The 72,089-nt window shown below is 41.1% G+C and overlaps 4 protein-coding genes across 5 annotated transcripts in view; all 4 read left to right on the forward strand.

Annotated features, from left to right (window-relative positions):
- The window catches only part of LOC117761308 (protein ZBED8-like), a 5,548-nt gene extending 5,105 nt beyond the window's left edge, over positions 1-443 (forward strand). Inside the window, exons 4-6 of the mRNA XM_034585063.1 lie at positions 1-62; positions 188-311; positions 405-443. The exon at positions 1-62 is cut by the window's left edge and continues 164 nt beyond it. Coding sequence (XP_034440954.1) covers positions 1-62; positions 188-311; positions 405-443 — 225 coding nt within the window. The remainder of the gene's footprint in view (positions 63-187; positions 312-404) is intronic.
- Positions 444-9,958: 9,515 nt separating this feature from the next.
- LOC117762259 (acidic mammalian chitinase-like) lies at positions 9,959-13,394 on the forward strand. The gene is made up of 12 exons (XM_034586839.1): positions 9,959-9,981; positions 10,075-10,123; positions 10,242-10,268; positions 10,362-10,566; positions 10,855-10,911; positions 11,468-11,633; positions 11,736-11,860; positions 11,948-12,071; positions 12,157-12,339; positions 12,443-12,559; positions 12,649-12,781; positions 13,085-13,394. The coding sequence occupies exons 2-12, from the start codon at positions 10,099-10,101 to the stop codon at positions 13,330-13,332; spliced, it is 1,410 nt and encodes a 469-aa protein (XP_034442730.1). The 5' UTR covers positions 9,959-9,981; positions 10,075-10,098; the 3' UTR covers positions 13,333-13,394.
- Positions 13,395-18,615: 5,221 nt separating this feature from the next.
- Positions 18,616-35,137, forward strand: arfrp1 (ADP-ribosylation factor related protein 1). 2 transcript variants are annotated; one of them, XM_034586863.1, is made up of 7 exons: positions 18,616-18,980; positions 28,033-28,120; positions 28,553-28,635; positions 31,755-31,836; positions 32,130-32,200; positions 33,578-33,678; positions 33,998-35,137. In XM_034586863.1, exons 1-7 carry the CDS (start codon positions 18,888-18,890, stop codon positions 34,083-34,085), a joined length of 606 nt encoding a protein of 201 aa, XP_034442754.1. In that variant the 5' UTR covers positions 18,616-18,887; the 3' UTR covers positions 34,086-35,137. The 2 variants fall into 2 exon arrangements, with proteins under 2 accessions (XP_034442754.1, XP_034442755.1); XM_034586864.1 differs by lacking the exon at positions 33,578-33,678.
- A 24,198-nt stretch (positions 35,138-59,335) lies between these two features.
- On the forward strand, positions 59,336-71,896 carry LOC117762264 (serine/threonine-protein kinase 35-like). Its single transcript, XM_034586852.1, is given in 6 exon segments — positions 59,336-59,456; positions 60,873-61,090; positions 61,093-61,142; positions 61,144-61,426; positions 63,290-64,031; positions 71,834-71,896. Coding segments are annotated over 4 exon segments (1,206 nt in total). The 5' UTR covers positions 59,336-59,456; positions 60,873-60,936; the 3' UTR covers positions 64,009-64,031; positions 71,834-71,896.
- Positions 71,897-72,089: the final 193 nt, after the last annotated feature.

Genomic DNA, 72,089 nt, shown 5'->3' on the forward strand with positions numbered 1-72,089 from the left:
GGTACTGGATCAGGTGCCAGTGAACAGGGTGGGGTTCTAGAGAGTGAAGCTGGGGTTTGCAGGTGACATGCCATCTAGCTTTCTCTCTCTCATGCGATCGTCTAGTCTAATGGCTACGGAAATCAATCCATCTACGGATTTTAGTGTCATCCTTGACAGCTAGCTCATCTTTAATATTTTCTGCTAGACCCTGGGAAAATACACTCTGTAACGCGAGCGGGTCCCAGCCGCCCTGGCCCACTGTGTTGCCCGGCCCGAGAGGCCAGACTACCCGGGGAGAGCTGACTGTTCCTCTGAAGATGGTCTGGGAGGTGAGTTGAAATGTGCGTTGAGTTGAGTCAACATGGCTCCAACGGAGTTCACTGAGTCAACTAATCCTTTGAGGGTCTGGTCGTGCTGTCCAGGTTTCCCTTCATCACAATGGCATGGGGGAGTTCAGCTGACTCTGCAGGTTCCATGGCTGGCCAGTTCTTTCTGTTACGCTCTGGATGTGTTTTAGAACCCCAGCGCTGATACAGAACAGTGAGCACGGGTCAAAATGGAGAATTCAGGGGTGTTTATTTTTCCAAAACGCTGGATCTGAAATGTGGTAGCTGAGGGAGAATATATCTCCGGGTGGTCGTCAGTGAGGAGGGAAGGCAGGAGGATCGACAGTTGTATCCTGGAGGAGACGAGGAGAAAACACAGTGAGAACAGTGTATAACAACATGAGAAAGTACTCTGATTAATTTAAGCAGAGGGGCCAAGGAAGAATAACTACCGCAGTAGTGAGGAGGACGAACTGGCGATGACTGGGAGCATGACCAGGGTAGATATCCTGTTGCTGATCAGCGGATGGGGCACCTGCAGCAGGTGCGGTGGTGAGCTGTCCCTGGCCGTGCCTCCGCCGAGTCATCAGGGGAAGATGGCACACACCTGCAGAGGGGAGAGAGACAAGGGAAGGGGGAGAGAAACTGGGGGGCACAGAGGATCTGTGACACACAAGACCTGAGGCTGCTCTTTAATTGGTTGTTGCAGATTTTCCATAGGACACAGCTCTCTGCGCCCCAGACACTCCCACTTTTATTTACAGTGAATAGGTATTGATTTACGCTTTTTTAAACTAATGTGATTGGTGGACCCTTGACACCGTCTCAGGTATGTCACTGAGCTACATCCGCTTTGAGCTGACCGGTAAACATACAGTGACTTTTAATGGAACTGCGGCCAATCTGGTGATTTCTTTACAAAACCCCCCCCCCCAAAAAAAAAGAAGATAAAGGAGCTTGGACCGACCTGATTTACAGATTCAACAGCAAGTGATGAGGACGAGCTTACACCCGGGGGCCTGCTCTTGTTATGAGAGACAGAGGTGACTAACTGGATGTGGTGTAAGTATTTTACTGCTTCACCTGTTTGCTGTTTTGCGAGACCTAAAAGATCACTCTGAAAAATAGAAACTGCATGAAAGTTGCCACAGTCACGCCACTATTGATTGGCATCATAATTCACATTCACCGACAGTAATTAGCATGCTAACAGTTTCCCCTTCTCCAATCAAAACAGATAGTGGATAGATAGATTGTGCTTATACAGTTTCCAGTACAGACCAACACTGTAAAACATTGCTTCTGCTCTGATCCTGGTTTGTTTGTATCGTGTCAGAGTCTGTCTGGGTGTTCTCCCTCCACACTCCTGCTGACCTGCGCTTTTGATCCATACATGAAATAATGCAGAGCGTTTTCATCCAAGCTTGTCAATTGGAAATGTCATTGATTCACCTGCATTAGCATTGATGTTTTTTGGACATTATAGGTTTGTCACTTTAGTAACTGTAAACAATAGCATTGGTTTATTTAAGATCTCAAAAATGTTATTACAATGACCTTGAAAACAAGGGGTAGGGGTAGAGAGAAAGGGTGAAATGGGACTGGGCATAAAAGTTATGACTTACTTTTTGATTTATGCACTAATTTCTCAATACAAAGGTAAAATCTTTTCGCTAAAAAACCTTCTGAGCCCCTTTTCACCCTTGGCGCAGTTGTCAGATGGTAGGAATTATTAGTGCTTGACAAATCGATGACCTTGACTGACAGCCAGTGTGAAGAGAGCAACTTAATGATAACAAGGGTTTTGCGTGAAAAAGAATACAGGTGTGCCTTGCGATTTAGGCTTGCCCTGTGGTGTGCCTTGAGCAGAAAAAGTTTGAAAACCACTGTTCAAGAGGAAAGAGGTCTCAACGATTTTTCCCGCGTTCCAAGCGCTGTTCTCAGCTAAATAAACTCTGAAAATGATCTTTTACCACAGTTTTTCGTATTTGTCACAAACGTAAATGTTTGCAACACTTCCCATACCCCTTTTCAAAATAAAAGCACTCCTGCGTTCCTGTTGACTGAATCCATTAATTTGTCTTAAAAAGTTTTTTTATTTTGACATATTTGCAGGAGTGGAAAATGCACAGCGCCATACTGTATAGTACCGGCATTTATTTGCAAACACATACTTTTAAAATACAGTGATAATACAAGAAACCTCACAAGGGCTGTAAATTTCACATAAAGATCTTCAGGTGATGGGGAGTAGGCTCTCTCTCTCTCTCTCTCTCTCTCTTACACACACACACACAGGCTGAGCAAAAATCACGAAACGATGCGGTACAAAAAACGTCCCATGTCACTCAAATGTTGATGTAAAGTGACATCATAGTAAAAATACTTTTTCAAGGCAAACCCTATGTAAAAATATAGCAGCAGTGAACCGCTTCCGGTGTGACAGGCACACAACAGCGAGATGCAGCAGAACAGCGTCCCAGCCGATCCGCTGCCGTTTGGCATCCAGTGTGCCCCGATCATTATGTGTGCCTGTCACATCAGATGCAGTTCAGAAACGGAATGTCTAATGCCATCTCCGCTATATTTTTACATACATTGTACATATCGGCGAGTCACACCTAGCACCCTCTTGCCAAAGGAGGGGCTGCTGCACATATGGAAGCAAGCAAGGCATCCCACCACAAAGCCCATGAGATAGCCACACTACGGTTGGAGTGCGCTTGAACCCCAGAAGGTGCAGGCGAACCTGAGAGCTCATATGACTTCTGAATTTGTCCACAACACAGTGGGATAGTCTAGGCTTTGATAAGGGCCTACTAAGTTTATTGGAATTGAAGCAGACCAGCCAGTCGTCAAGGTAATTGAGGATCCTGAGACCTTGGGTGAAGATTCCCACACTCCACCTCCTTAATGGCTCACTTTTCTATTGGAAAGTTCTAATCAATTCATAATATACATTATCTCAAGGCACTTTACATAGAAGGTCAAGACCTTAGAATGTATAGAGAAACCCAACAGTCCCCACAATGAGCAAGCACTTTGGCGAGAGAAAAAATACCCTCATTAACTGGAAGAAACCTCTAGCAGAAACAAACTCAATGTGGGCGGCCATCCGGAAAAATGAGGAGAGGAGAGATGGGTGCAAAAGAGGGGAGAGAAGAGAGAGAGATAGGGGGAGGGGGAGGAGAGTGGGAGAGAGAGGAGAGAGAGAGACCAGGAACACTTGTGCACCTACAGGTTTCAGCTCTGACTAGTTATAATGAAAAAAATTGTAAAGATAATAATGAGGATAGAAGCCACAATTCATATAATAATTAATTAATAATTATTATTATTATTGCTAATAATAATAATAATAAAATAATGATAATAATAATAAAATAATTGTTGGTATTCTGCATCTCTTAAGTCAGAGATACCTGCAAAGAGAGAGAGAGAGACTATGGGAGGGAAAAAAACACACAGTTAGTGACATGTAGTAAAATAAATAAATGAATGCGGGGGAAGAGAGAAGGGGAGAAGTGCTCAGTGCATGATAGGAATTCCCCCAGCAGTCTAGACCTATAGCAGCATAACTAAGGGATGGTTCAGGACTCACCCAAAAATAGTAAGGGAAATTAATGACTTCCTGGGGCATAATGCCTATCCTTTTGCTTCATCTTCCAAAGACCGGTATATTATAAAGAGGAGATGTGAAAATTACACTTTCAAGGGTAAGTAGTAGGCTTTGTCCTTCCAAACAATAAGTCACTAATGTTGAGTTACTAATATCACCATGGCCCTCAGATGGGCAGCTTCACTACGTTTGCCGTAAACGGAAGCAGGGCGAGTATCTTGCCAAAGTTGTTACCTCCCCTGAGGAGGCAGATGAAGTGTTTGTGGCTTTCCATGCGAGTGAGCATGGAGGCCATCGTGGGATGAAAAAAACAGCAGATGCCATTTCCTTGCGGTACAACTGGCCTGGGATGGAAAAGGACATATGAATATGGGTGAGCTTGATCTAAATTTGTTTCTCTGTGCATGGTGGTTTAAGTTAAACACTCTTTCATATTCAATTGGTTTTTTTTCTCATTTACTGATTTCTTAAATTTGTTTGGGTACTGGAGTGTCCTCAATGCCAGGCCAGAAGGAATGTCCTAAAAATATAAAAGGCTTACATCCCAATTGAGGTGACTGCACTGAAATGAGTCCCCACCCCAGAGTAAGAACACATTTCAATAAGATGCTCTCTTTCCTCAGGTAACTGAGCATCTTGAGCTTGTGGGGATGGATCTGGTTGGCAAACTGAGGCCAACCAAAAATGGTCACCAGTACATTTGTGTAATAATAGATTATTTCGCAAAATAGACAGAGGCTTATCCTTTGAGGACCAAATTTGCTGCTGAGGTCACTGAGTGCATCCCCGAATTTTTTTATAAGTTTGGTGCACCAAAAAGGCTTCTCACAGACCAAGGAAGAGAATTTGTTAATAAGTTAAGACCTCCTCATGCCATCTGTATCTTAAATTATATGGGGTCAATATGAATGTTTCCACTTTTCTTTCAGCTCAACTATAATTTCTGTGAGAAGCTGGCAATAAAAATAAGTCTCTGCTCTCCCTACCACCCCCAGACTAACGGCTTGGTGGAAAAAATGTATGGAACTACTCAAAGGTATTGTAAATGTCTATTTGTGTCTTCATTAACACTGTGCAGTCTTAAGGTCACAATGTTGTGTGTATGACCTTACAGGACCTTGACTAAATTTGTGGATGACAAACCCAACACTTGGGATGGCCACCTCCAGTGTTTGCTCTCAGGACCAAGAAAAAACTCACCACCAGATACTCCCCCTTTTTCCTCATGTTTGGTCAAGGGCCAGGTACCCTACTGAGGTTCCCAAAGAGTATGTGGTATGTAGTAAAGTACACATTTAATGTGTGTATTCTGGTAAAAATGGAAATTATGATGCTTAACTTCATGGTTGCTGCAACTCAACATTCTGATGTGTTTCTTGACACAGGTGACAGATGATGGTGTGGAGGCTATTATTGCCGAAACGCAATCTGTGGGAATGCAGAACCTCCCTGCCCATTACACCTCAGCTGAAGCCAACATGGGGAAAATGAGGGAGAAAGAGAGAGGAGATGGAACATGATGACAACTTCAAAGTTGGAGAAAAAGTCATGAGGGCCAATATACGCCAGGAGCAACGGAGGGGGGGAGGTGGCGACCTCCATGCTCGGCCCCTTCATGATCGGGAAATTGGAGGGGAAAGTGCTGACCTTGTCACTCCTAAAAGTAAGGTTATTCATTAAGTCAACATCGACCAGCTAAGCAGGTATATTGAGCCCACGCCACGTATCCCCCACAAATGATGACTGACTGCCCATCCACCATCTCCGTCTCACCCTCACTTGGATCTCCTTCCGTCTTACCCTCACCCATATCTCCAGCCATCTCACCCTCACCAACATCTCCAACCACCTCAACCACATCTCCAGACGTCTCACCCTCACTTCCAGCCGCCTCACCGTTACCCGCATCTCCAGCAGTGTGTCCCTGCAAGAGTTGGCATCAAAGTCCAGTCAGACACTTTGGAAACAGTTAATAGCAAATTATAAGTAAAATGTTTATTGCAAGTCATTTGTCAACTTTTTTCTATATAGTGGTACAGAAAATGTGGTCTGCCGAAAAACCAGAGTTGTTGTCAACCAAGATGGGTCCATACAAAGTGTTTACACACAACCAAATGACATTTGGCAAGGGAAGAGCAAAGGACTGAGGAAGGTAAGTGATAAAATGTGATTGCACTGAATATTAGGGAGGATTTTTTTTATTCATGCTCCTTTACTTGTAGGCCTATATTTTTTTTTTCTATGTCCTATGTTTATTAATTCTATTAATTTTTAAATATTAGAGCAGATTGCTCATGTAAAAACCTGATTCATTTTCTGTGGACTATATTGCCTTAATGCAGGTAGATACCTTGGACTATGAGGTCATGGTTGGAGCTGTCTGCGAGCACCAACATTGGACACTAACTGTAAGGGGCTTTGGCTATAATCACAATATACAGCTCTTGTTGTTTGAATAATTCCTTGTTTTTACATTTGTCCAGATGATGTATCCTAAACAGAGTATGTGGATCCTTTTGGAGCACAGAAGGATGCATTAAGAAATGCATAGCAGTGACCAGGTAGAGGGGGCCATGGTGTAGAGGGGGTTCACAGATTTTGAACGAGGTATTATTCATTATTACTCTGCTACACAGGACTTTAATGAGTCATCGAGGCGTCAACTGCTCCCGCTGGTCCTGTGACACAATTGCACACTCTCATCAAGAGGATGCAACCTCATGTGGCATTATTGTGTGTAAAGTAAATGAACGTGCTTTGAATCAATCAGTTCAGAAATAAATGGTTGGACCGTTTACGCATTCCTGTGTTTTCCACGTGTTTCTTGTTACAGTTAGCAGACATTATTTTAAATGAAGAGGACTTGGATGTAATTTTTACTAAGCTTGGGATCACAACTATCAGAATGCAGATAGGCCAAAGGCTAATCAAAGAAGCAGGTTAGTTTTTTGTTATTAGTTATTGTAAAACAGGAGCTATTTATTTGAGAAAATAACATAACTATGTGTAATGAACAGATGATTTGTCCTACCTATGTCGAGTGTGTGGTGTATATGACACAGATGTGCAATGGGTAAGGCAGATTTTAAGCACTTTCAGTTGATTCATGTCTTACTTATGGTACTGCCATACATGTTGATTATTTTCTCTACTTTCAGATGCTTGTAAACTTTGTGACAGCTGGTTCCATTGCAGCTGTGTTGGGCAACCACCAGTGGATGGTCACTTTTATTGCCCACTGTGCATTTAAACATATAAGTGTCTAACTGGTGTCTATTAATTTAACGTTAATTGTAGCTGACACCCCACAAATTAAAGCAACCAACAATGCAGCTTAACAATAAACGCCAAACCCAATCCAGCCATGGCAGTTTGAAGTTGGTGAAGATGAGTGTGCAGGTTGTGCTGTGTCTATACACTAAATAAACGATGACAATTATGTGAGCTGCAACACCGGATCTTCCACTGAAAACATCTGGAGCACAGAGAGGGTAAACAAGTATCACCAGTTGCCATGATCCCCAGTTAAACTGGAACACCGGCTCTACAGTGTTGTTTACATCACGTGCAGGGGAGATGGCGTTATATCGTCTAGATTGAATTCTTGCATTCATAACGTAAAGTGCAGATTTCATTCTAGCAGAGAGGACAGGATGGAATCTTCAGCGGATCCAGGTGTGTTTCTTCTGCCTTTGAGGGTTAATATCTTCAGGTGTGGGAGAAGTTGGTAGAGCAGCAAGGCTTCTTTGCCAGAGCTTCAGCTTTGGGAGGAACGCTGTCGCTAACGCTGTTACTAGCGTTCGAATTAAAATATTCAGCCGTAGTTTTTCTTGAGTTGGGAAGTAGTTGAAGACTTCCTCGTGGTTAAGGCCTGATAAATGAATATTGCAGGTGCACAGCTCTGATGTTTGATTCAGACTCAGAGTTAATCTCGAGGGACTAAGCCCAGAGTTTCGGGAATAAAGCGGACTTCTTCCCCTGATGACCTGGACTCATTCGGATTGAGAAACAAGTGACCCGCGGAGCCCAGGGGCACAACGATCACATGATCAACAGCTGAGATGCTGAAGCAACTTGCAGGAATACTCATGCAGCAGCAGGGCAAGCAAAGGGAGTGATGGGAAATTATATCTGCTGAAATAGACCGTCTAATAGAGTGGGTGTGTATTATAGATGATTATAGAGAGTGAGGTATGTCACTTAATGTATGTCAGGTTGGAGAGAGACTGATCCGAGTGGTGTGGCTCGCTTGAGGTGCCAGAGAGGTGTAGACTGAGAGGTGCAAATGGTAGATGAAGAGATAAGTCAGTTTATATCCCAGTTAAATGGTGCAGGAGAGAGGTATCCTTATACTCATTCAGTATGAATAATACAATATTAAAAGACGTGTTAGTAAAAACAGAGGAACGTGATTCCAGTGCCTTCATGGGTCTGAGATTAAGGTAGAGAACAAGAGTTTTTTACGAAAGACAAGTAACTACTAGTAAGAGTAAGAGTTATCTGAAATGTGAGGGTTTTATAGCATTTTATGTTCATTCCATGTAGACTTATAGAAAACAAAACATATTTACCTGCACACACACTTTACCCTGCTTGAATATGATAATAAATAATTCAAAAATAAGAACTATTGGGTTGAATCAGCTCACTTTAACTGTAAACAGAACTTCTAAGAATAAAGGTTGTTTCTCTCCACTGTTGCAAAGTGTTTGCTAATTGTGGGAGATGTCGGGTTTCTCTCCACACTATTCTAAGGTCTTGACCTTATTATGTGAAGTGCCTTGTTTTATTTTATTTATTAAATTTGCTAATTTTACCCATGTCATCCTACTGTAAACATAAAATGTTTGAGGTTTACTGATAGTTGAGGTGTTCACATTGAGTAGTCCTTGAGTGTTCTAAGGTCTACCAGCCAGCTCCGCTCTTATCTCATTGTCAGCCATGGAATATTGTGGACCATAAAGCCAAATGGACAGCTGCGGAACATCTTGATGGTCAATGGTCATGGCCGGTGTGCAACAAAGTACAGAGATAACGTGATCAAACTGTTAATCTGCTGTACGGACTACAACAGGAGAGCCTTGTCTAAGTTATTTCATAATGTATCTTTATATTTGTTTTGAATTTCATCGTGTCACATGTGTATCAGTAGTTACTTCAGTGGGAAAGTATTTATACCATAACTGTATGAAAAAAGTTTAAATTCTTTGAAATACAGCACTATTTTATTTTGAAAGTCATAAATAATAAAATTAAACTTCATTTATAAATTAAGAATTACTTGCTTACTAAATAAAATAGTTGTCAGTCTGTTACAATAATATTGTATTTTTTACTTTTATTAAATACTAATTTCTTAATATTATGTTGACCTGATGTAAGATACATACCATGTAAGTACAATATCTCTGGTTCATTTCCCTCCATCTCTCCATGTTTCCTAAGAGAATCTATGTCTCCCAAATAAACTATCCAATGATGACAAAAAACCTAATCTTCTTCAACATATTCTCATTCTCATATTATCGCACAGTTTTACATCTTAATTTAATATTAACATTTCGTAAAAACCGATGTGATAACAATAACTTACTTTATAATAGTCAACATTTAATTGTTGTAGTTACTCACTTATTCACAAGTCCTCAACATACACCCATTGCTCAGTTTCAATTGATGAACTTTTACATACTTTAAATTACAGTTTAATCTCGAGTCAAGCTACCATAACAACAGTGATAACAATTTACTCATCAGGAATATGATCCACAGTATTCTAAGGTCATTTGGCTGATTAATGATATAATGAGTGATACATCCACTGACCTAAATTACAAACTGATAATGTGTGTACAGAGTGCTGCATTGAGTAAATTATTGCCTACATATGTTTCAGACTTAGCAGGATCTTATCAAAACATGTTCTAATAGTCATTGGGTTTATTACCCCAATTTATCAAAGGCTGCTACACCTCCTACTTTCTCTGTGCACACTCAACTGTATAAAAGCCCAAACTTAGCTGCTGTTGCTTGGCTCTCACATCCAGTCCCAAGGTCTGTTCACAGAGGATTATGTTGAGAATTGCATCTTCCTTGTGTCTCTTGACCCTGGTTAATTTTATTTTGTTTTCATCTTATTTTATTTAGCATCCAGAGAAGGTCAAGCTCAAGATGACCAGGCTCACAATTCTAGCAGGTACCTATCCTCCTTATTTTCACACACACACACACACACACACACACACACACACAAACACACACACACACACACACACGCTTTATTTCTTAAACTCTTACCTTTCTATATTCTTCAGGGTTATGTCTGGTGATGTGCCAGCTGGGTAAGTCCTAACTGTTAACTTGCTTTGATCAACCAGAATATGACTTAATGTTTTCATTTGAATTTCATTACTGAAATCAAAGCTCCAACACAGGATCTGCCAGCCAGATGGTGTGCTACTTCACCAACTGGTCCCAGTACAGACCTGGTGAAGGCAAGTATATGCCACAAGATGTGGACCCCTTCCTTTGCACCACCCTGATCTATGCCTTCTCCATGATCAACCATAAAAATGAGCTGGTTACGTATGAGTGGAATGATGATGTCCTCTACAAGTCCTTCAATGCTCTAAAGACTAAGTAAGTTGCCAGTGTTGAGGTACACTTGTATTGCATAGAGGGTAAAGGTCAAGCTAAGACAAAGTATCCATAGACTTGCAGAAGTGAAGTTCCCTCAAAAGAAGCCTTCGGTGGGTTAATTTTTGCTCAATGAGACTTTTGCTGACTCAAGACTCTTGTTTCCAAAATGCTAAAGCATTAGTTTTAATTAAGCCTCAATTATACATTGTTCATGTAACCTGTTAGAGGCAATAACATGCTTCGCTTAAGTGTGATAGAAATGTAATCTACCCTCTCTGTTGTTTCCAGGAATCCTCATCTGAAGACTCTTTTGGCTGTTGGTGGGTGGAACTTTGGTTCAACACAGTGAGTAACAGTTAAAAAATGTATCAATTACTATATTCATGTACAGACAGGAGTTATGTCCATGCCCTATGAGCTTTACTGTTGAAACATTCTGAAAGCCTACCAAAGTTTTAAGTGTGACAGTTAAAATGTAGTTTTCTGTAAGATAGCTGACACCTAGTCACTTCTAATTCTTAAATATATTTACTGCATGCTTAGAACAGCAATAAATAACTAACAACAGAATATGGATTGGCAGCCATCAAGCTGACACATAAAAATGGAAGAAATGCTACTAAATGCTGTAAAATTGGTTCTGCATCATGCCTCATTTGATAACTGTGGCAATGGACCTTGTCACGGGGCTCTCCCACACACAGCCAGAGACACACGCGTTGCTTTTACGCATCTTTATTAACGTCACCAAACATAAACTGAAATCAAACATAAATCAGACTGGCTTTCCAGCTCAGTCAGGGCGTCTCTCCAGTCTCGGAGTCTCTGAGTTCCTCCTGGGTTCGTCCTGCTCTCCCAGCCCCCTCACCTCCACAATAACAAAGCTCAATGTTCCCTGCAGGTTCTCCATTATGGTCTCCACTCCTGCCAACCGTCAGTCATTCATCCAGTCTTCAATCAAATTTCTGAGGACTCATGGATTTGATGGTCTGGATCTGGATTGGGAGTACCCTGGTGCTCGTGGAAGTCCTCCAGAGGACAAACAGAGGTTCACTTTACTCTGCAGGGTGAGTGTAGATCTCTTTTGCTTCAGTTTTAAGCGGAAACCCACAGCAAAGGTTGCATGGTCACGGTTTGTGTATTTGTCATTTTTGTATGTGAATTTGCAGGAACTTGTTGAAGCCTATGCAGCTGAAGCAAATGCCACTAGCAATCATCAGCTCATGCTGACTGCTGCAGTGTCTGCTGGAAAGGGAACCATCGATGGTGGATATGAGATTGCTGAGATTGCAAAGTGAGTGTCCTTTCTCAAATAACTCTTTCAAGGGAAAAGTGAGGGTTCAGCAAAGGTTTTTGAGAATGTTTTTTTTCATTTTATTAGGGAACTGGACTTCATCAATGTAATGACCTATGACTTCCATGGAACATGGGAGATGTTCACAGGACACAACAGTCCTCTGTACCGTGGCTCCGAGGATTTTGGAGACTTAATCTACTTCAACACAGTGAGTAGAAATTGAGGACTGAAAAAAATAACTCAAAAGAATCCCTTTAAAAAAATGTCACTGCACCTGCCACCAACCTTTGTAGGACTTTGCTATGAAGTACTGGAGAGATAATGGCACCCCAGTGGAGAAGCTGAGGATGGGATTTGCTACTTACGGTCGCACCTTCCGTCTAACATCATCAAGCACTGGAGTTGGAGCCCAAGCCAGTGGCCCTGCTTCAGCTGGTCAATTCACACGTGAAGCTGGATTCTGGTCCTATTATGAGGTGTCATTCATATAGATAGGGGGGAAGTTAACTTTTTATGATGTATGGAATATATTGGTTACACTGGCATTAAATGGTTTTAATCACTCATCATACTGTTTAGATCTGTGGTTTTGTGAAAGACACAACCATTCAGTGGATAGAGGACCAGAAGGTGCCCTATGCTATTAAGAACAATGAGTGGGTTGGATTTGACACCAGGGAGAGCTATGAAATCAAGGTATGTTGTATGTCAATACTATAACTTAAACACATTTACAATGTTTCCAGGGTAGTTACACCAATTTCTATTAAATTTTGCCCCAATAGGTCCGATACCTGCAGGAGCACAAGTTTGGTGGTGCTTTCGTGTGGGCCTTGGATTTGGATGACTTTGCTGGACGATTCTGCGGAGAGGGCAAACACCCTCTGCTGGCTCACCTCCACAAGCTTCTTGATATTGGTGAGTTTATTGTATGTTTCTCCAGATTTTTTCATAAAGTTATGTTTTTTTTTACATTTTTGTAATTTTCCCTCAAGATATTTATATCCTTTTATGATTTAAGTTTCATTTGTACTGAAATCTGGTACTTCAGATGCCTATAATTGCCAACATGAAGGGTCATATTATGAAATACCATAATATGATATTCTGAATGACCCATCCTCTCTACTATGTATTGGAGAAATAAAACAATGCACAGTGCTGTCTGGATTATTCATTACATCAAATGTAACATACATTTCTCCTCCCTTTCTCATCCAGAGCTGCCCCCACTGCCCCCAACCACCACTCCCAAACCTGGTGCTACCACCACTACCCAAACCACCACCACCACCACCACCACCCATGCCCCAGGACCTGGCTTCTGCAATGGCAAACCTGACGGCCTGTATGCCAACATAGATGACAAGAGCAGCTTCTACATGTGTGCTCATGGTATCACCCACATGAGGTACTGTGGAAATGGATCTGTCTTTGATGACACCTGCAAGTGCTGCAACTGGCCCTGAACCACGAATGAAGACCAAATGTATAACTGATGCAAATTCTATTAAACATCTATTAAACAAAATATAAACACCATGTTTAAAGTAATTTACATGAATCACTATCATTGGTGTATAGATCCAATATATTTTCTTGTGAAATATGAAACATTTTAAAAGCATTGAAGTACATTCATTATTTCAGTCTACTCATTTATTTGTTCATTTGAATCTACTAGTTTCTCCCTGCACACAGTTCAGCTGTAACGCTAGGTATATTTCTTCAGCACTGGTGTCAGCACGATACCCTTGTATTTGTGCTTATGTTAAAACAGGTTTAATTTGATTAACTTGACTTTTATATCATATAGTCATTATTATTATTCTTTAGTATCTTTCACAATGAGGATGAAGTGAGACAGGAACAAGAGTAGAGGAATGACATTCAGTAAATAGTTAGGGCAACTGAGTGGTAGTCAAACCAGCATTTCACTGCTCTCAAAAGGTCTTAACCAATGTCGGCGCGTCCATATAGGCGAACTAGGCAACTGCCTAGGACGGAATGTTAAATGCTGAGGAACGTGTCAAACACGCTGCACCTGCAGCTGCGTCTTTCACCGCCTCCCGTCCCCAGCTCTCAAGAGCCAGTGGTCGATTCAATTTAATTTAACTTTATTTCAGGAGCGAGAGAAAATGTGTGTGTCCTCAACATACACATGCACACAAACAGGCCCCCACTCACTTGCTCAGAGCGACACACACAGTGAGATGAGAGGAGCATTAACATGAAGCAGCCGGTAAGTGACTTTGTTGAAGAACAGTGAAAACAAACTGAAAATACTGAGTTTCCACTACGGTCCACAGTTGCTCAATGATAAGAAGGTCGGTTTGTATTGAGCTGGAGTTTCCTGTGTCCTCCACACTCCTGCTGACCTGCTCTCACTTTAACTAATAAACACATTCGGAATATATGCCACTAATAAAAAAACTCATTTTCTAGAGGTCTACCTGATAGTGCTGTAGCTAAATTTAAGGAAATAATTCCAATTACATTTAAACCCATATTATCCGTCGATATAACTAACAAATTCTTTAAAAACCCTAGCTCCACTGAGATGGGCCATCTCGTCGATAGCTCTGTAAAGTCATTACGATTAACATTAGACTCAATAGCGCCTCTAAAAAAGAAACATATAAAACATAGTAAATTAGCTCCGGTATCATTCCAAGACATATGAATTAAAACAAGTGTCAAGAAAACTAGAAAGGAAGTGGCGCTCCAGCAACCGTGTTGAATATCTCCTAGACTGGAAGAATAGTGTTAAAGCATATAAGAAGGCCCTCCACAAAGCAAGAGCTGCCTACTACTCCAAATTAATAGAAGAAAATAAAAAAAGGTTTCTCTTCAGCACTGTAGCTAGGCTGACAGAGAGTCACACCTCCACCGAACCCAGTATTCCTCGATCCCTAAATAGCAATATCTTTATGACCTTCTTTAATGATAAAATTCTAACTATTAGAAATAAAATCAACCATCTCCTGCCCTCAGTTGGCACTAATACCCAATCAAGAATAGAAATCTCAGAAACAGCTGAGAATCTTATCAATTATTTAGACAGCTTCTCTCTGATCAACCTTGATCAGCTGACCAAAATAATCTCATGTCCTAAACCCACAACTTGTATCTTAGATCCCATTCCTACAAAATTACTTAAAGAAATTCTGCCCCTAATTGATTGTACATTACTGAACACAATCAATCTGTCATTATCATCAGGATATGTACCACAGTCCTTTAAACTAGCTGTAATCAAACCCTTCTCAAAAAATCCACCCTGGACCCGGAGGTTTTAGCCAACTACAGACCGATATCCAACCTCCTCTTCCTGTCTAAAATCCTTGAAAAGGTTGTAGCCAATCAGCTGTGTGAGTTTCTCCAGGAAAGTAATGTATATGAAGACTTTCAGTCAGGGTTTAGAGCCAATCACAGCACGGAGACAGCCTTGGCAAACGTCACTAATGACCTTCTAATAGCTTCAGATCAGGGATTTGTGTCTGTCCTCGTTCTGTTAGATCTTAGTGCAGCATTCGACACTGTGGCAGTCGACCATGCCACGGGGCTCTTCCACACACTGGAAGGACTTTGCCAGGATGTGGGGTGTTAATTGTCAGAGATCCACCCAGTTCCACAGCACTATTCAAACAAAAGGAGCAATTTTCTCCTCTATGAGGAGTACGGCTCTGCCTTGTTCTCTATTCCCCAGGTCACACAGGCGGCACCTGGCTGGTGGGAAGCCCTACAACAGTGTCAGCTAATAGAAACTATGCACAGTGATGGCAACTCTGGTCACCTACGGATGCAAGCTGATGGCCCCCTCCAGATTACTGCTGGCACTACAGTTATGGTCCCAGCCACAGGCCGAAAAGGTAATAAATACCACATATAAACACTCCTATTAGAACCAGATAATAACACAAATAACCTTCCTGCAGGCCTTCTGATCTCCACAGCATTGGTAGCTCTCAAAAATGGTTTGGCCTCTGTCCCAGTTTCCAATGTAAGCAGAAGTGGCTTACCTGCAGCCACGAGTTACCCTGGGCTTGTTGCACTCTGTTGATGTAGTTGAAACTGTTAGACTTAATAAACACAATGTTTATTTCCTTTTACCGTTTATTTCTTTTCACTCTTCAACTACAACACATGGACACTGCTATTACATTTCCACCCAGGAACAACTAACACACCCCAGCGCAACCCGCGGTCAGAGCATGGGGTCAAAGGGTGCCCTTCCTTTCCCGTAAAGTATGTAGTAGAGGGGAAATACATGTTAACAGAAACTAATAGGTCAACAATAGTGTTCAGTGAGGAAGTCAATTCCCAGGGCCAAGTAACAGTGAAATGTTCCCAGGCCGCAGCTGGGAAAGCACCTGACTTAGATTTGGAATCTGTAGACCTGTCCAATTTGACACTCCCAGACCAAGCTGCTGCAGAGATAGTGTTAAGGAAATATGGAGATGTATGGCCTTTTGGCCTTTGCAATGCTACAAGCACATTTCAAAGGTTGATGGAAAGGATATTTGGTGATCTGAGTTTCCAGTCCTTGCTTATGTACTTGGATGATGTAATAATCTTCTCAACATATGTTGAACACCATTTGCAGAGGCTGGAGATGGTATGTTACACAGCTTTTCAGAAACTCAAAACCAAACTCACCACAGCACCAATATTGGCTTCAGCGACTTTTTACGAGCCATTTATTTTGGATGTGGATGCTAGTCATAATGGCCTGGGAGCAGTATTGTCACAGGATTGTGAGGGTAAGATCAGCCATATTGCATTTGCCAGCAGACATCTAAGAAAAAGCGAAAGAAATATGCAAAATTACAGTTCCATGAAATTGGAATTTTTGGCCCTTATGTGGGCTGTTACAGAAAAATTTCGTGAATATTTGCTGGGCCAAACATGTACTGTGCATACAGATAACAATCCCCTCAGTCACCTACAAACAGCCAAATTGGGAACAGTGGAACAGAGGTGGGCCTCAGAGCTTGCAAATTTTGATCTAGACATTAGATATAAACCAGGCCGTGCAAATGGAAATGCAGATGCTTTGTCAAGGCAGAACGTGACCACAGAGCAGGTGGTGGCCCTTGCACCCACAACACTTTTGCCAGAAGATCTTAGGTGTGCTTTGCAGAAAGAACATGCACCACTAACCTTCCAAAACTGTGTTTCCCAGATGGGGATGGTGTCTCCCTGGGCGGCAGAGGCCAATCTCTCTGTGTTGCAGGCAGAAGACCCTGTAATCAGGGAGTTCCGCAGTTTTTGGGACAGACAAAGACCACCAAATATGGAGGAGAGAACAACTGCATCCCCTATGGTTTTGAAGTTGGTGAGACAATGGGATAGGAATATCTATATGCGGATATGGAATTTTTTTTATTTCTACAATTCTTAACAGTTCGTGTTAGGTTTAGGTGTTCGTTTTAGTATCCTAGGGTAAATCAGATTTACGTGAGTGTTCTAGCTAACTATTTAACTTGAGTTACGTTAGCAGACCTCACACTTAATGTTAGCTTGCTACTTTCAGCCAATGTTAAGTTTTCGTTGGTTGTGTACAGGAAAAATACTATAAAGCGTTAAAGAGTTGTTGGTTTAATGGTTTAACTTAAGCTGCTTTCAGACATACTTTTACATTCCTCCGTATTTTCTCCGGAGGAGCTGCATGTTGAACACAAATGTCAGAGTGAGACACTTTCTTTGCCTGTCTTCCTAATATAAAGTCTGTCGAAATCCAGGAGAAGTTGATGTGTGAACACAGTGGAGAATTTCCACTGGATTCAATGATTCAATGCAAGAGAGTGGGGGGCATTGATGTCGCTTTTAACACATGACAGAAGCAAACAATGAAAAAAACAAAAAGAAAACAAATATCTCCTGGTAAAAACACACAGGGAAGACACTAACGTTTGTGTTAACAGAGTTTGTCATGATAAGAACCTGTGCAGAGAACCTCCTGCTGTGTTGTGTATGTGTGAAAGGCAAACTTTGGGTAAACTCTGTAGTCAATCTCCGGATTTCACCCGCAGGTCATGTCTGAAAACAGCTATAGTAAATGCAGACATGTTGAGTGCCTTATTGTTATTAACAACGTTGTGCTGCAGAGCCATGAAACAACAGGTTGTTATCCCATCCACCACTGGCTCAACTTCATTGTAGCTCCCAAATTCTCTGAGTCAAAGTGTATAACTTAATGGGAGCTGTTTTGTGTTGAGAGAGATTTGGTCTCAAATACAACTATTAACTTTGTTGCAATGGATAAAGGTGCTATCAGTTGTCTGCTTATGAATGACTTGTTTGTAATTGTCGTCAGTGTTGCTGGTGCAAGGTAGGCCCTTCATTACCAAACATGGTGGTTTGTGATGTGATTATGTGCTCCCTTGAGTAAGTATTTTTTAGTATTTTTAAAATACAAAAATACAGTAGTTTATTTTGTCACATGGCATGGCTGGTGTATTTTGTGGTTTGTTTTAATACACTAAGGTTATTTGATCTTTTGTATATCAAATAAATAATAATGTACCCATCCCTGTGTGTATATACAGTATATATATATATATATGTATTTATATATATGTATTTAGGTTCCCGATCGACACCCCATACCAGTTATGGCGGTAATGCACCATAACGTTGTTTGCCAACTATCATGAAAAACACCAAAAAGAGGAAGCCGTTTTAGAGGCTCCTCTCCAGAGGGTGGCGGTAATGCACCGATAAGTTGTTTGTCAACCTCCATTAAACATCAGAAGAAGAAGTTTTACAGGGTCTACTTCCGGGTTATGTTACGCGTAGAGTTTGTGCTGTGTGTATGATAAAACCGTCTGTTATTTACTTTATTTGTATGAGCGCAGCCGTGTATGTGCGTCTCTCTCGGTTTTATCATGTTTATTTAGCTGCCTCGTAATGAAGTAACAGAGGGCGCACTCGCTGTGCTGGCCCTGATATGCACGTTAGGCTAAGTTAACAAGCTAACATTGGCAGGACTTAGTACTTGTTTGTTTACATTTTTGCCAAGATGTATACTTTATTATCTGGTTTGTATAAATACATGTTCCAAAAGGACGAATACTGCGTTTTGATTCTGGGACTGGACAACGCCGGGAAAACTGTGAGTTGCATTAAAACCTGAGCTAAACGTATCTACCCCTGATTAGAGAAGTCGGGATTAACCGATTTTACGATAACTGCGATTTGTTAACCGTAAGAACTGTAAAAACTACGATATCTAACTATGGTGTTGTGCCTCCCGCGAGTCACGTAATTTATGTGTGCTTTGCTGTGAAATCTCTCGCGAGTCACGTTTTCCGTGCGCGAGCCACTAAAACAGCTTTATTTCCACCAACACTGGCTCCACAATCGGAGGAGTTCACCGCGAAAGGAGAAATCCTCTTTTACTTTCGGATTCTGACCAGCATCGAAGGAGCAGCTCGCAAACCCCCCTCTCTCTGTTGCTCTATCTCTCTCTTTCTATTAACCGTTTTAATGTAGCCAAGAGTTTAATTCACTTATACTGAGAGGCCATAGTATAATAAAGACATTAAGAATGTGTACTTGAACCAAGACACGTTTACTTTTTCACAACTACTCAAGCTCCGTAATCAGAACAACTTCCGTCGGTGACCCATCACAATATACGTCCCATACAGATACACTGCTTATGATGACAGGAAACACAAATTCAATCAATCAAATTTTATTTGTATAGCCCATATTCACAAATCACAATTTGTCTCATAGGGTTTTAACAAGGTCTGAAAACCTTTTAACAGGGTAAATAGAACGTAGAAACCTCAGAGAGAACCACATGTGAGGGATCCCTCTCCCAGGACCGACAGAATTGCAATAGATGCCACGTGTAGTCTTTCACAACAGGAAATAAAAATATAAATTGGAGACGTCACATTGATGAAGCAGTAATTTAATAAAATAAATGTTACACAGCATATTGTTTTCGCCCAGAGGGGTGGACATTTTTTTGATTCTTAGATGCGTCGGAGTCTCTGTCAGAGTCTGTTTCCTCCTCACTTCCCCTCTGACCAGTGCTCACTTTACACTTTAACAATAAAGGCAGGACACCAAATTGAGATATTGTAGTTTTTACAGTTCTTACGGTTATGAAACCGTGATGTTATGAAACTGTGGTTATTATAAAATCACTTCACCCGACATCTCTACATGTAATGTAACGTGAAGCGCACAGTCAGAACATCAGTTTTAAAGTGAGCGGAACGATCCAGAGTCATGATCCGACATCATTGATTAATAACTAAAAACGTGATTATCAGATTGTGTGTAAAGAGGGGTAGAGAAGAGCAGACACACAAACACAGACACACAGTCCTGTCGACAGAAGTTCTTTCCCGAATATTAGGGCGCAGTGTTTTAACTTCTTTGTTGCAGAAGAAGCGACGCCCCGTTTATCCAGGAACATAAATATGAATTCAGTAGGTTTTTATAAAGATCAATTCTAAGTGTGAGTGATTAAAAAACATCAGAGAAGCAGAGTCACTTGTTGACCAAGGAATAATACGCCTCAGTGCAGTGGCGCTGAAAAGGGGGACCAGGCATGGCCACCTTGATTAGAGTAGAGGGTATAATCAGATTTAGTCCTTTTAAGCCTTAGGTGCAGCACACAAGTCTAAAGTGAATGAATCAAATCAATTTGGAGAGTAGGGATGAGGGAGTTCACCTTTTTCTGTATCTGTTCAACCAACTAAACTATCCGTATCCGTACTCGGAAGGGGCGGGACCTAAACCGGAAGTTGATATTTTATGCCTGACATGGATATCAGAAGTTGCTATATTATTGTTTATTAGAAAAGTATTTACAGAACAACCTTAGAATTGAGCTTCAGATCAATGTTTTTTATCACAAGAGTAAGAAAACTATTCACAACAATTTTTTTATAAACATTTAGGGCTGTATCCTTGGACGTCCAGGCCTAACAGCACCTATTTGGTGAAGGGACAGGGCATAGCCAAGGGAAGAACCCCTTGCATTTCATTGCAGATCAGTATGACTGGGCAGGACCTTAAAATCATGCCCCTTAACATTGCAATATAGGGCATTAGTCAACCTTTTCGTGGATTTTTATGGAAATTATGTCCGGGTGTTCATTTTTTTTCCAATGTTTTGTCATCTTGTGCCTTTCTAGTTACTCCAGGGCCCTGTACTACGAAGCCGGATTTGTGCTTATCGGGGGAACTCCAGGTTAAATTCTGGGTTTCCGGTCCTACAAAGCTTGTTCACTTCTTATCGGGGTAAATCACCATGGTAACTTATGCTGAACGGCTTACCTGCTTCAGAGCAGTTTAAGTTGGAGATAAGAGCTCAAGCAGCATAAAAGCTCCACCCACTGACTAATCAATTCCTTTAAAACATGACATCACCGTTCTTAGAGGATCCTGTGGCTCAAGAAAAAATTAAAATAAATGATCCCATGGAGCTGGGTGTGGATTGTTAGAGGGTCTCTGTAGAGAACAAGGGTCTTCAGACAGACACAATCCGTTTACCTACTCTGATGAGTATCTTTATAAAAGATATAGATTCTCATCAGATGGAATAAGTTAGCTGAGCATAACCAACCTGACACTTACGAGCTATGTGCTAACAGAACCGCAGACTGTCTGCATCGCTCTTCGTTTCTTTACTTGTGGGATTTACTTATATTGATGTACTGGGTGTGTTAGCAGCGGGATAACCAGACATGTTTTATAATTCTATGATTGAAAATAGGTCCATATGACTTTATTGATAAAGCTGTATTGCCAGTTCACTTGTCCACATCAGTGATTGTTCATACGCAGTTAACACCGCCCCTTCCAAGTGTGTGTAGTGGTGTGTAGGCTAATCCGCTGTTTGAGCTTCATCACCATGAAATGCCAGACTTACATTAATGCTCATTATGTCCATGCTCAATACAATTGTAGTTTATCTGTTAAGTGTTTTCTTGTTTGTCTGTTTTCATGCATGTAGGTGGGTTTTTGACAATGGAGAAGTAGCATTAACTTTTTAGCATTGTGCTATATATAATTTGGATTATTGTAAAGATCAAGATCATAACTTCTTAACTTTAATAACATTATGTGTAATTATAGATGTACATGTGACAGCTGCAAATTTATGCTTATTTACAAAAACTGTTTATCACGATACCTTTCTAGTATCGGTATAGAGTGCAACACTACTTACTGCTGTTAATCACTCTGGTAACTTATGCTGCACATTTAAACTGCAGCAGCAGGATCATTTAAGAGGATCTGATCAAAACCTGTCAACAGCTCAATCAGATCACTGGAAAACCAGAGTCATCATTCTACATGATCCTAATGGGAGCAAAAGAGTTTACAGTCAAGTGAGAAATAATAAAGAGCAACAGAATCAGACCAAATAAGTACATCGCAAATATTATTAATTACTTAATTTGAATTCAACAAGGATTCTTTGATTGTGACAGAATACCTGACATTGCTAATGCGTTGACTCTTATTCTGTCACTGCTGCTGTCAAATGATCCACACATTTTTCAATGTTTCCTATGATTATAATAGAATAGACTAAACTCATCAGACATCAACGATTACTTTTCTCTCTCTATTTTGGCTACACAAATAGTCTGACAATTACTTCACTTTATTGTATCATCACATGTTCATCATAGTTTGTTCATCGTCACACAAAACAGCAAAAATACTAACTCACATTCAATTTAAATCTGTGAGCCTGACTCTGAAATTATCTCATGTTTCTTTTCTATTCTAGTCATGTGATCATATTGTTCACATGTAGCCCTGTTGTCACTGTTGTCTGTCATTGTTACTGAGTTTAATAATTATAATAAGAAAATGTTTCTGTATAACACCTTTCTTAAAGTGTTTTACAGACAGTGGAGATGAAAATACAAGCATATTAAAATGTAGAATAGACTTGCTGCAGATGATCTCAGTTAGGGTTTATTTTTAAATCGTGATCGCGATATCAACCTGCGGGATAGACCTATCGCAAAAGACGGCCAAAACTGCGATAAATGGTGTTCCATGTGCCATTTGGCCAATCAGATGGAGCCCTGCTGCATCTGATTGAATCATTGTCGGAAAAAGAGAATAAGAAGAGAATAGAGAGAAAACTGAGCATTTGACCACAGAGATTTGACGGAGCAACACGGCTCAAATCTCCAACTAAATTCTACTGTGAAAACTTCTAGTGATCACGTTTGTCCCGAGTCAGATTCATCACTAGCGGTTGATTTTAAAGAAGAATTGTGTAGCTTATTTATGATCCCAGAACCTGAGGGGAAAGTAACAGCACACACTCTCAAACAGTGTGATCGGACACACTTGTAAACTCAGACTGGGTAAAAACAACTGACTTTGTAAACTTAGTAAATGTATGGAAAGCTGTAGGAGATGGTGTCGCATTACGTTTGGTTTGAAAGTGCGGGTGATAGAGCCACAAGAGGAGTGATTAATTACTGACAGAGCCGCTAAAATGTTCAAAATGTATGAAAAGACCCCAAATTTACTGTAAGTGGACTTAGTGTAGCTGTGCATGGCTCACTGGTGTCTGCCCTGGACTTGGTAGCGCTGCGGCCAGGCTGTGCGCCTTCTCCCGGCTGTAGCCAGGGACTGTCTGTTTATTTTCGCAAGTCATATCATCATCGCAATATTAAACAACATCATCGCATGTCTTCCTAATATCGTGCAGCCCTTATCTCAGTGTTCTAGAGGGAACCTAGTTGACTTGAGAGTCGGCTATGTAACTCTGTCCTAGCCCATTTAGAGCCTTGTATGACAGGAGGAGAACCTTGATGCAACTAGTGCAGAGAAGTTAGAACTGGTCTAATGTGTTCTCTCCGCCAAGCAGCAGAGTTCTAAATGAGCTGCAGTCTCTCTATTGTTTTCTTTGGGAGCCTGTAAAAAGTGCATTACAGTAATCCTGTCGGCTAGAAATTGAGGCTTTTCAGCATTTGTCTGATTTCTAAATGGCCAAACTGTTGCTATGTTTTAGGTTGTATTTATTGTATTTATTGCTAAAAGACATTTAGTAATAGAGCGCAGAGCATTATCATAATTTGGCTCATCAGCAATGTACAGTTTTGTATCATCTTTGTAACTATGGAAACAAACATTGTGCACTCTGATGATGTCACCCAGTGGCAGCATGTACAGTGAGAATAATGAAGTTCCAATGCAGTTCCCCTTTGCAACCCCAAAACAGCTGTCATATTTGTCAGACACGTGATCTCCAATGCTGGTATTAAAACGTCCTCCCTTTTGATGTACATTTTGAATGAGTTTAGGACACTGTCAGACAAACAAACCAACTTCTCAAGATGATTGATAAGGATGTTGTGGTAAATTGTATCAATAGCAGGGCTCAGGTCTAGGACGATTACAATTGAAACCTCTTTTTCATCAGAGCTTAGTCTGAGTTCGCATATTATTTTAGTAGGTGCAGTTTTTATTTCTGTGATGGGATCTAAAGCCAGACTGAAACTCCTCCAGGGTATTGTTCACTTTTAGACCTTGTGACGGAAAGACAGCTGACAAGAGGGAATGGACCCCACTGGGGCTGGAATGGGTTAGCTTCCCATGCTGGCAGGATCAAACAAATTGGTATTTGGAGACACCCACTAATTGCTATGAAAGCAATTAAAAGAAAAGAGAAACGTCTCACTGATGAACCACACGGCTAATGACCCTAGAATAAAAAATGACAAAGAGGCTATACAAGAAGCCTAAAACCCTTCAAGTTTGTGAAATGTCTCTTCACCTCAAAGAAGGGAGGAACATTGAGGACCTCAAACATTAGCCAATTTCGGCCCATCAGTCTCCTCTATGTAGAAGGCAAGATCTTCTTCAGCTTAATAGCCCAAAGGCTGACAAGCTATCTGGTAAAAAAAAAAAAAAGCTGGTGGATACATTGGTCCAAAAAGCTGGAATATCAGGGTTCTCTGGACTTTTAGAACTAGCATGATCTGGCACCAAATCCAATCAACCAAGATTGAGAAGAGAGATCTACATGTCATCATCCTCAATCTAGCTAATGCATTTGGTTCCCCACATAGTGTCCTCTGGGCTGCTTTTGACTTTTTCAAAGTACCAGAGCCCATCATAAATTTGGTCAAAGCCTACTTCAAAGATCTGTAATTCTACTTCACCACACCCGATTTTACCATCATATGGCAACGTCTCAAAGTTGGCATCATGGCTGGCTGCACAATCTCCCCACTAGCGTTCACTATGGCAACAGAGGTGATTATCAAAGCTTCCAAATGGGTAGTAGGGGGTGAGCAACAAAAGCCGGGGTCTCGGGAAGATGACCCTCTCAGAGTCCTGAGACACATCTATACGGGCTGTCAGACCATCACTGACAACATGATGGACAACAGGCAAAAGAAGCACTTCAGCATGCTGAAGACAGAGGGCCTACTCCACTGACTAGAAGTCGTCAGTTGGAGCAAGCCCAACACTGGGAGATGTTGGTGTACATGGGCCAGCGGCTTACAGTCCCATCACATATTGTCACTACCACTCTAAAACCAGACCTGATACTCTGGTCCAACACCCTGCCAGTCATCTACTTTGTAGAATTGACAGTACCCTGGGAGGATTATGTTGATGAAGTGAATGAGAGGAAAAGACTATGGCAAGCCAAGGGCTCTGGATCAGGAGGAAAGATCCCAAATGGGCCCCAAGATGCTAGGGACATGCACCCAGGTCCGATCAACCTGTGATGGGCCTGCGTTAGTAGAGGGTGTCTTGTGATTAAAAGGCCAGAACACCTGATGACGCTAAGGTGCACAGCTGAAGATATGTCCCTAACACCTTCTAACCTATACTGGTAGTTGGTAATATAAATTGTTCATAAGACTTTCAAACTACAAGGGATATTCACCATCTTATCCTATATTCTAAAACAGAAAGGAATTTAACTGCACTGAAACGATCTTTTCAAGTATCTTAGTAAGGAATGGGAGGTTGGATATTTGCCTGTAGCAGGTCAATGCATTACAGCAGGGGTGGGGAACATCCGGCCAATGCAAGGGTTAGGGTTAGTTAGAACAAAAATCTTGATCAATGCAAGATTGTGTGATCCGGTCAGCGAGGCAATTCATAGATATACAAAAAAAGCACATGAGACTTTAAATCTGTGAATTGCCACGAAAAAATTCCTTGGTCGCAACGGTGCGCCTGCATTTACCTGCTCTGTCTCTCATCTCCTCTGAGTCTGGGAGATGAGGCCCCGCCACTTTCACTCACACTGACACACGGAGAGTGAAGCAGAGATAAGAGAGGAGAATTGGCTGGCTCGAAACCCTGCGGTAAAGTTGGAATGACTATTAAGTTACATCGTTAAAACACAAGCGAAGCCTCCTTCCAATCAAAGTAATTTACACAACCAGCTCCCAACCCTCCTCACTCCCCTGCTGACCTGTGCTTGCTTTACTTGTAACAATAAACACCAACACTAATCAGAAGTTATAGGCTACTGAAGTTAATTTTGTTTCTTTGATATTTAAACACATTGAAAAGAAGTCCAACATTTTGTGGCCACAAAGTTTATCTGCTAAGCATGAGATGTAAACATGACGCAGACAGCCAGAACGATCCGGATTCATGTTCTGACACCATCGATTAATTAATAAATGTGTGAAGGACAGACACACACAACCACACAAACACACACATACTCACTCACTACTGTAGACAGGAGAGAGGTAATTCCCTGCATAAAATATTAATTCATTAATCGTAATTGAGGTAAAAGTTAGAAATAGAAGTCTTTGGTCATATCACCAGGGCCTAATAGCAGCTATGTCCTTTAGTCTGCAGTCAAAGAGCAACCCCAAGCTCTTGACTGGCTCTTCCGACAGTGTTGGGATTGTGGTCTCAAAACTCTTGAAACGGAACTTGTCCACAACCTTCCCTTTTTTGAGCACAAGGTAACTTGACTTTGAAGGTTTGAAACTCATCCTTGCCCATTAGATTAGCTTCACAGTCCTAGTAAGAGTTACCTGCTGCCAGGGAGTGATGATGTTGTGACTGTGGCTAACGTACGCCGGCCGTTAGAGGTCCTCAGCACTCCACCTCAGCTGACTTGACCATTATGTTGATAGCATGGGCGAAAAGGATTACTGAGATGATGCAGCCAGTAATGATTCCCTTCTCAAGCCTGTGCCATTGCGCCGTTAAAGACCCAGAGGTAGCTTTCATCTAGGAATTGTTGTAGTTTTCCAAGATGAGGTTGCTGATATTGCTGGGGACATGGTGTCTTCGAACAGCCTCCTCAATCAGATTGTGCTATATGGTCCCATAAGCATTGGCAAGGTCCAATCACAGGACCACCAGGTCGCCCCTCCCTTCCTTTGCTTCTCTCAGAAGCTGCATGATTTCCCTTGTTGTGCTCCAAGCACCCAGGTGTTCCAGAGATCCCACCTTTTTGCACTGACATATTGATGTAATCATCCATTAGGAGGAACTTTAATAGCCACTGGGACAAGATGCTGAAAAATATCTTGCCTTCCAAGATGATCCGTGAGATGGTTCTGAACTGCTCTATGGTTTTGGAGTTCTCCTCCTTGGGGATCCAAACCCCCCAGTCCATCTTCACTTAAAACCATTTTTATGAAGGGGGATTTAAATTATTAAATACTAGAAATAATAAATACGTAATACTTTTAATTAGCCACTGAGTTTCTGCCAGAGGTTGCTTATTTAGGATTGACCAGGATATTGAGACACCACAGTGTAAACTTGTTAATCCACACCGAGACTGACCATATGCTTGATTGTGTTAGTTCTATGTGGTGCAGCTGTCATACCAATGATAATTGTATTTATGATGCCTATGTGTTACCCTGATTACTTTTATTGCTGCAAAATTTGTTCATGTAAATCAGCACTTCTAAAGTCTGTTTTTAAAAAAAAATATCCCCCCTCGGAATATTGAAATATAAAACACTGTTACAATTTAGTCGATTTTCAATGTGGAGCTACAGCAACTAACTCTTAGTATTTTAATCACAGCAATGTGTCATATATATGATGTGATCTAATGACCTTTCTGAATATCTTAGCTTGTGCAATTATATGTAACATGTTAAACAACATGCATAGTCTGACGTATCCTCTAGACTAACTGTTGTCTCTTTCTGCAGACCTTTCTGGAACAAACCAAAACAAAGTTCAGTAAGAACTACAAGGGAATGAATTTATCAAAGATCACAACTACAGTTGGTCTTAATAGTAAGTGAATGTTTCAGTGAGTGTTTTTTATGAAGAGTGATACGCTTGTGACTACCCTGGGTGCATCACTGTTCGGTTAGACCCTCAAAATTGACAGTTTGCCCCTCTCTTCTAAAATCAGAGTAGCAGTGTTCCATGTCAGTTTCAATCAGCAGTGATTAATATCTGAAAAGATTCTCAGTCATCCAATCATGGTATCTTCAGGAATTGTACAGGTGTACATGTACAAGTGTACTTATGTATGTGTCGACATGTACAACTCCTGAAGATGTAGTGATTAATAATTTGCAATAGTAATCATAACTTTGGAAAGTCATTAATATGTCTCCTTTCTGAAAGACACTTAACTCTTACGCTGTGATCACCTGATGCTGCTTATCTTATAGTTTACAATTGGTGCTTGGTTTTCACTTGTCTCACTGTCCTCCCTAGTTGGTACAATTGACATGGGCAAGGCTCGTCTTATGTTCTGGGATCTGGGAGGTCAGGATGAGCTTCAGTCTCTGTGGGACAAGGTGAGTTAAAAAATGAAACACCAACAATATCCTGTGAGGAATTCTTCAGTAGCCACATACTGACACGTACTCTTTTTAGATTTCCTGTAACATGTTTTAAATACCCTGACCAAACCAACATCAAACTGATGGCATTATATTCTGTAATTAATAAAAAAATAAAAAATAAACTACAAATACGTTCAAAGTCAGGTGGCTTAATGAAGGAGTATTCAAAACAGTTAGGGGGGAAAAAAAGCTTGGATATTTTAAGATTAAAGCAGGGCTACATCCACATTACTATGTTTTAGGTTTAAAATGCATCTCTTTGGCTATGGTTATTCCTGGTATCCACAATACTCCTGAGTTTTCCAGCCTCCAAAATAAAGAGATTTGGAAAAACTGCTGGTCCAATTTAAAGGTCCAGTGTGTAAGATTTATGTGAAAGGGATCGATTGACAGAAATTTTATATAAAATAATCCTAGTGATGTTTTCACGAGTGTGTTTCATTTAAATTATACAAATTGTTGTTTTCTTTACCCTAGAATAGGCCATTTATATTGAAATACTTTATATTTACATCAGGGGGGGTCCTCTCTATGGAGGCCGCCATGTTTCTTGTAGTAGCCCAGACTGGACAAACTAAACACCCTTTGAGTTTTTATGAAAACTGAAGGTTACCACAGGTTGTCTTTCATGTTTGGAAGGGGAGGATGAGGTGGGGGGTGTTCAGCTGCTACATGCAACTTCACCACTTTATGTCACTAAATTCTACACACTGCAATTTTAAGTTTAAAATCTGTGCTGTATGGATGGGCAGAAGAGACATTTGGAAATGAGACTGTGCTGTGACTTAAAATTAACATTACTGTATTTTTCCCTTTTGGGACGATTATGGTATTGTATCACGGTATTACTTTATCCCCCCGCCCCCATGGCACCACCTTGGCGGCGCCACTGCATTGAAGCACATTACCCAGCCCCGTCAATAAGTGATTCCTCTGCTCTTTTCTAATCACTCACACGAAGAGCTGATCTTTGTAATAACCTGCTGAATTAATATTTATGTGTTTCTGGATCAGCACATTAATTTAGGTATTAATCAATGGGGTTGGATCATGAATCCAGATCATTCATGTCACTTTAACCCTGATGTCCTGGCTGTGAGTGTGTACAAAATGTTGGAATTTTTTTTTTTCTTCAATGTTTTTAAATGCATGCATCAACATAGGGTGAATTAAACAAAGTAAACATCAAGTACTGGTAAGGTCCTAAAAACTTCAGATTAGTGTTTAAATATTATTTTTTATTATTTATAATTATCTATGATATACTTCCCACCCCTAAAATCTGCACTCACTCCCGGCTTGGTGTGTATCAGTCATGACTTGAATCCCAGCCATGAATGCAGAGCACTGTTAACGCTTACTGTCAGTAACAGTTCCACCTTGTGGAATCCCTGCTCTTACTTTTCACCATTGCTTTTTCTGATTTCAAGTATTTTCTGTAACTAACAACCACCTGAAGAGATGATGCTCATGCCCAGTTTACGTGTATGGTCACGTGATATAGTTCTTTCGTTGTGTTTGTAAGGACTGAAATTACTTCTGATACATAGCTAAAGCCCTAGTCTGGGCTATCGGTATGGTGTAGCCCATAAATACTATGTGGAAATCGAGTAAAACATTTTTATATAACACATTAAAAGTATCTCTGCTGATAACATTTCACGCCAAAGATTTTGGTTGCACATGTGATCAAATTGACAAAATGTATGACTAAAACTGTTCCTTGGTCGTGCCGGTGTGCCAAACATTTAGCTGTTGCATTGTGTCATTTCTCTCATCTCCCCCCTTTCAGTCTGAGAGTGGAGTTTACACTCACTCACACACAGGCCTCAGGGCCAGCCCTTCCCCCACTCACACACACACACACACACAAACAGACAAAAGGACAGTGAAGCGAAGATAAGGAGAGAACGTTAATGTCAATGAGGTGGGTTGTCGAATTAGTTTAAGAAGAATGGCAAAAAGAAAAGTGAACACAGGGTTTCCACTATCGACCAACATTGTAAAACGATTTGCACCACTGGTTCAGGATCAGAGTAGAAGCAGCGGTTGGTTTATGAGACACTTATTTGAACACATACAAAAAAAGTCCTACATTTTGCGCGCACGCGGTTAACCTGCCACACACGAGACAAGACGTGCACGGCCAGGACATCAGGGTTAAAGTGACTGGAACGATCCGGATTCATGATCCGACACCATTGATTAATAACTAAATAAATGTATTATTTTTGTTTGTGTGAAGTGCGACAGAGACGTGCAGACACGCACACACACTGCTGCAGACAGGAGAGAAGTTCCTCCCGCAAATATTAACGGAACAGTGTGTTGTAACTTCATTGTTGCAGAAGAAGCAACGCTCCGTTTATCCAGGAACATCATCATCATAAATGAATTCGGCAGGTTTTTGTAAAGATCACTTCTACGTGTGAGTCATGACAACAACATTCATAGAATTACTTCCTGTTTGGCAATTTGTCTTTAAAGTAAAAGCACAACATTAATTTTGTTGCTGCAATGTTTGTGTGGCTGTGGCTGAGAGGGTTAGCGTTTTGATCCCAGTCTTCCTCATTATTATTATTATATATTCATTGAGAAAGATGCATAGATGTACTGTAAAGACAAGAAAAGCTATACATAAATGCCAATAATTTACCACAAATCCAGCTGAATTACAGAGCTTTTGTTCTGAAAAGTTGTAAACTTGAGTCTGAAGATTGTGTTGATCACTTAACAGACTTCTTAAATAGCCGGCATACATTGTGTGCCAGCAGTTCGGTAAATTATTCAATTCTATATTTAAGCCACACACAATTCTATTTAATTTTATGAAAAACATTAACTATAGTATACCAGTAGATTGTAGAACTGTTTTGAGGGGGAATCACTAAGGAATAATTCTGTAGTAGCTCCGGAGCATCAACACAGTCCATTCCAAAAGGCAGGCTTAGAATGGGCACTGCACTAGTTTTATATAGGTACTTCACTTCTGCCTTCATACCGATGCTGTTGGTTCTTTAAGAACAGGACCCTGCTCTGACATCCTGTGTCTCTCTCATATGTATTTGTAGTACTATGCTGAGTCACATGGAATCATCTATGTGATAGACTCAACTGATGAAGAGCGCCTGACAGAATCAAAGGAGGCCTTTGGTGAGTTACCCTCTGTCCTCCAGTATACTTCAATTTGTATCTGTGTCTGAAACAGCTGTAGTCAAACTTTGCGATGCTCATTTCCTGGATATAATGGCCTATTGATGGTTTGTATCTGCTTTAACATTTAAAACTTCAACAGATCAGTGTTTTAGTTCAGTGTAACATAACATAAAATGCTTTATCATATTATATAAAACAATACGTGCAACATAAGGGAACTGAGAAAAGTATGTGATGATAGATGTTCTTTTCTTATTTTTTTGTGAATATTTGCATTTTGTCTCCTACAGAGAAAATGATCAACAGTGAGGTATTAGAAGGTGTTCCTCTCCTTGTGCTGGCTAACAAGCAGGATGTTCCGGTACTCTATGATGTTTTTAATTCATTAAGACCATGTCCAGGTTAAAGATGATGATCATTTAAAAAATATATGATTCATTATGTTTTTACCCTTCATCCACATTCTATTATGCCTCTGTTGTGGCCAGAGGAGTTTTGTTTTCAGTTTGTCTCCATCTCCTTTGTCCATCCTATTCTCGTGAAAGTCCAGGATGAAGTTATTAGACATTTTGTGGTTTAAAGGTCAGGGCCCCTGTGACCTCACGTATCACATTAATTCATTAATTTCATGTTTGAACACATACTACAAGGGGCCAGAGTGTTTGTTTTTCTTAATGATCTTACTTAATAATAGGCATACAGCAGAGCAAGAAGATCAGAGTCAAATCAATTTAATTTATGTATCCATATATCACAGATCTACAAACATACCAAAGGTGCTCTAAATAGCTAGAGTTTTCATACATATGAGTTTGAACAGACATTGATGTAAAGTTCAACTTGACTGGTTGGTGGAGGTATACAACCATGAGGCAGTAACTCTAGTTGTGAACTTGTTTGACTCATATCAAGGGAAAATGTACCATTCTCTGCTTCCAGCAGCTTCTCTCTGTTTTCTATCATTGTAAACTGAAAACCTTTGTGGTTTTGGACTCTTGGTAAGATAGGCAGGGTGAATACATCATCTTGAGGCATGTGATCTGCATTGTTTATCATTTCAATCTATTTTATAGACTATTTTATTCATATATTTATCAATAATGAAAGCAATCATCAGTTGCATTAACATCTGCCCTAGTATAGAGATGACCCAAGTCATCCTTAGCTAAATTTGTATTTGAGATTTTTACCATAGTAGAGCCTGCACACTGAGGCCACTCCGTACCACAGAGAGTTTAATCAATCAACGTTTTGATCCAGAGTGGGATCTTTGTCTGGTTTTTTTCGTGGTTGAAAGAGAACCACCCATATTTATAGGGAATACCAATGGGCTGATAGGCTGGTGTGGTTAACTATTTCAACCACTTCACGTGAAACACATACCAGCAAACACACAAAGTGGAGTGACATAAGTGTGCAGGCTCTACTTTGTTTTTGTTGAATTTCTTCAGACCGCCTTGCACCTTTTTTTTAACCATGCCACTAGCAGTCATTCTGCCTTTTATCTTCTCAGTTAAAAAAGAGTCAGGAAAAATGTAAAAAATGTCTAAGTTAACATAGTCAGATATGTCGTTTTATCCAACTGACAGTAGATGTATATTTAGGAATGAAAAGCATCAGTCACATCGGAGAACCTGAAACCAAGGTACTTTTTGTGTCAGCTTGATAGACTGGTTATGACAGCTTTATCTTTGCAGTTGTAGCCTTCAGTCACATCTTGTGTTTCCTCTTTTTTCAGAACTGTTTGTCTGTACCGGACATTAAAACAGCCTTCAGTGACTGTGCCCCGAAAATTGGAAAGAGAGACTGTTTAGTCCAGCCTTGTACTGCCCTCACAGGGTAAGATGCTACTCTATGATATACTGTACATAACTTGGGATGGGAAGTGTATATTATTAACACCGTGTCACTAGTTTAAAAAAATTACAATTATCATCATTACCAGGATATCACGACAGCCCTAGCATGATTCTTATTGATTCCCTTATTGAATGTTTTCACAATTCTTTGAACAAGAATCATTAAGTCGTTTTCCAGCATCACGTTTTATTGACTGTGACAGTCTGTGACTCAATTTCTGGAGACTTGGGCTGCTTTCAGACATTCATGGAACTGTTCAGGATAATATATAACTAACTTAAGACTTGTTCTCTTGCAGGGACGGAGTAAACGAAGGCATAGAATGGATGGTGAAATGTGTGGTCAGGAACATTCACAGACCTCCCAGACAGAAGGACATAACATAAGAAGTCATCAAAACTCTTTACCCTCATTTGGAAGTGAGGGTTTCTCCTTGAGGACATTCCATTAAAACCCTGGAGCTGATGAAAACTCCACTCTTCTTTAGTCTGCTGTGACTTTTTGATTTCATTAAAAATATTGTGGCAGTATTTTTATCATGAAACATAATTTCAGACATGCTTTGGACAGCTGTCTCTTTTCCACTTGTTATCGATAATGTGGTTCACTGTTCTCCCTTAATCAAATTAACTTAAGCCTATTTCTAAAATAAAACTAAAATATTAAGTTGATTAAATATCAACTAATTAAGTAAAATATTACAGCTATTGTGCCTGTTTTACACTTTTTTTAACATATTTATGGTAACAACAATTTACACTTGAGGGCTCTAGTTGTGTGGTTTCCTTAAACAGTTAAGTTGACATAGCCAGCATTGCAACATCTTCAAGCGTGCTTTTCAATCATCATTCATACTAAAGCCGTTTTCAGACATGACCTGAGTGTAAAGTTCGGACAGTCTTGAAAGTTGCATATTCAATCCGCTGCAGATATCATAAGTCGGTGTTCACACCTGACCTCTGTGTCACTTATTGATCTACACTTTTTAGAATTAACTTTTGTTAATCTGATATTTTGCCAAGACACTACAGATGGTTTGGTAAATGGCCATGATATCCGTAACAACTACACCCAAAAAGAGTACTGAACACACAGGAACCTGCTGACCTCTGCTGAATAACTGTATACCAGCATGTGCGATGTGGTTAAAAGGTGATCACTCATGAGTATAGTAAATGTATTATTTCAAACAAACCAAAGCTATGTACTGTATGTTAGATTTTCATGTTATTTCACACATATTGCAAAATATATTTTATCTCACTTATCTCATTGGTATCTAAACCTGTAAACAGATTTGACTTTCATGTCTTCAGAAACGGCATCCTCATGCTTCTGGATAATCCACAGAACTTTGTTTTCAAGGGACAGTTTCCTCAGTTGAAAATATTTCCACTTCCTCTAAATTCAACTCGATTATGTTGTATTTATGGTATTTCACAACCAAAATGAACAAGTGACAATAACCAGAATGTAGGCAGCTTTAAGCATTTGGATACTGTATACTTGAATTGCTAATTTGTTGGCAAGTATGACTTTTGTAACTCCAGACATGGTAAATAACTGACTGCCCAGCTGGGGAGCAATGATGTCACGTGCTTGGCTATTTTCATTAATTTAAGCTTAAAATGCAACGTCAAATGTTGGTGATAATTCTGGGGGGGAATTCATTCTGCAGGTTTCCTAAATATTGTCAAATAATTTGAAGTTTGAACAAACCTTTGCCAAAATAGAAAATACTGTGTATTGTTGGGGTGATTAAGAGGAGCGGGTTAGGTTTTTAGTAAATATTGAGTTATTTTTAGAACATAGGACAAGAAAGAAAATATGCCATGTATGTTTGAAGGTCTTTAGCACTAGTTAATATGCCAATCACCAGTTGATGTTATCAGATGTTAGCGACCACTATCGGTTTTTAGACACATGCTCAGTTTACCTAAACTTCAACAGGTGCTTTGGCTTTTTAATCACAAGACACTCTTTTCTAATGCAGGCCTTTACAGGCAGATCAGACCTGGGTATATGTCCCTAACACCTGTTGGGCCATGGTTCTTTGTGAAACCACACTTCGGCCTACATGTGCCATCAAAGCCTGAAGCAGCATGTTCCCCCAGGACTCAGTCTCCCAGGGGCCATCAAAAACCAGAGCAAGGAACTCAGTCTCTCAGAGGGCATCAACTTCACACAGAGGGGTGAAACCCCCCCCAGGGACACAGGTTTCAACTCCCATTGGTCACTCTGGACCTGTGAGGTCACCGGGCCAATATAAGCCTGTTTGCCCCCTCTTCTGCTCTTTCTACACTCCCTCCAAGGAGAGAAGGCTGTCGAGCCTCTTCCTGCCTCTTCCTACAATCCTTCCACAGGAGGGAAGGCTGTGGAGCCTCTTCTCCAGCTCACATCTTCTCTTCCCATCCAACTCTTCGAGAGGAGCACAAAGGTGCAGCTTCCAGCTCATCTCACCAAGGAAACCTCGCCCTCCAACGTCCTAGCAGCGACGCAATGTCCTGCTTGCAAACTTCAGCCAGCAACTGAACTGAACTCAACAGGAACCAGCAAGACGACACAAAACTGCGAACTGCACAGCAACTTCCTTTTTCCCCTTTCCGCGGACGGGTAACACAACTGGGCTTAATAATTATACTAGGCTAAGTAAGACTGTTTATTCGATTCTGTGTGAGGTTTATAAGTTTGATTTGTGGTGTTGTGATATTTTGGGTACAAGTTATTGAGAAAGTAATGTTAGTCTGTTATGCTCTTCACAGTCTTTCGTTGCATCCAATCTAGTAACTTTCTCTAATTTGGCACACACGCATAACTCTTCACCTCATTATCTCTACAGGTCGTAAACATTCCAATAGGTGGGGGAAGGGTGTTACCTTCACAGTGTTACGTCCACAGACACACACACATACCTATCTTTGTTTAGCAATTAGACCGTTAGTAATTTGTGTTTTTATACTTTATTATATTCATAATAAATGTTTTTCTTTCACAAATGTTTTTTCATTAATGTTGCATAAGTGAATTTTGCCAACCTCTACACTGTCAAGAACTCCATATCCTTCAACTTAGCTAACTATCTATATGGTAATTTTGGTTATAGTTATTAATTTAATTGTTAATCAGACTTTCAAATTTGTAGTTAGAACCTTTATGAGACTTATTCAATAAATTGGCTATCTTTTCCCTTCCTTTGAAGGGTGGTGCCCCGAGGTAACTTTAATCAATTAAAGTTATTTAATATTAATAATAAAATATTAATATTTAATATTTTATTTTGATAACCAAATTTATTGAATGCCGAAGGGCACACCATTTCATGGTATCACGTTTGATGCATTATGGCACAACACACCATAAGCTGCAGAGTTATGCAGTCCCTAATGTTTCTTCTATGGTCTGGCACAGGGCTTGTCTGAATTTCCAGATCTCTGAGTAAACTGATGGATGTTGCAATGAAACCCCTGTAGCCAACTTCCTTGGGGCAAACTATTGCCCTCTAGTCACATTCAGTCGCAATTGCCATGTCTGCATACAACAGCCTCTTCCTCTCATTCGCCTCATCATGAGCATCTTGCCAGGGTGCTGTTGTAGGGTGTTGGACCAGAGTACCACGTCTGGACTAAGGCCTACACCCACCCGCATTTTCCAATTTTTGGCCTGCTCCAACTGACCACTTTATAGTCAGTGGAGTAGGCCCTCAAGGTTTCCATTCTCGGATAAAGGATGTTGTTGGTACTACGCTAAATGTATTGGAGGGCAAGTCATTGGTAGCCGTTGTCTTTGTTTCAATTGTTGCTGCCAGGCATTTGAGTACTTTGTGTTTTCATGTATATCACCCATCTCTCCTCTCCTCCCCGTCTTTCCCTGCTAAGCCCAACTGGTCGAGGCAGATGGCCACCCACATTGAGTATGTTTCTGCTAGAATTTTCTTTCAGTTAACAAGGGAGTTTTTCCTATCCACAGTCGCCAAAGTGCTTGCTGATTGTGGGAACTGTTGGGATTCGCTATAAAATAATGTACGGTCTTGACCTTATATGTAAAGTGCCATGAGATAATGTATATTATGATTTGGCGCTTTACAAATTAAATTGAAAATAATTGAATGTATACCTACCTTGGGAGAGACTGACTTTACAACCTGTGAGGATGTGTTTGAGGGTAGCTGGAGTTGAGAATAATGGGGCTGGATGGATTTTTGTTCAGCCATTGCTGGAGGTTGTTGGGTGAAGGAAGGGTTTTGTAGTTTGCTTTCTTTTCTGACTGATCCTGTTTTGCCTGAGTGACTGCCTTGGCACATCTCGCTGCCTCCTCCTGATGCCAGACTTCTAAAACTATAAACCTTTGCTTTTCTGATGGGGTCGCCTTGTTCCACAAAGGTCTGATTTGGCCTAGTTCCAAACTGCCTCTTCCTTGTTTAAGGTGGTTGATGTCAGCATGCTGGAGTGCTGCCTTTGCGTGTTGCTTCTTTTGGTATCTATTTCCGTTCTGTTGTCAGGGATGGTCGGACAGCCCTTATACACTGTGTGCACAATTATTAGGCAAGTGAGTATTTTGACCATATCATCATTTTTATGCATATTTTCCAACTCCAAGCTGTATAAACTTGAATGCCTATTGGATTTAAGCACATCAGGTGATGTGTATTTGTGTAATGAGGGAGGGTGTGGCCTAAGGAGATCAACACCCTATATCAAGTTGTGCATAATTATTAGGCAGCTTCTTTTCCTCAGGCAAAATGGGCCAAAAAAGAGATTTAACTGACTCTGAAAAGTCAAACATTTTAAAAAGTCTTTCAGAGGGATGCAGCACTCTTGAAATTGCTAAGATATGGGGCGTGATCACAGAACCATCAAACGTTTTGTTGCAAATAGTCAACAGGGTCGCAAGAAACGTGTTGAGAAATAAAGACGCAAATTAACTGCCAAAGATTTGAGAAGAATCAAACGTGAAGCTACCAGGAACCCATTATCCTCCAGTGCTGTCATATACCAGAACTGCAACCTACCTGGAGTGCCCAGAAGTACAACGTGTTCAGTGCTCAGAGACATGGCCAAGGTAAGGAAGGCCGAAACCCGACCACCACTGAACAAGACACATAAGTTGAAATGTCAAGACTGGGCCAAGAAATATCTGAAGACAGATTTTTCAAAGGTTTTATGGACTGATGAGATGAGAGTGACTTGACGGACCAGATGGATGGGCTCATGGCTGGATCAGTAACGGGCACAGAGCTCCACTTCGACTCAGACGCCAGCAAGGTGGAGGTGGGGTACTGGTATGGGCTGGTATTATTAAAGATGAGCTAGTTGGACCTTTTCGGGTGGAAGATGGACTCAAAATCAATTCCCAAACCTACTGCCATTTTTTAGAAGACACTTTCTTCAAGCAGTGGTACAGGAAAAAGTCTGCATCTTCCAAGAAGACCATGATTTTTATGCAGGACAATGCTGCATCGCATGCATCAAAGTACTCCACTGCGTGGCTAGCCAGTAAAGGCCTTAAAGATGAGAGAATGAGAGAAGATGAGCTGTGGTTGCTGCTGCACAAAAAGTTGATCGTCAACAGATCAAGAAACTGACAGAATCCATGAATGGCTTATTACTGTTGGGGATCGAGCTCAGACAAAGGCCGATGATGAGGCCTACCTGGGCTTTGAGAAGCCTGACTAGAGTTCGTCTCTAACATGAGGCCGAAAAACACCCAGAATGCCTTTGGGGACCCCAGGGTTGTTAACCGCCGCCCGAGTTTAAACTCGGGCCTTCCATTGGCTGAGAGCCAACAGACCCCACGACCCCCCCTGGAGGGAGGCCGGACACCTCTCAGGTAATAAATAGGGCAGCGTCCCTGCAACTCATTGCTTATTCCCGTGTGCTGAAGATTAGACCAGAAACCTCTCCCGGTTACTCCAGACGATCCAGACACTCAAAGGGAGCAACCAACCAAACGTTTGTATTTTGATTTTTACCTTAAGTTCATTCTTCCCTTTTTTGTGAACTTCCTTTTTACCTGAGTTTTATTTTGAAAAGACCACGGCAAAAGCCTTTTACTCGCAGGCCGAGTTCCCCAGACTTTTCCCAGATCCACAACCACAGCTGCTCCTCAGCTGTTCATCCCTGCAGAAGGGCAAGAAACTTTCGCCAAGGAGAACGAGACCAATTCTCTCCATTTTCCGGCCTGCAGCTCCTTTCCCGCTGCCACCGCGCAAATCAGCTGATCGCTGCTCTCGAGGCCACGAACCCAATCCACTCGTCTTCCCGGAACGCGCCGCCCACGCACGAACCAACCGCGGAACATCGACAAGTAAGAGGCTTATGTCTGGGCAGAGACTAGTTTAATCATTAGTGTTATTATTTGAGTGTATATTTGTTTAGGACCACCGTGTCCACATTTGTTCCGGTGCCAGCGCGTCGTGACGAATCTGCGTTTCAGGCCATATCGCTGCATTGTTACCGTTAGACCAATTTTGCAGAGATTTTAACCTATTAAAAGATCGGTACACAGCTGGACGGATCTTAGTTCGAGTGGTAAAGTCCCCGCAAAGTGGTCTCTGGCGGTGTTTGAGATCTCTTCTGATCACTCATTGCATATTTCCTTTTCTCTCTCTCTCTCTCCTCTCCTAAACCCGCCTGCACACACGTTCCGACCTGCATCCATACACATCACGTTTTATATACATTTGGGGATCTAGATAGTGCGGTCGCATCTCGACGCCATTCGGCGCTTTGAACCACGAGATAGATCAAAGTATCCTTTGTTCTCGATTTCCCTTTGTTCAAACCATGCGGTTAGACCGCCATCTTGAATTCGGCCATACGACGACACCCACGCGGTTAGACCGCCATCTTGAATTCGGCCATACGACGCTACCCACATGACTTCGTACACCATCTTGAATCCCCCTCCTCTCTGACACACACACATACACACACACACACACACACACACACACATACACACACACACATACAGATATACACACTATAGGTATTACATGTGTGTTATAGATTGTGATAAGTGCTTGTGGTGTTTATCTTTGATATAGTGGATTGTGTTGGGATAATAGTCATTGATTGACGTTGATGTCATTATCTTTAATAAATTCCATTGTAATTTAAAGTACCGGTATTTTGTGATTTATTTGTGCATATGTATGTGAATACAGCTGGATTATGATAGTCAGTGCTCGAACTTAAAACCTTCACTGTTCATTATATAATCATTAATATTAAATATTGAGATTTCTAATTGAACTTTTTCATATTATGAGACTGATCTTTACAGGTTGATTGTTGGTCCCTGATACCAGGGTGGTGCCCCGTCTTTGATAAATTATAATTATAAATGTCATTATTCTTAATTGATAACTTTATCGTTTTTAATTAATAATTTTATAATTTTAATAATCATATTTTATGATTATTAATAATTAGCCAACATCAAGTCTGCTTACTATTGCACAACATTACTGTTATTGAAAAGAAGGGTGGCTATATTGGTCACTGATTTTTTTTTTTGAAATGTTTATTTGTAAATTTTGAGTTGTTTGTTTATTATTCTCACTTTAACAGATGAAAATAAACAAGTGAGATGGGAAAATTTTCGTTTTTCATTTAGTTGCATCATAATTCTGCACACTAATAGTTGCCCAATAATTGTGCACACATTGATATTCTCCTAAGAAAGCCAAAACCTCACTTTTACTTTCTTAAATATTCAGGTTTGAGGTTTATTAACATTTTGGATTGACCAAGAGCACTGTAGTTGTTCAATAATAAAATGAATCCTCAAAAATAAAACTTGCCTAATAATTGTGCACACAGTGTAGTTGTGTCATCTCGACCCTTGTCTTGGTGCATTTAAACTCCTGTGCAAGACTTGAGATCAGACCATACAGGCCAATGTTGCTCAGACATCTTGGGTCTTCCAACCATTATCTAAATGTAGCAAACCAAACTCTAGGCACCAGAGCTTGGACTAGTCAATGTTATCAAGGTCATTGCTGACATCCTTCTTCAATTGCTGAACATGCATGTAGTCTTCAAGGCTTGTGTTATACTTCTTCTGTTCGGTTTATTGGCAGGTGGCAACCAACATCAAGGTGCATTATCGCCATCTGCTGTGTCTTCTTCTAGACTTTCGGTCTGAGTGTGTAAATGGAGCAGACACAAGAACCCTGGCTCCCAAACATTTTTTCCAACTTCTTTCTCATTATATCGAGTTATATATTTTCTTTAATTAACACACTTGCCAAAAGGCACATAGTGTACCGTCACACCTCGTATGCCACAAAAAGTGAACGACCAGGCCTGCAACCTGTTACCACATCGGCTAACCACTCATCAAGGATGGCGCTCCTCAACCAGCGATCCTAAATTGCTTGATGAAGCTCTGGCCCCAGTAAACCCTTCCCTCGAAACAATACAAGCCACCATGGACCTTCATGCCTGACACATTAACAAGGTGGATATGGGTTTATCCGGCCACAGCGACAGATTTAAGGAGATTGAGAAAGTATATTCTACACTGAAAGCTGAATACGATGTGTTAGCTGACAAGTTTGATGATTTAGAAAATCGTGAGAGGGTTGGGAGAGCACCTATAGCGGTACCAGAGGATCAATCAGCGCAGGTGAGAGCTGTTAGCTGATTGATCCTCAGGTTTAAAAGGCAGCAGCTGAGCTGCCTCAAAAAGGCAAAGAGGAACACAAGGACTGAGATAGTCACGGAGAGACACTCAGACACACTGAGATGGACAAGCAGAGAGACAAAGACACCAGTAGAAACTGCTGAATTCTTTAAGTTGAGTTATTTGGATTTATTTGTTTTGCTTAAAGAAATAAAGATGCTGAAACCCGAATGGTTTGTCTCTGGCTGCCGCAAAAGAAGGGATGACCTGTGGTTTCGTGGTCACAAGATATCTCTCTATCCGGATTACACTGCATCCTTGCAACTATGTAAATGCTATACAAGAGAAATGTCCGCTTTGGGCTCCTCCATCCTGCCTGCCTCCGTGTGGATTATGATGGACAAACTTCTTATTTCGACTCCCCGGCTGCAGTTTTAAGTCTTCAATGACTCACCCTGGCAAGAAGACTGAAGATGTGTATAATACGTGAACAAATTAACGAGGGACTCTCAAGGTAAACTAGGACACAAGTTACTTATTTTGTTTAGAGCTACAAACTGTTAAACATGTATATCCTTATTATCACGGGCTCTTTTGTTTACAACCTTGTTTATATATTATCAGACTCATTATGGTTGCACCGCTGATTTGCTTATCAGGGCTGACCTACATTATGCCTACACACACTGGAGCACTGTGATGTAAATTACATATAGCCGTCACTATTGTTTTTCCATTTTAATATCACACTTTTAAGTGCCTATTTTCACTCGTTGGCTTTTTTATATTATTATTATCTTATGTTATGTTATGTAGCTATAGCTAGCTAGCTGCTGCTAGTCCTCGTCCTCATCTCCTCTCCTCTCATCTCTTCTTCTCCCCAGGCCGGTGTCCTTTCCGACAGTACATGCCCAGCAAGCCGGCGAAATACAGGATCAAGTCGTGGGTGGCCTGCGACGCCAAATCCAGCTACGCTTGGAAGATGCAAGTCTACACCGGAAAGCCGAGCGGCGGACGCCCGGAGAGGAACCAGGGGTTGCGGGTAGTGCTCGATGTCACGGAGGGACTGCGCGGTCGCAACGTCACGTGCGACAATTACTTCACCTCCTAAGAACTCGCGCGGCAGCTCCTGGATAGGAAGATCACCGTGGTCGGCACGGTTCGGAAGAACAAGCCCGAGCTCCTTGCTCGCAGTCAAGGGAAGAGAGGTGTTCTCCATCGTCCTGGACTACAACCGCAACAAAGGTGGCGTGGACAACCTAGACAAGGTGATCGGAACGTACAGCTGCAGGAGGATGACCGCGCGCTGGCCCCTGGTCGTCTTTCACAACATCCTCGACGTCTCTTCGTACACCGCCTTCGTGATATGGAGAGAGATCAACCCCGACTGGATGCCGGGCAAGCGGAACAAGCGGAGGGTGTTCCTCGAGCAGCTGGGAAAGGCTCTCGTGACACCGTTCATTGCATGAAGGGAGCGCATACCCGGCACGGAAGCATCCGCCGCGGTTGTGAAGGCTGTGAAAGTCGCCGCCGCCGCCGCCACGTGGAGAGCTCTTGACCACGTTCGACCCGAGAGTCCGGCCTCCTCCCTAGCCCTAGTCGCCGCCGCAGCAGCCCCGCCCGGGGCGAGTAAGAGGAAGAGGTGTCAGATATGCCCCACGAAAAACGACTGTAAAACTCACACCGTGTGCCGCAGGTGTAACAAATATCTGCAAGCGCTGCTCACTTGTCTATTGCCCTACGTGTGCGTGCTAATATGTGGTGGGCTATGTGAGGGGGGGGGGGGGGTTAGGGTCCACAGTCCAAGCAGGAGCAGGAGCAGGAGGAGGAGGAGTGGGGACAACACAACAAGGGTTAGTTAAATCAGTACCCAAACGCTCACAGCCAACAGCCGGGGGAAGCAGGGACAACACAAGGGTTATGAGGGCAAATTCTAGGTTTTACCTCCCCTAGCTTAAAACGTATTCATCAAAAACTAAGAATGCTAGATTCAAAAATTAAAACCCTAGAGAAAACCAATATTTTGGACAGTTAAAAAAAAAACACATCAGGAACTGTTACTGCCTAAGGCTGAATACAATATCTGCGGAAAGAGCTGCGAATAACTTGCTATGACTCAAACTGACATTTTATGACCAGGGAGAAAAATCAGGAAAGCTTCTGGCCTGGTGAATCAAACAACTGGAATCAGAAAGAGAATATGAAAAAATTGAAATATGAAGGGTGACATGACTGTCGACCCTAGAGAGACAAATGACGCCTTCAGACAGTTTTATGAATCTTTATGCTCCTCAGAATATCCACCCAACTCTGACAAATAATTTGAAAGTTCCATGCATTTCAAAGGAAGCCAAAACCTACCTAGATTTTGACCTTACAAATGATGAAATTATAGCTGTAATCGATGTCATGAGTGCCGGCAAGACAGCTGGTGCTGATGGATTACCAATTGATATCTATAAAAAATAATTTGACTCCAATTATTGAGAAGTTGCAAGAATCTTATGAAAGTGCTTCACTACCTTCTTCATTTAGTGGAGCTATGATCACTTTACTATTAAAACCAGATAAACCAGCCTATAAATGTCAATCGTTTCGCCAAAACTCTCTTCTAAACTCAGATATTAAGATTCTCTCCAAGATATTGGCAAGCAAAATAGTCTCTTCTCCCACATATTATTGAGCTGGATCAAAATGGATTTGTCAAAGGGAGAAAAGGCTTCCATTGTCGGGTTTACTTAATAATGCGCGTGAGACAGACTGTGTACTAACGTTGTCATGTTTATTTGGGTCCTCACATGTGTATCTGACCCCGCACCCCACATTCACTGTCTCATCCTATTGGTCCACAACCTACCAACATAGGGGCTTCCTATTGGCTAAACCTACATGTCAATCAACTGTTGTGAGTAACATTGAACAATACCACACCATAATGTACGGAGAGTTTTTAATATACTACATGAAAGAAAAGAAGCAGAAGATACGGCTCTACTTTCACTTGACTCCTCTTCTCTCTGTACACCAACTCTCTCGGCTCTGTCATTCACTCACATGGCTTTTCCTACCACAGCTACGCAGATGACACCCAACTAATTCTCTCTTTTCCTCAATCTGAAACACAGGTAGCAGCACAAATCTCTGCCTGTCTGACTGACATCTCTCAGTGGATGTCCTCACACCACCTGAAAATCAACCTGGACAAAACCAAACTACTTTATCTTCCAAGACCTTACTATTACCATTGACAACTCTGTGGTAGCCCTCATCCAGACCACTAGGAACCTGGGTGTGACACTAAACAGCAAACTCTCCCTTACCACCAACATTGCTGCAACAATACGCTTGTGTAGATACACGTTGCACAACATAAGGAGAATACATCCCCTTATCACTCATATGTATGTGTATATATATATACACACGTGCTTGTTGTGATGGAAATTCATCTTGAGATTTGAAATAATGAAATTCTCAGACTGGAGTTGCCTTTGAGTCTTTATAAAAGTAAGCTCTGCAGAGTTTACACAACAAGCATGGGTGCTCAAAATGGAACTGGCCGCAAGTTCACAAAAGCCAGAACTTATACAAAGAGGCGTTTCATAAAACATAATATGAAAAAAGACATGAAAGACATGAGATCATCTGTGTCTGTCCGTCCGCTGTAGCAGTTGGAAGAAAAACATCACCAAATAAGGGCATGCACCCTGTTGATCAAGGTCATAGCAGTGAGACACCGCCAAATAAGGGTTCCATCCTGTCAGGTAGACAGTATCACAGCAGTTAAACACCTGGTCAGGGGGATTTCCACTACCTTAGACACTGGTCAGTTGAATTTTCCACTACAGCGGACATTCATTTTATTCTTTATGGGAAATTACATATTGTCATCATTTAAATGGGTTTTTGATCAAATTTGAAATGGAAAATATGCTTTTTATTGATATAATAATAATCTTCTGTCAGATAGTGTGTGTGATCATTAGTTTGTTCGTTTTTGCAAAGGCTTTTATTGGATTTCTATTGTTATGGTTTTTGCTGTAGACGCTTTCCTCGCTGTCGCCATAGGCCGACACTCACATATAAGGTGACCACAGTTTAAAACTCACAAACCGGGAGCATTAAGTGAACTGTTTGTGGATGTGCATGTCGTTGACAGGTACTTTGTGAAAGAATCGTCCTGGAGCTCTTTGGTAAACGGCTGGCAGCTAACATACAGCATGTTGTGCATTCTGCTGCACAAGATTGACTGTTTACCTTCCAGACACGCCCCCTAGGAACTTCTTCCTCGAGTGCAGCACCGCGGAGTATTACCCCCACTAGCGCCCCCAAACTAGTGCCCCCAAACATCCGCACCAATTTAGACCTTTTATTCCTAACTGAGATCTGGTTGTCTCCTGGCATCACACCCAGCTGCTAGAGCTTTGCCCACCAAACTTTGAATATTTAAGCACTCCCAGGGATAATGACCGTGGAGGTGGCCTAGGTGCCCTTGCTGCCCCATTAACACAGAGACATTTTCTAGTTTTGAGACTACTATGTTCATAATTTGCAGCACTGCTCCGGTCCTTGGTCTAGTAATCTATCGCACACCTAAACCAAATGTTAATTTTGCTCCTGAATTCTCTGAACTTTTATCTTTCATTGTTTTAAACTATGATAGAGCTATCATTGTTGGTGATTTTAATATCCACATTGATGACCCAACCAATGGTTTTGCAACAGAATTTTTAACTATACTTTTTATCTAGTTCAACATGTGACTGGTGTCATAACCGCAGCCACACATTAGATCTAGTCTTTACCTTCGGTCTGAGCATTAATTCCTTGACCTTAGAGAATGTATTCGTCTCTGACCATCTCTGCGTTAAGTTTGACTCCCTGTTCCACGTTGCCCAAAAATCAGGAAGTGAAACTTCCTGATTTCATAGACACTGTGCTGCACATTCATTTGTCTTCAAGCCCTCTCGACATCCTACCCACATCACTCCTAAAAGAAGTAGTCAATACTATTACTATACTTATGTCTATTACTATACTTATGTCCCAAAACTTGTTCTGTGCCATGTTTTCCAGCCAACCTGGAGCTCCTCCTTCCCTTGTCTGCCCTCATTACCTGGCACCTGCTGACAGCTAAAAATCTAGGTGTCACAATCGATTCTCATCTGAACTTCAAAACACATGTTAATCAAATAATTCAATCAAATCGGTTCTATCTCGCCCTAACCTAGAAAAGTTAAAACATGCCTTTGTTTTCTCCCGCCTGGATTACTGCAATGCCCTGTATACATGCCTCAGCCAAACCGTAGTAACTCGTTTGCAGCTTGTTCAAAACACTGCTGCTCGTATTTTAACAAAAACAAACTCATATTACGTGTCCCTTCACTGGTTACCAGTTAAACGCAGGATTGATTTTAAGATTCTTTTAATAACTTTTAAAGCTCAACATGGGCTGGCCCCTACATACATTTTGCAGCTCTTGACTCCCTATAATCACGGTTGTAACCTGAGATCGGCCATCCTGTCCCTGTTGGCTGTCCCTAGGCCAAGGCTGGCTACTCAAGGTGACCGGGCTCTCTCTGTCAGGGCCCCAAGGCTCTGGAACTCTTGTAATTTTTTTCATTACAACAATCAGTCTTACAGAGTTCAAGTGTGATGTTCCTGATCTCTCTCTCCCCCTCTCCCAGCCCCCACCCCATCTATCTCTCTTTTCTACACCCTCTATGCCACCCACCTCCACTCTCCAACTCCCAACCGGTCGAGCAAGATGGCCACCCACACAGAGTTTGGTTCTGCCAGAGGTTTCTCCCAGTTAATGAGGGAGTTCTTTCTCTCCACAGTCGCCAAAGTGCTTGCTCATTGTGGGAACTGTTGGGTTTTCTCTACAAACTTAAGGTTGAGACCTTATTATGTCCTGATTTGACTCGTTTAGATAAGTGCTATACTAATAAAGTTATTATTATTCATACATTTTCTCCTCAGCAGGACAGCTAACCGCAAGCATGGGCGTATTAGTCTGTCGAGCCTCAAGGCCATTGGCTAGCAACAGCCATGAAAATTAGTGATTGACAGGCTTGCCAGCCAACCAGTATCATACTGACAGGTCCTGTCAGAGAGAGCTGCAAGCTCATAGGCTAGCAACAGACCTGTCAGTGTTGAAACGGGGGAAATTAGGTAGTGAAAGTTGAAAACATTTGAGTGTTTTATAGATATCTAGATCAGGAAACCGTAACAGCCCCGGACAAACCGGGACGTCTGGTCATTGGACAGCTGACTATCTGCCTGGTATTATTCACCTCGCTGAGTTTTAGAGGTTTTATTTTGACTACACAGTCAGGACACTGAATGGCTGAACCAAAAACCGCAGAGACTGGTACAACCATTCCAGTAGAGGAGAGGGAGAGCCGGGATAAGGCACAACAGGACTTAGCTAAAGAGGAGACACTGTAAAACTAAGTGCATATTTTTATTCTGCCAATTAGCAATGATTTCCATCTACTTGTAATTCGAAACAATAGTACAGAAGTTGTTTCGTCAAAAAGTCGCAGGATGGTGCTGTAGATGTGTGAGGTCAACGCTACCGACTGAGAATGCAAACGAATGAGAATGCATCATTCGCCTAGAGGTCACTCGTTATTGAAAAGTAAGTAAATCGTTAATCTTTAAATACTAATTATACTCAGTTCTTTGAAAATGAGATGGTCTGCATGAATCTGATTATTTTCTAAATGTTTATTCTCTGTGACGGTGGTGTGAAGACCAACATAAGTCAATTGTGACCTTTTATATACAGTCTATGGTTGTGACTGCTAAAGTTAACTGCACACACTAAGCTAACACATTAAGTAATATTAACATAACCCCAGAGTGTGTTCAAGTAAGATGAGGTGTCACGTCCAACAAGAGTTAGTTTTGATTAGCACAGTTGTATCCAGTAATGCTATATCCAGTAATGGTATCATGTATATCTGCTAATAGCATAAATGTAGCCAATACAGTCAGTTTAAATAGTTTCCATTTTTACCGTACACCTTTTCTAGAGCATAAAAAACCCAGGATATCAAAAGGACAGTAATGTTAGTTCTATATCAGTCCTGATGTTAACTGCTAATATCCGGACACATATATATATATATATATATATATATATTAGGAGGAGACTATAGTAATTGAAAGACTTATTTATTTATTTTCTTAAGATAATATGGCCTCTGATGGATGTACTCTAATATTTCTTTCTCTATTCCCTTTCAGTTGAAATGCCAGGCTCTACTATGAAAACCTGCATATTTTGCATGCAACAATAAATTGTGGACGATCCAATAATCACGCATTGTTTAAAGGGATTTGTCTTTATGTTTACAAGTCTAATCTAACTAACATTCAAGTTACTTTCAGTCGACATCCTGGAATACATCAAAATGTATTTACCCTGTCCTTAATTTGTATTCTTTCTAACCCCCCGAACTATACACTCGACCCTGCACCTCCAGCTCCTAACACAGAACCATCCACATCCCATTCACCTCCTGGACCAAGTTCCCCATCCTCATCTCCCCCACACTGACACACCAATCAGAGCTGTTCACCAAAGTATCCAGGTAAGACCCTATAAATAAACCCTTTACATAAAGTATGTTTACCCCACATTTTCATTTTGTAAGTGGACTTTCACCATGGTTCAAACAAGGTTCATACAATTTTGAGTTCATCATAAGGATCAGCATGATAAATCTGACTCTAGTTTTTGAGAAAACTTAGGCCATGACACCACAAGACACTTGGACACGTGTAATACTGTCCTTTTTCGCATACACTTTTCTTACTAGCTTTAAAATGTATTTTGTCACCCTTAAATATCATATGAAAATGTCTTTACCTTGTGCTACTTTACTTTTGCCTATGGGAAACAGAATGTATTGCCCTAGTTATGAGCCTGGTAGATAGATTTGTAGTAACAATCTTTTATATGTTGGGTCTCAAACGTTTTCTTCATTCCACAACTCCCTATCGGTGGCAGCAAAAGAGGCACAGAAGTCAACCCAGCAGGTAAGATTAAATCACTATGCCATTTTGTATTTTCCAGATTCATTTCACATTTTTAAACGAATTAAGAAAATACCATATCAAGTTAGGTCTAGATATGACATTTGTAGACCTGGAAAGTGTCATTAAATTTCTAAAGCCTTCAAGGTTTCAAAAGAGTTTTGTCTCTGTTCTTGACTAAAAGGATTTCAATTTTACGTGAGCATGGTTGACCTTTGCACTTTGACAATTGAGAAAAAAAAAACTACGTCATAACGATTTAAAAAGCACAAGAAGTAAAATTTTAAAACTGCGAGATTAGTCTCAAGCAAGGACTGTGTAGCTGTGTCACCAAAATAGTCAGAATAATCTGTAATTACTGTATCCTTTAACAATTTAACAGTTACATATTTCATTTCCCGTTCTTTAGGTAAATTTAAATTTACTTTTGATACATTTAGATTCCTTATGGTACGAGTCTTTCTAAAGATTCTCTACTAAAACCTCCTGCTCAAGTGCATACACTGGCTGTGAGAGGATATGTTAGAGAGACAGATTCTTGTGATGGATTCCAATAATAATAATTTCTTTCCATTGCTGCCCCCCATTTTACAAATTTTTTCACCTGCATTCATGCCACCACAGAACAACGATGTGTATACAAGGATGCACACATACAGGAAGGCAGGTGCACATATTCATACTATGTAAATTGCATCACACAAACTAAGACTCATTCTACATTCATGTAACCATGCTGCATTATTATTTCTATTTTCATGTTAATAATTACAATTCCTTGTATTTATTTTACTACTTTGTGTTTTCTGTGGGACTAAAATAAATTGACTCTCTTTTTTCAGACTGCGATTTCCACAACTCAATGGGTAGCTAGCTACCCATACTCCAAAACCATCTCTTAAAGCAGTGGTTCTCAACTGGTCTGGCTTCCGGACCCACCATCACCCCTTAATGACAAGCCGCGACCCAAATCGAGGACAATTTTCAACTTCTCAAATTTATTTGATGAAAAGATGGTGCAGTTTGAACCTGAGATAGTACAGAATATCACAGTATGCCAACACAAAATGATAAACCAAAACGACCAGCAGGTGGCGATGCTAGAGAGGGAAATATTCCCTTTTACACTCAATTAGCTGCATTTTAATTAAAAACCAAAAAGTGCATCTTAAGGACACAAGGTAATACAACATACATAACAATTCAGTAACTTCAGCCTTTTTTAACAGACTCAACTGTGCTTTCATGCACAAACTTGAAATAAAAAAGTCCAACTACTGAGAAGTACTTTCAAAAAGACCCAAATTATGTAGCTTTAGCTGAGAATACTCACTCACTGAATCTATGACAACCAACAAAACTGATCCTATTCACACTCCTTTACAAATACTGTTAAGGAGTGTGAATAGATGGCACTCCGCTGCATAAAAAAATCCCCTTCAAAATAAAAGCACAGGATTTTTTTCTTTTTGCCCAGGCAAAGGCCTGGGGCCCACTGAAAACGGGACCCACCGGTTGAGAATCACTGTCTTAAAGGAAATTCGAAATCTAAGTTGTTTTTGCAGTTGAATATAGCACATTTATGTTAAGCACTGAATAAAAATCGTTTAGGGTTATACTATTCTTTTTATCTTACAATTAATGTGGGAAAAGAGCAATTTTTGAATGTTTCCATGGAAATGTGTGCATTGACAACGTAATGTGTTAATTAATGTGTTAATTCGTGCATTCCTGGACCAGGCATGAAATGTGTTTGTCAATCTGGTTAGAAATCATCTAATGCAGCAGCAGAAGCTGATCAAACAAGATGGTTTGATTTGCACAGGACAAATAATTAAATATGTAATATACCGCTGGCAGCAGTGACTCTCTCCTGGAGAGAGTCACTGCTGCCAGCTGGTGAATCTGAACAACACAGAGCAGTTCTGTAAGTTTGATGTACATTGTATACCTGTAATGCAAGGTTGCCAAGTCTGTTGTCTGTGCATTTTTTAACAATGAGATAACCTACCATGTTCAGTCGAGTCCTGTACATCGTTGACCCACCGCTGCACAAACCCATCATTTAAAGACAGGTCTTCCTTAAGAGTCTCTAGGCTCTGCCTCTCCCTCTGAAGATTACTTTGTGTCTGTGGGGAAAATAGAGAATTAAAATGTTGTTTTGAGATTGCAATGTGGCCTCTTTTTTTTTTTAAACATGACAATTACCTTGTAAAAATCTTGAGTACGAGGTATTGCACATCTTTTGTTCCAGTCCATAATCTAGACAGTCATCATGTCTGTGCAGGCTGTTACAAACAGACAACATTTATTTTACAGTACGTCGACATTAACCAAATACCATTCAGTACTTTTTTCATCCCATCATTGCCTGTTGGTTTAACATTAATACCTGTTTTTATGACATATAAAAACAGGTATTTATCAGGTTGTGCTCACCTAACAAGTCAAATTAACAACAATGCAATCAGTGTATGTAATGCTATTGATTGATTATCCTGGATGTACAATATTAAGTTAGAAACCGCAACCAACCTCCTTTGCCCATAAACTTTGTTTTAATGGCAGTCCTGGAGAGGAAGGAGTTGACCATTTCCACCCCCTCTCCCAAGGTGGAACCAGCTCCGTCCTGATTGCCTCATCCCCATTTTATCTGTCATTTTAGGACGATACCATGCAGCCCATTAGTATAAGGCAGACATGTCAAACTCAAGGAATTATATCGCCCGCAATAAAATATCATGTCTTATCTTAAATGGCCGCATCGTGAACGATGAACTGAACGAATCAGTTTTCATATGATGAACGTGCGTTGGACGTTCTCTCATTTTTTAAATCATCATCGTATCAGGCCATCATATGAAATACCAGAAGCGAGAGAGAGTGTGTGTGTGCGTGCGCGTGCGCTCCGCCCCCGCTCACTCTCTCGGAGCGACACACGCAGTGAGATCAGAGCTCGTTCACGTGAAGCAGCCGGTCAGTGACTTTGTAGAAGAACAGTGAAACACAGAGTTTCTCTGGTCTCAGCTGCTCAGTGATCAGCTGCTTCATGATCAGAGCAGAAGCTGCAGTTGGTTTGTACCGAGCTGGAGTTTCTGTGTCCTCCTCCACTCTGCTCTCACTCTAACTAATAAACACTCATCACTAGTTATCAGGACCTGATCAGCACATGAAGTCACTCAGTGTTTGTTTGATTCGCTCCAGAGTTTATGAGGCTGCATTTAAACATCATGAAAATGACTCTTCAACATTTTGTGATCAGTACAACACGAGACGAGACGCTTAGTCAGGACTCAGTGTTAAAGTGACCGAAGCGACCCGCATATGTAGCCGAAGGTTTACTTCGCTTATAATGCAAGGTATCAGTAGAAGGACACGGAAGATGTCTCACTACGCAGCACAGAACCACTTCCGTTAGAATCCCTTCACAACAAAAGTCCCAACACACACACACTGCTTATAACAGGAAACGCACACCAACCTTCCACAATAAAGCAACTAAATAAAATAGTTTACACATACATGATCCGACACCAACAATTCATAACTACACACATGATCGTAGGTTTGTCATCTAAATCATCCAAATAAAAAATGGAACAAATGAATGTGAACTAGTTCATTTTTGGAACCATGAACTTAGTTCAAAATTTAAAAAAATTAACTATGAACGTGAACTAGTTCATTTTCAGTGTGAACTGGCACAAAAATGCATACCTGTGTGGGGAGCTTTTCTCTGCGATGAAGATGAACAAAACACAGGAGTCGACTCACTGATGCACACCTTCACTCCATCTTGAGGGTTTCCACAGCACAGAGCCTAAATCCAAACATTAATGAACTGGCAGCCAAGAAAAGATGCCAAACACCTAGCTCTGGCACATGTATATAAAAGAAGAATGTAGCCTACCTAAATATGTTATCTTTTTGCACTTTATCCAATATCCTATCTATCCTGTTTGATAAATGTTGACCCTGTTTGCCCATCAATGTAGTTGGCCCTCTCTGTGATCGGGTTTGACACCACTGGTATAAGGCATGCATTCACATCTGATTATGGCTTCTTTCTTTAGGCATCTTTGACTGAGCTGTGGTTTGATGCGAGAAATTAATTGGCATTTATTGAAGAGTGAGGTGAGGAAGTTGAGGTTATATTGAGACGTAAACACTTCTGTTCGAGTTTGAAGAGGCTCCGCTTATTGTGCAATATTTCATAACAATCACAAACCATTTTCTTTCAGCAAATACTTTGTGTAACATGCTGCCAATTTGTAATATTGAACTAACCACATGAGTTTTACGAGGGGGGCTAGGTAGTTTGGGCAATAATGTTCCCATCTTTATCGCGTTTTCACCACTGAAAAGGTTCAGCAGGTTGAGATTTTTTTTTTCACCTAAGAAGGACAATATAATCTAAGTAAATAATATAAAACCATATAGATCCCTGAGCAAATAACTTAATGAAAACAGATAAATGGAACATGGTATTAAAAGTGTTTCGATACCAGTGTTGTGTTGAGAACGTTTGTCAGAGTTTTTGCTTTTCTGAGCATCTTCTGATGACATAGTGCCTAAACAATACAGATTAAACAAGTTAGAGCCACAATATGTGATATGGTCACAGTAGCCAGGTTTCCATAGTTCTTGAATATAATGTTTTGTTCTTGACATCAAACCTTATACAGCAAAGGAAAGTTACATGGAAGTACATGGAAAATTAAAAGTTATAGATTAACATGTACCTCCCCTGGCATACAAGTGTTGTTACAATAGTGTTGAGATTCTGTTGCTCATCTGAAAATTATTAGGTTTTAACTATAAACTTTCATGTGAGCCAGACTAATTTCAGAATATAAATAGATAAGAAACACATTGGATTTATTTAATTGTAACAAAACAACAGGCTGTCCAGCAGTCAAGCAACTAGGCAGGGGAGAGAGAAAGATATTCATGCAGAGACCACACAACTGTTTTGGGGAACAAGGCATCCCTTGTTAAACACCTAGCAGTGACATTTTTTTTACTTTTGGTGTGATTAAATTAATCTAGGAAACTGGAATGCAGATTGTGAAATGAATAGTTGAAGTTCCCTCCAATTTTTTACATTATAACATTTACAACATTTGGAACATTTCAATTTTGTAATATTTCCCTTGCAATTTCGAATTGTTTAATCTTTGAACAATACAGAATTCCATTAATTCCTTTTAACACACAATAATAAATAATAACTTTTTACTATATTTTCTTATGCATTTTCCCACCCTTGTCTTAACTTTGTGTAAGTTACTGTTAACTTTTGAACCTGTGTCTTAACTAATCATACTCTATGTTTTTTTTCTTCCCATACAGAAACTACCAGGGGATAAATAACGCCCCTGGTATTGATCCCCAGTACTGTGTGTATATGCACAGTACTACTTACCAGAGACTTCTTGTGTATGCCCCTGTATTTGGGGTGACAGGTCTGGCAGGGTCGTGGGAGACAGACAAATAAAAAACACACACAAACAAGACACTCATACACAGAGAGAGAGAGAGAGAGAGAGAGAGAGAGAGAGAGAGAGAGAGAGAGAGAGAGAGAGAGAGACAGAGAGAGAGACACAGAGAGAGAGAGAGAGAGAGAGAGAGCCAGAGAGAGAGAGAGAGCCAGAGAGAGAGAGAGAGCCAGAGAGCTACGGGCAGATGCTGAATCTTAAAACAGCGTTGGTTTATCATTATGAAGACCTGGATTGAGGTTGGAATAAGTAGCGAATGACACGTTATCTGTAAAACAGTAAAATTCCTCTGGAAGAGCCATGGCCCTGATGATCACCCAGGAGAGAGCTCGGTGGCCATATTTATCTAGCCTCTCCCAGAAAGAAAAGGCCCAACTCCTCAATGTTCCTGTGGACCCAAAAGGCTTATTCGGCCCAGCGGTAGCCACCATGCAGAAAAGTTTGTGAGGAGAAAAAGAGAGAGGGGGAAGCACTGCAGCTTTGCCTCCCTAGGAGAGAGCCACCTGCTCCCCCAGCCGCACACAGTAAACATTCGCACAAGGGGAGGGCAGTGAGTGGAACAGTGGAGTTTGCAAATGCAGTCAGTTCACATAAACTGCCGGGAACGAGGCAGGGGGCGATGATGAATGACGTAACGTCCATTTTACAGAGCTTTGCGCAGACTCACTGGTCGCTCTGTCGTGTTACAGAAGTGAAGGAAAAATTACAAAAACGAATGGCATGATATAAAATAATCGATCAAGTTACCTATAGTTCATCAATGAAACTGATATTATTTATGCTGAAAAATTGGAAAGATATTAACGATGGCAAAGTACTGCCAGTCTGAAAGCCGGGAGCGAGAAAAGCGCCCATAGCAACCGACAGAAACGTGAAAAATCTTCATAATAACTAACAAACCAAACATCGTATAGATTCACTTAACAAAAATATTGAAACTTAAACACACATTTCTCGCCATAAATATTATCAAAAGGCATTTTAATGCACAAACATTCTTAAAATATTACATTTTCCACCAAGAATAAGGGGATCTCCGCCACCCTGCTTGAGAATATTGCTGCAGAGGTTTGCGCAGGCGCACTAAAACATTTTCGTAGGAATTCACACAAAAGTTTGGGCATAACTTTTCGTAAGATATCTTAAGAACCCTTTCGTGAGACTACGTTGCCCCGGGCGACTGTTTTGGATGGAACACCCTGGAGCGGACAGAGGAAAGGACGGGTGAGTTTTTATGCACACTTTAACATACACCAAACTACTTCACTTAATCCACACTTGAACGATATATAGCACACATATTTACACAGATGCACACACATTTAACTTTTGTTCATCAATTATGAATATATGTTTATATAATCGGCGTTGGTGGATACTTAATCTAACTCCCTCCTCTTTCAGACGGAGCCAACTACACACTGTAGCACCTGCAAGATGACAGCTCTTTCACTGGTCAAACTACTCCTCAACAAGTCACAAACACTCAATAAACAATAAATAATGACTTGATAGAAAGATGTGCAAATGTGCAATGTGCAAAATTTTCTGTGCAAATCCTGCTAATAAAGTGCCAATACTGTTATGAAAGTGTGAAGTGCTGTTATTTATGTTCATAGTTGAAATATTTGTTAAAAGGCTTTAGGTTTCCACATCACACTTCTGTAAGTTGAATATTGGACCAGAATTGGCTTCCAAAATATTAGCAATTTCACAAATAATGCTCTTAGGCTTCCCTGGAACTTATATTTTCAATAAGCACAGAGAAACTTTCCACTTTCAGCAGACTAATGTGGGAACAGCCGTCTATTGTCAAACTCTGTATATACATCATTCCGCACTGTAGCTCACACATCCAACTGTAGGAACAAGAGAAAGAAAATATTTTAATGGAGGGGGACTTTAGCAGAGTTTGTGCTTGGGCTCCATCTAGTGGTCAAAATCAAATATAGCACTGAGGTGAATGAGGCCAATAGCAACACGTTATAGACACGGTTATATTAGGGATGTATACTAAATATTGGTTCCAATAAATTATCGGCCGATATTGGCCTATCCAGTAATATCGGTCCATATCAGTATTGGTATATATTAGCATATAAATATTGGTTATATTAATATGTGATTTAACAGCTAGTCAAAGCAGTTATTTTGAATTCTTAAGCAAAATGCTTAAAAGTTGAAGTATATTTGTGAAGAATTTGGATGAACTGGTGAAGATTTGGTGCAAATTGGAAAATATATATTTAGGTTTGAAGAACTTGCTTCAAGGCCAAATGTCAAAATTTTACACCACGCTACGAACACACTGTTCAATGTAACGTCATGAAGAGCAGACCTTTTCATCTTGAAGGTGTTTAGATTACACTGACCCTTTTTTATTGCATTATCATTTTCAATAAAGATTAATTCTAGAAATTACATTTTTCTATTTTCAATCAACTTTGCACATTTGTATGTGATTTAAGTAATTGTGGGCCAAATTTTCTGATGCTATCTTCAGCACATTACATTTAGTACCCTCTCATTTATAAGTTCTCTTTAAAAAGTCTCTTTGTTACAAACAATTTCTAATAAACAATGTATAGTTAGATCGATAGATGATGGATAATAGCAGTAATAATGATACTAAGCAAAATATTATAATAATAGTATTAGCAGTAATAATACAGCCAGATGACTAGCATCATACTATATAAAAATATGTAAGAGTTTATACATACATAAACTTACATACAGATATAAAATATAGATTATTATTATAATTATTATGCTATCACTTTACATTCTTTTTCTAGCATATAATTTTTTTGTTATTAACATCAACATTGTTATGAACATAATCATCTTTTTAATAGTATTTTATTACCATCATTCTTTGCACACCAGTATCATGACTTCCACTGCACCTTGTGTATTTTCATGTATTTTGTGTGAATATTGATATATGTAAATATCAATCTATCTATCTATCCATCGATCGCCTATTTTCCCATTGTTTATAAGAAATTGCTTGTAACTGAATTAGATTTAAATTATTTAAAAATAATTGGAGACTTTTTAAAAACTTGTTGAATTAACTTAAACTGTATAGATGAGACGGTACCGAATGTAAAGTGCAGTGTGTCAGTTGACTTTTAAAATACATTTCTAATCAACACAGTTTGTGTATTTTGTTAAATTTGTGTGTTACTCTTGGGTTAAATCCGTGCAAGAGTTTGTTCCACTTCATGGGACAGAAAACAACAGAAGATCAACTTCCGCTGATAGGATCGCAGTATTTCCCGTCAAGTGAGGAGATGTCTGTTGCGCATGCGTATATGGACATCTACTGCGCATGCACTTGTTGAGGACGGATGTCCGCCATCTTGTCCGCAGCCAGGTACTCTTGCCCCCAACCCCCCAGCAGGCAGCTAGCTCGAACACGTGCTCATGCTGTCTTACGACACACCCACGTGAAGTACCATGCTGAGCACGAAATGGGAGGAAGATACACTAATGAGTAAACGACAAATGCATTTCCATCATAATGGAAAGAGTGTATGCCTTCTTACATTAAAAATGGGGGCTGACTGAATTTGTGTTCACTGACACACATTAACATCTACATTTGTAGAAAACCTGCTATTTTTGTATCCTGTGAGCCCTACACGTGGACTTTATGACGTCAGTTCTGCACCCGTCCCCTAGTCGTAAATAAGCACTAACACAGAGCCTGGAATAGGCCGGAAATAACCTTCTTTTTTATAACAACACATACTTGAAAAGAGTCAGACTGGTGTTTTTGTTGGTCTGAAAGCCGGGAGCGAGAAAAGCGCCCATAGCAACCGACAGAAACGTGAAAAATCTTCATAATAACTAACAAACCAAACATCGTATAGATTCACTTAACAAAAATATTGAAACTTAAACACACATTTCTCGCCATAAATATTATCAAAAGGCATTTTAATGCACAAACATTCTTAAAATATTACATTTTCCACCAAGAATAAGGGGATCTCCGCCACCCTGCTTGAGAATATTGCTGCAGAGGTTTGCGCAGGCGCACTAAAACATTTTCGTAGGAATTCACACAAAAGTTTGGCATAACTTTTCGTAAGATATCTTAAGACCCTTTCGTGAGACTACGTTGCCCGGGCGACTGTTTTGGATGGAACACCTGGAGCGGACAGAGGAAAGGACGGGTGAGTTTTATGCACACTTAACATACACCAAACTACTTCACTTAATCCACACTTGAACGATATATAGCACACATATTTACACAGATGCACACACATTTTAACTTTCGTTCATCAATTATGAATATATGTTTATATAATCGGCGTTGGTGGATACTTAATCTAACTCCCTCCTCTTTCAGACGGAGCCAACTACACACTGTAGCACCTGCAAGATGACAGCTCTTTCACTGGTCAAACTACTCCTCAACAAGTCACAAACACTCAATAAACAATAAATAATGACTTGATAGAAAGATGTGCAAATGTGCAATGTGCAAAATTTTCTGTGCAAATCCTGCTAATAAAGTGCCAATACTGTTATGAAAGTGTGAAGTGCTGTTATTTATGTTCATAGTTGAAATATTTGTTAAAAGGCTTTAGGTTTCCACATCACACTTCTGTAAGTTGAATATAGGTTAGAGCACAATTACACAATTACATAAAAACTGCCTTGTTATGCTCAAGTTACCAAATTTGAACAGCTGAATTTCGTTTGATAGAGCGTACAGTGGGTAAAATATGGGCTTACCTAAAAAGCAAAAACTAAAAAACACTTTATTTACAAAAAATCCCATGTCACGAACTACATTTCAGTTGTGAATTTCGCATTGGCGACACATCGTGCCATTCAAAACACTCCAGGTTTTATTTTGAAGGTGTTGACCGGAACACTGTATGCATTGTAGCTAAGTTTCTTTATCAGTTACCCCCTCTCTTCGTTGACCTATTGTTGAGCAGGTATCTGAGTTGGTGTTTCTCAACTAGATGCGAAGGGAACACGATAATATGTGGACATTTTTCTACCCAAGGTTTGACTTGTGACATAGTCACGCGGACACATGGATACAGTTTGTGGAGTCAACTGGCCAAGACGCAGCAGGACAGCGCGAGTCGTTTGCAGGCAGCAAAAGAGAGCACGGGTTGACGAGGGTAGTGTGCTGCGGTGTGTGATCGTGGGAAATACGGAAGACCATGACATGGAGGAGGACACGGCCCCTTCAAGCATGATTGCCTGGAGCGGAGGGTCATGGCGCCCCGCTACAGTCCTTTTGCGAGAGGTGGGGAGGGGTACATACGGCATCGTGTACGAAGCGGTGGCCCGGAGGTCCGGTGCTAAAGTCGCTGTGAAGAAACTGCGGTGCGACGCGCCGGAAAACGTGGAACTCGCCTTGCAGGAGTTCTGGGCTTTAGCGAGTCTGGAGAAAAGGCACGAGAATGTGGTTCAGCTGGAAGAGTGTGTGCTGCAGAGGAACGGTATGGCCCAGAAAATGAGTCACGGGAACAAACTGTCCAAACAGTACCTGCGTCTGGTAGAGACTTCACTAAAAGGTCAGTCCGGTTTTCCAACGTTACCCGTTTCAGTCACCACGACTGTGATTGGATTAGAGCTGCTTCCCTCAGCGTTGAATGAGAGAAGTTGCCGTTTATATGTCCGGTAGTATTTTGTTTTAGCATAGAAGTGCTTATCTTATTTATACAACGTAATAATAACAATTGGGGTTCGATTTAGAAACTGGTAGACTGTTTACATGGTCACATGTATCAATGTTATTGATAGGGTCTTTCCAGATATTCAATTGCTGGTGCCTATCAATCATCAGTTTATGTGGGTGTCTTATTAGTCAACTCAGAGGTACTTCTATGTAAAGCCCAGAGGAGGCTGTCTCGAACGTGTCATTGGTGGTTCTGTCTTTTATATTGTAACTTGTAGCATCAACATGTAGCTGAGTGTCAATGACTTATATTTACACCTGCAAGGTATAGTTTGTGTGGCAATCTTTGTTTTGTGAATTATTCTTTCAACTAGACTTGTTGTCGCCATGACGCTGACTCCTTGGGGGATGGGCACATTTAAGGCTCACACTCAAGATGGAGTCTTCTGTGTGGGTTCGGTTTATAGGTATTCTTCACATTGTCCTGACAACTACTGCCCTTCTTCGCCCCCCCCTCTATTTTATTGAAAATATGGCACAAGGAATGCATAGAAATTACATTTTGACAGCGAGAATCACCGTTAACGCCTATAGAAATAATGATAGTACAATCAGAGGTACAGCGAGGCTCAATGGGTCAAATGTAAAATTTGCCATAGTTTCTACATTTTTTTTTTTTTTTTTACAGATGTCTTAAAAAAAGTATTAATAAAATAAAGAATTAACAAAAAATAAAAATAATTAAAAACAACAAAAAGGAAGAGGGGTGGGGTAGGGCGGGGCCCATCAATCAGGATACAGAGAAGGAAGAGAGATGAAGAATGTTAAGAAAGATTGCCACTTGTTAAAGAACTTATCAGTATTACCTCGCTATTAATATTTAATCTTCTCTAGTTTTAGAAGAGACATGACCTCACTCAGCCATTGAGAGCCTGAGGGAGCTCTAGTGGTCTTCCAGTGAAGCAGAAGATGGTGTCTTGCTAGTAAAGAGTTGAAGGCCAGAATGTCTACTTGTCACAATCTTCAGGAAGCCCAAATGTAGCAATTTGGGGACAGACTGTTATAGTTATTGAAAGAATTTTTGACATAGTATAAAAGTAGTTATGCCAGAAGCGAGATAATGATAGGCAAGAATAAAACATATGGGTTAAATTGCAGGATGAAGAATGGCATTTGTCATAACTTCAATGACATTGGGATATATTTGGGACAGTCACGCTTTTGAAAAATTTATTCTAAATAATACCTTGAACTGTATTAGTGTCAAATGAGCGCAAGTTGAGCCTGTGTGAATCTTGTCAAGTGCCTTGTCCCACCAATTATCCTCCAGGTTCAACCCCAGTTCCTTTCCACACCATAAGAAAGAAGAAATAGTTTGATCAATTGTTTAAAAAAAGCATTTTGGCAAGAATAGGGGGAGACAATGAAAAAACAGTCTGTAGAACACTTTTTCAGCGTGGACAGAGATCACTACTTCGGGGGAGTTTGTGGTGGTTTTAGAATAAATAATATTTAAGAGGGTACAGACATTATAGAACAGCTGGTGTGTGTAAGTGGTTGTAGCAGTGCAAGAAGTGAGACCAAGAATAATGAATACCATCATTATTCCCTTAACAATGAGTAATTGATGTGGAAATTTACCACATCTGTAGCTGGTGGCCATGTAAATGTGACATTTTTTGTTTGTAGAAAAATATGTTATTTATCCATGTGTAACTCCTTGTCACATTTGTGATTAACTGGTGTGTTTCTGTTTCAGGTGAGAGAGTGCTCAGTCCTCCAGAAGAGCCTTGTTATCTCTGGTTCATCATGGAGTTCTGTGAAGCCGGTGACCTCAACCAGTTTATCCTGTCTCGGCAGCCTGACCCACAAACTAATAATAGCTTCATGCTTCAGTTGACCAGTGCTGTCGCTTTCCTGCATGAAAATAATATTGTCCATAGAGATCTTAAACCTGATAACATCCTCATCTCAGAGAAGTCTGGGACTCCGGTCCTCAAGGTGGCAGACTTTGGCTTGAGTAAAGTTTGTGCAGGTTTGGGTAACACCAATGAGGGCAATGAAAGTGAAGATAAGAACAAAAACATCAATGTCAACAAGTTTTGGTTGTCATCAGCATGTGGCTCAGACTTCTATATGGCTCCAGAAGTGTGGGAGGGCCACTACACAGCCAAGGCGGACATATTTGCCCTAGGCATCATCATCTGGGCTATGTTGGAGAGAATAACTTTCATTGATGCAGAGTCTAAGCGGGAATTGCTTGGAACATATGTTAGACAAGGATCAGACATTGTACCAGTGGGTGAGGCATTGCTAGAGAATCCAAAGATGGTACTGAACATCCCACAGAAACGCAGGTCATGCATGTCTGATGGGGTGAAGAAGCTGCTTCAGGAAATGCTCGCTGTTAATCCTCAGGACCGGCCTGATGCTTTCGAGCTGCAAGCCAGAATGGATCAGGTTATGTGTGCTGCTTGACCCTCAACCAGGATGATTTACAGGTATGTGTTTTTATTTTCCCCCTTTTGTTTCACTGACCTTTTCAATGAGTTGTCTGTTGAGCTATATGTCTGTGTGGTGCAATATAAATTTTGTAGCTGAAGGACCTTGCTCCTTTACATAATGTTAGAGGTTTTTTTCTCATCAATCTGAAACATGCGTTATTATACATTAGAATGTGAAACATGGGGTAGGAAAGTGGTTTCTGAACTGACATATGACAATGCCTGCTGTGAAACTTTGTGATGGACTATTTGCTGGATTTCATGATCATATATTAAGGGTGTTCCGATGAGAATTTTTGGGGCAGATCACAGGTCGTTTGAAGTAGTACATTTTTAGGTCCCATCACAGGGTCTATGGCCATCTTAACGCCTGACTAGGATGCGTCTTGGGTGATCCAAGTGACCACTTATCGGATTTCTCTTCCCCGCGTTATATGCAAATGAAGACCACAGGGGCTGTGTCACATGTTTCAACTGGGCTTTCAGCAGCTGCAGGAGTGACGCTGTGCAGGATTTTATAACTGAACCATATGAGCAGCACGCACACTTCTCTGACTGTGTGGAAATCTGATCACAGATAGATAAAGAAGAAAGTAGGGCCGCGCGATATTAGGAAAACATGTGATATGCGCTAACGTTGTTTAATATCGCGATGACGATATGACTTGCAATAAATAAACATAAACAGTCCCTGGCTATGGATGCAGAGACCACAGACAGCTCCACAGCCAGGAGAAGGCGCACAGCCCGTCTGCAGCGCCAGCAAGTCCAGGGCAGACACCAGGGAGCCATGCACAGCTCCACCAAGTCCACACACACACACACACACACACAGAGACTGTCTCTCTGTCTGTGTGTCGGGCTATGGGAATTGAGGATAAAAAGAGCTTTTGGCAGCAGAAATAGTGGCAGAGAAGGAAGAGAGAAGAGATTGATAAGGGAGCAGATCATCAGGGTGTTTCGATTTGCACCATTTCCTTTCTGATGCTCGCATAGTGGCTCTGTCAGCATGCACCGAGTCAGACAACCATGGAGCATGGGAGGACTTGCGCATCTGTCGTGAAGTAAGACAGAGAGAATCAAGCGAGGAGGACAGAATAGAAAGCAGAGTGCCTTGCGGTTTAACCGACCCCAACACTACTGAGCCAACACACTTGGATAAACGTATACAAACATTTTTTTATACTAAAAAATAAATAACTTAATATATATATAACGTTTGAAAAATTTACAAGAAGGCTCAAATGATTAAGAATTAGCTGTAGACAGCATTTCACAAAATTTATGAAGTTTCTCTTCACTCAACAACTCTCAAAAATGCATGAGTCTGGTGATATTGCGGAACACAACATCTGCTGCTTAAACAAGAGCATAAACCAGAGACTCCTGGTTAAACTGCCAGACCGGCAAAAACACAACAATGCAGCCATTGTTGTGTTTTGAATCGATACTGTGCATGTGCAATTCTCCACAGAGATGAGAAGAGAAGCAAGATTCCTCGCTCGTTACCTATTTCCACCATCAGCTCTGGGAAAATAACAAAAGTAGTCATCAAATAACTACCTAAATGAAAAAAGAAATGATAAGTAAGCCATCTCAATTCCTCTTCATCTCTGTTGAGAGTTGTCAGTTGTTACAGAAGGATTGTGTCTGTTCTGTTCTGTATGTAATTTCACTGGGGGTGCAGTATCATTATTATGCCACTGTGAGGCACTGAAGCGCTAAGTAGGGACGCAAGCTTGTCTCATCACTGTTAGTGAAGTAGTGTATGTCTACCTGATGTGCAGGTGCTAAAAATGCTGATAGCATACGCATCAGCTAATTCAACTTTTAGACGATAAAAGCCTCTCGCTAATTATGAGGGATGCACCCGACAATGCAAGAGAAGCCCTGAAGATATTAAGGGGGTATAATGTCGGGAGGGGAAAACCTCGGATAATCAACTTGTACACCATCGCTTCAGAAGACAAGCAGAGAAAGTGTCACGGACTATATCATAAGGGCAGAAACCGCCATCACAGCGCTAAGGAACGCAGGTGAAACGTTAGGCGATGGCCTACTGATAGCTATGGTCTTAAAAGGACTGCCTGTGGAGTTTAGACCATTTGCAATACACGTGGCACATAATGATGATAACATAACGTTTGCAGAGTTTAAAACAAAACTACGAAGTTTCGAAGACACAGAAAAATTAAGCACGGCAGAGTCGAGCGATAATGTGATGAAGACTGCAGCTAGACCCGGACGGCGGCCTGCCAAGCAAAGTGCATATGACAGGAACAATGAAGACGCAGATATGGTGTGTTTTAAGTGTGGCACCAAAGGCCACAGAGCGAGAACATGTCGGCAGAAGACATGGTGTAGTCACTGCAAAAGTGACACACACAAAGACGCCACTTGTAGGCGTAAAGACAGACAGGATGGCGCGAGAAAAGTCTCTGAAGAAAAAGGCGGGGCCGGCGCAGATTACGCCTTCAGGATCAGAGACGAAAATACGGGGATCCAGTGGCAGCCAGCACGCAGCATCCAGGAGAGGGGCCTGATGGTCGACACACATCATCACGGACATAACCAAGTTAAAAAACTTGCTGCGCTGATCGTGATGCAGCAGCGCTGATCACTGAGCAGCTGTGACCAGAGAAACTCTGTTTCACTGTTCTTCTACAAAGTCACTGACCGGCTGCTTAACGTGAACGAGCTCTGATCTCACTGCCTGTGTTGCTCCAAGCAAGTGAGTGGGGGCGGGTATGGGTACATGGACCGGGTCATTCTGCGCATGCGTTAAAAAAATTAACGCGTTAACTCCACAAATTAATCATCCCACGTAAAAAATGTTGACAGCCCTAATATACATCTATAATTCTTTGCTGCAGGGGTGGGACATATATCGAATATACTCGGATGTAATGCGGCTTGTACCACGTGTGATGTATAAAATTACTATATCGCGACCATCGAGTATAAATTGTCACGTGAATGTTTGCGTGCGTGCGTGCGCAAGTGTAAACTTCACTGGCACACTCACCAGTGTCACTAGATGGCAATTGTTTTGGAAGAAGTGGAAAAACAGACACGTATAGCGAGTTCAGGACAGACCCCAAGAAAACACTGCGGCACTGTAGATCTCTTCGGATTGCTTTTACTGTAATGATATAACATGAAACAAGGACTGCATCTGTTTACATCCTTTTGTCAGACCACAGTGTCTCTCAGCTCCAAATCCAATCTCAGAGAGCGATTCCAGAGCCAATCCATTTGTCAGTAAAGACAATCTTGTAACAATATTAGAACTGATTTAACATAACCATTCATTAAATAAATATATACAGGTACGAGAAATCCATACTCCCCTCTTCTTGCGGGCGAATGGAACATCCTACTTGAGAAAAACCAAATCACTCGTATAGGTGTATAGGTGTACATGTATAGGTGCTTAAAGTTGACTGGAATATCAAAAGGTAATAAGGTATGTGTCGTAATTCTCATTCTGATCCGATCTCATCCATCTTGTTTGTAAGAGACGTGGAGATGGCGATGAACAAACTCGGGAGTGCTGGTCTGTACTGGTAAACCGCCTGCTTCTGTTTCCTCTCCCTCCGCATAAACATAAGCTTGTCGTAAATCGTTGCCCTGACTTTGCGTGTAATTCGTCCCAGCGACAGACATTGAGGATAGTTTATAGAAAAATAAAGTTATCTCTGATTGTCACATTGCTGTTGTAGGTCATAAAGTAGCACTTATGTTAACATAAAACTTTTTGATAACCACTTAAAGGGGACATATCATGCAAATTCCACTTTGTTAGTGCTTCTACATGTTAATGTGGGTATCTGGCATGTCTACCAACCCAAAAACACTTGCGCGTTTTGTTATGGTTCCTCTAAGTCAGAAACGTCATGCTTGAGTGACTCGAATGAGCTTCCTGTGTATTGTGTCGTAATAATACACTGGAAGTCTCCCTACATGGCCTTGGCCCACCCCCCCCGCCCCCCCACACTCGTTATGCCGGGTTTACACCGGACGCAGCGAGGCTGCGAGGCAGCGCAGCGCCGTACCCAAGCGCGCAGCCGCCTGGCTGTTCACACGGGACGCGCATTTCTCCGCGCTGGTCAGCCCGCGATTCACTCACGTGGCATTTGTCTGGATCGTTGGGACTGGGAGGCTGCAGCAGCTGCTCGGGCGCGACCGCTCGCTCTCCCATGCGTGAGCTGGAATTTGTGTCAACGCCACACAGCCAGCAGTGTGGAAGAGTTCCGCAATGTTCAGCACTGTCACAAACACACAGAGCTCCCACACTCTTTACACCGGATGCAGCGAGGCAGCGCAGCGCCGTTCTCAAGCGCGCAGCCGCCTGGCTGTTCACACGGGACGCGCATTTCTCCGCGCTGGTCAGCCCCATAGACTGTATACAGTGCCTTGCATAAGTATTCACCCCCCTTGGACTTTTTCCCATTATGTACTGTTACTAACTGGAATTCAAATAGACTTAAATAAACTTTTTCCCGTTTGATCAACAAAACATGCATAGTACTTTGGAGGTGCAAAATAAATTTTATTGTGACACAAACAATAATGAGAACAAAAAAGTTGACATCTGTTGGGTGCATAAGTATTCACCCCCCCTGTGTCAATACTTGGTAGAACCCCCTTTCGCTGCAATTACAGCTGCAAGTCTTTTGGGGTATGTCTCTACCAGCTTTGCACATCTAGAGATGGAAAGGTTTGTCCATTCTTCTTGGCAAAAAAGATGAAGCTCAGTCAGATTGGATGGAGACCGTCTGTGAACCGCAATCTTCAAGTCTTGCCATAGATTCTCTATTGGATTGAGGTCTGGGCTTTGACTGGGCCATTTTAAGACATTAACATTCTTTAATCCAAACCATTCCTTTGTAGCTCTGGCTGTATGTTTAGGGTCATTGTCCTGCTGGAAGATGAACCTCCGCCCCAGTCTCAAGTCTTTTGCAGACTGCCATCAGATTTTCTTCAAGGATTTCCTTGTATTTGGCTCCATCCATCTTTCCCTCTATTCTGACCAGTTTCCCTGTACCTGCTGAAGAGAAGCATCCCCACAGCATGATGCTACCACCACCATATTTCACTGTTGGGATGGTGTGCTCAGGGTGATGGGCAGTGTTGTGTTTTCGCCACACATAGCGTTTTGCATTGAGGCCAAAAAAGTTCAATTTTGGTCTCATCTGACCAGAGCACCTTCTTCCACATGTTTGCTGTGTCTCCCACATGGCTTCTGGCAAACTCCAAACGGGATTTTTTATGGATCCCTTTCAACAATGGCTTTCTTCTTGCCACTCTTCCATAAAGGCCAGATTTGTTGGAGTAGACGACTAATAGTTGTCCTGTGGACAGATTCTCCCACCTCAGCTGTGGATCTCTGCAACTCCTCCAGAGTAACCATGGGCCTCCTGGTTGCTTCTCTGATTAATTTTCTCCTTGTCCGACTCTTCAGTTTGGGTGGACGGCCTCCTCTTGGTAGGTTTGCGGTTGTGCCATATTCTTTCCATTTTCTTATGATGGATTTTATGGTGCTCAGAGAGATGTTCAAAGCTCTGGATATTTTTTTATAACCTAACCCTGCTTCATATTTCTCCACAACTTTATCCCTGACCTGTTTGGTGAGCTCCTTGGTCTTCATGATGCTGTTTGTTCAGTAATGATCTCTAACAAACTCTGAGTCCGTCACAGAACAGGTGTATTTATACTGGGATTAAATTGCAGACAGGTGGACCCTATTTACTAATTATGTGACTTGCAAATGTGACTTGTGAATGCAATTGGTCGCACCAGATCTTTGTTAGGGGTTTCACAGTAAAGGGGGTGAATACATATGCACTCAACACTTTTCAGATTTTTATTTGTAAATAATTGTGAAATCCATGTAATATTTCCCCCCACTTCCAAATGATGCACTATTTTGTGTTGGTCCATTACATAAACTCACGATGAAATAAATTTTAATCTGTGGTTATACCATGACAAAATGTAAAAAAGTCCAAAGGGGGTGAATACTTATGCAAGGCACTGTATATAAGGTCAGCCCGCGATTCTGCTTTCTCCGCTTGTTGTTGTACCCGTTGAATGTCGGGGTTCGGGGGTAAATGATGGTCTTCATAGCCCCCCCCCCCCCCCCACCTCTCTTTCTCTCTCTGTCTGTCTGCTTGTGTGCTTGTAGTGGATGGGCAGAGGGGGGACATTTAATTATGTGATTGGGAAAATTAAAACTCCAGGGCACAGAAGGGGAATACAAAGTATGGGATGCATATTTGATAATTTATATCATATAAAATATGTAATTTATATCGTTTAAAATCATGGGGGGAGAGGGGGGAGGGGGGAGCTGGCTCATTAGCAATTTAAAGGAACAGGCACTCAAAACAGGTCACTCTATGGAGGGCTGTTTTATACAGGGTAAAAAGGGTGCTGTTTTAAATGATCCTTGTGGTATTTTGACCAAAGTATGTTACAGACATTTCATTAAGACCCCAAGGAACCATATCAACTTGTGGTAAAATGGCCATACAATGTCCCCTTTAAAAACTCCTTATAGGAGCTTTAATACTTGGGGGCAAGATGGAGAAAGTCCCCAGACATTTCGGGAGGGCTCTTACTTGGGCATTTGCTGACACACATAGAGCCCATCCGGAGAAAGTCCGGAGGATCTCCAGAGTTCAATGCATGTCTCAAAGCAGCTAAAGAGACTGAGCGATTGTGGGTAGTGAACAACTACTTTGCGTCAAGGAGGGAAGTTTAGAGCAGTGATTGCATCGAAAGGAGCAGTGTCTCTCTCTGAGGAACAGAGCTCAATGACCGTTACATGGCAGAAGCCAAGTAAACCGCATTTGCACTTATGTACCAGAGGGTGGGTGCAGTTTGCTTGCTGTTAAGGGTTAGGGTTAGTGTGATGTTCCTGTGTGAGGCAGGGCTGGGGTAGGGAAAGAAAGATTCATGGTGTGTGTTGAGATTGAGGAATGCCCCTGTCTGCTCTTCAGCTAGTTGAAGAGCCTCTCCTGCAACTGGATATGCCCAATGTAAAGATCCATGCTCATCTATGGCACCATAAACAGAGTAATATACATGCTTGCAGAAAAAGTTGAACATTTGCGTATTCTGAATTTATGGGTGGAGACTTTGTGCCAATTCAGAGAGAGGGGGGGCGCTCTAATTCCATGAGCTCCTCAGCTCCTGCGTACATAGAGGTTCCATCTGAGCAGCTCACTTATTACCATGTTTTCAGACATCCCCTAAAAATTTGCTGTGGGGATATTTACATTTTCTGCACGGCTATGTACCCCAGAGATTCAAATGTTCAAAAACCCTGAAAAGTGAGGTTTTCTTGACATGACCCCTTTTAACTGTGTAACAGCATCTGGATGACATCTTTTGAAATGTCAGTCTTCTGAGGAGCTTGAATGGTTTTCGAGCTTTAGTTGATCTTGTCCCTTTATTTTATCATTCTTGTGCACATGTGGAAACTTTGCCCTAATATCTTGTGTCTTATGAACTTACAGTTTACTGACGACACAGTCCAGATGTTTGCATGCACATTAGAAAGTGGGCTACTCCAAGATATCAGGTTTTGGAGGTAACCAGACAGTGTTTACATGCAATGTAGTAATCAGATTATACATGCAGATTTTTCCCCTACCCAATCAATCATATGACACAAGAGGGTGCTATCTGATTTAGTTTTTTCTCAGCAATTCCAGACATTTCCATAAGAGACCCTGCATCTTGTTTCTACCCGGTCTCACATGCAGATAAACTCTCAAACTCTTATTTTTCAGACACGTGTTGCTACCTGGAGCTTCTACAGCAGTGAGGGTCTCCCTGTGTTGATATAAAGCCTGAAAAAAAAGGAGAAGCAAAGGAAAGCAGTGAATGGCTGTCCACACCAAGAATGATAACTATATATAATAAATAAATCGTACTAAGAATTATTTTCCTCAAGTGATTGGCCGAGTTCATTCCACAACTATACCAACAGTGGTTTGCTACAATGTTGGTATCACCTTGTAAGTGATTTGATGAATTAAAGAAACA

The sequence above is a fragment of the Hippoglossus hippoglossus genome, chromosome 5, assembly GCF_009819705.1.
Source record: "Hippoglossus hippoglossus isolate fHipHip1 chromosome 5, fHipHip1.pri, whole genome shotgun sequence".
Lineage (NCBI taxonomy): Eukaryota > Metazoa > Chordata > Actinopteri > Pleuronectiformes > Pleuronectidae > Hippoglossus > Hippoglossus hippoglossus.

Coding starts and splice junctions, on each gene's coding strand:
- LOC117762259 (XM_034586839.1), top strand. CDS start 10,099: ATGACCAGGCTCACAATTCTAGCAG. Junction 11,634..11,735: donor GGTTCACTTTACTCTGCAGG/GTGAGTGTAGAT, acceptor GTGAATTTGCAG/GAACTTGTTGAAGCCTATGC. Junction 12,560..12,648: donor GGGAGAGCTATGAAATCAAG/GTATGTTGTATG, acceptor TTGCCCCAATAG/GTCCGATACCTGCAGGAGCA.
- arfrp1 (XM_034586863.1), top strand. CDS start 18,888: ATGTATACTTTATTATCTGGTTTGTATAAATACATGTTCCAAAAGGAC. Junction 18,981..28,032: donor TGGACAACGCCGGGAAAACT/GTGAGTTGCATT, acceptor CTCTTTCTGCAG/ACCTTTCTGGAACAAACCAA. Junction 28,636..31,754: donor TTCAGTCTCTGTGGGACAAG/GTGAGTTAAAAA, acceptor ATGTATTTGTAG/TACTATGCTGAGTCACATGG.